Source organism: Lissotriton vulgaris, chromosome 1_1, assembly GCF_964263255.1.
Source record: "Lissotriton vulgaris chromosome 1_1, aLisVul1.2, whole genome shotgun sequence".
Classification (NCBI taxonomy): Eukaryota; Metazoa; Chordata; class Amphibia; order Caudata; family Salamandridae; genus Lissotriton; species Lissotriton vulgaris.
Window position 1 is genome coordinate 333,736,195 of NC_141685.1, and position 72,089 is coordinate 333,808,283.

Sequence of the window (72,089 nt, forward strand, 5' to 3'; positions counted from 1 at the left end):
TAGTTCCTATTTTCCCAATAGGCTCTGCGCATTGGAATAACATAAACAGCAGTGTAGACGTAGGACTGAGGTCATCTAGGTCTCTACTGACTATGTTAAACTTAATTTAGGTTTGCGCCAGCTAGCTCAGAGGTCACTGGAAACTTTCTTGAATGAATAGGGAGGGACAAGCTCCCCTGGCTCAGACAAGAAGGGATTCAGTTTCCGACAACCGCATAAACATGACAACTTTGCTCCCTCAGAATAAGAGTAAATCTCTAGAGTTGTGTGAAAACAATAGACAGCTATTTCACTCAGTCAGCAGGGCATACTTAGTTTCACCAGAATGCAGAGAAATTAAGAGACGGGCGTTTTCAATAAAAGGGTCTTATTTATTGAGCAGTCTTCCTTCTCATGCAAGAGAAATTAATTGCCACAATTGCAATACTTAAGGTAAAGTAAAGTGCGTACAGTAAAAGTAGTATTATGAAATAATACTGTAAAAGCATGGATACGGTTTCTTAGCCATATGATACTTTAAAATGGATAAAATATATACATACATAAATACATTGACTAAAAGTACTCAACTGGTGCTTCTAACTAAGCCTACCCCGGTGTACCTGACCTAAGCCTAATACTTGGGAAGGGATAAGTTGCAGTGTTAAGTTAGGTTGGTTACGATAATTTTACCAAGAATCTGCATCAAGAATTCTCTTAAGGGTTTAGTCAGCTCCGTACCTTGGTAATAGAATGTGGGAGGTCTGATATCTCTTTCCTCAGGACTCGATATCCCAGCAACCCGCAAGGGTAGGCTGGAAACACCAGAGCTGGATTTTCTCGGCTGGAGAAAAAGACAGCGTCTCTTTCAGTGCGTCAAACAGGAGGGGCGTCGTCCGTGGGCACTCGCATCTGCTGGGCTCTCGGGCAAGTTGATGGCCGCTCTGCTCCAAACCACTGTGTGTTTGCTTAAGGCAACTGTTGGTATTTTATACTTGAAAGGTGCCGGGTTTGACGTAAGGTTGGACATAAGACGTCACCAAGAACTAACAGTTCTTGCAGGACTTCAGAAGTTCTTGTTCAAATCAAAACAAAAGCAGGGGGGTTTTCCCGGGCTACTGGAGGCTTGGTTTGTTTAAAGAACGCGTTGTGCTTTCTAGGAGTTGATGGGAGTAGCCGTGCTGTGCTTTGGATTGCATGGGCTATTACTGAATATGAATCTGATTCTTATGCCTTTGTCAGGACATTATTGATTATAACCTCACAAGGGCATAAATCAGGAATATTGAATTAGGGTCCTAGATATGAACACGGCAGTGGGTGGGGTAGTGATTTAAAATGTAGGCAGGAATTATAAATAAAGATTATAAATATTAATTACAGAAATGTATGAAAACACAAAATAAAGGAATTAAATAAATTATTACTCGGTTTGAATTAGAATACTTGAAGACTAAAAGAGAGTATTAAATGTAAGAAAACGCGGATGAATTGAATTATACAAATTAATACTAGGGTAAGAATTAAAATATTCGAAGTATAAAAGAGAGTATCTCTGGCACGGGATGCTGGGCAAATAGGGGTTTTGGGTGGGGTATTGCATTAAAATGTAGGCACGAACTATAAATAAAGATTATAAATATTAGTTACAGAAATGTATGAAAACACTGAATGATGGAATTAAATAAATTGATACTCGGGTTTGAATTAGAATACTCGAAGATTAAGAGAGTGTATTAAAAGTAAGAAAACACGGATTCATTGACTTATACAAATTAATACTAGGGTAAGAATTAAAATACTCAAATAATAAAAGAGAGTATCGCTGGCACGGGATGCAGGGAAAATAGGGGTTTTGGGTGGGGTAGTGCATTAAAATGTAGGCATGAACTATAAATAAATATTATAAATATTAGTTACAGATATGTATAAAAACACTGAATGATGGAATTAAATAAATGAATACTCGGGTATGTATTAGAATACTCAAAGATTAAAAGAGAGTGTTAAATGTAAGAAAACACGGATTAATTGAATTATACAAATTAATATTAGGGTAAGAATTAAAATACTAGAAGAATAAAAGAGAGCATCTCTGGCACGGGATGCAAGGAAACTAGGGGTTGGATTAATTGAATCTAGGGGTTTTGTGTGGGGTTTTGGGTAGGGTGGGGTTTTGGGTGGGGTAGGGCATTAAAATGTAGGCACAAACTATAAATAAAGATTATAAATATTAGTTACAGAAATCTATGAAAACACTGAATGATGGAATTAAATAAATTAATACTCGGGTATCTATTAGAATACTCAAAGATTAATAGAGAGTGTCTCTGGCACTGATGCAGTAAAAATAGGGGTTTAGGGTGGTAAAGAGTACTAAAAAATGTTTGAAAAAAGTTAATAAAATAATAAGTCGGAAAAAAGGGGTATGAATGTAAATACTTGTATATAAAAGTAGCCTACAGAAATGCTTTTATAAGAAAGATAAGTTTAAATAAAGCATTTTGGAAATTAAACGAAAGTTAAAAAGTATGGAAAGAGGCACGTTTACATAAACATGTGATGTACTAAAACAGTGGCAATGAGAGCACTTGTCAACTGAAAAACGTGAGTTAAAAGAAGGAGGAGCAATAAATTGATCCCATAGAGTGTTAACTAACCAAAAAGTATATAAACCACACCCGTGGGATAATTAGTTTTGTTTCAGAGAATCAATGCGGGTGAAGAAACTACAAGGAAGGTAATGATTCGGGGCTGCGGAAGCATCTTGAGAATATCTTTCATTTCCTCAGAGGTAACATATTGTTAATGTATATTTAAAAATACATAAAACATTATGTCCCCTCCAGAGGAGTTAAATGAATTTCGATGGAGTATGGAAAGAATATCGAAGAGAGGTAAATTATGTGAAAGGGTATATGTTTGATATTTTTAAAAAGAAAGCAAAAATATTTAAATGATTATAGAATGTAGTATGTTCAAGTTTAAATGGAATATGATAACGAGTTGACGAAAGAACCATTGCAAGAAAAATAGGTGAATTAAGGAATTACTTTGTGCAAGGTAATGATTCGGAGCGTTGGTATCATCTTGGAAAGGGGCGACCACTCGGTCCCCCCGAACGTATGGATGAGTGCCTCGATCCCCCCGGGAAGCCATTTTTGGGCGGGAGGCGCGTCTCGGCTGGTATGCCCGAAGCGGCGTAGCCGGGGCGCGCTTTTTTCCCGCCCTAGAGTGGGCTGGCCTAGACACCGACGCAGCCAGCCACGCCCTCGGGGCGGGCAGGGGCGGGTTTTCGCCCGCCCTGAAGACGGATAAAAGAAGGCGCAAGACCAGAAGACGTCCTCTTGTTCTTGTGCTCCGAAGCTGCACCTCCTCGCTACACGTGAGCTCGGGACGGAACGAAGAGCCAATTTTGAGCGTTTTGATCTTTTTCTTTGTCTTCTAGATACTTCGTCGGAGAGATGCCCAAGAAAGGCGCAAAGAGAATGACGACTGAGCAGATGGTTCGGGCCCTTTTTAAGGATATGTCCGACATAAAGAAGCGGCTGGCGGAGCGAGACGGGGAGGAGGGATCGGGCCAACCACCGGCTGGAGGGAGACCTAAGAGGCCGAGAAGGGTTCCAGCCGGGGGAGATGTCCCGGCTCCCTCTGCCCCGCTCGAGGCGCCGACCCCAGTACCGATCGAGGGGAATCCAATCCCCGTTGTCGTCACCCCGACACCTAAGGAAGACATGCCCCCCGAGCTGGCAGCACAGCTAGCAGCATGGTTGGGGGATAGCAGTGATGGCGCCACGGCTGCCGAGGCACAGGCGCTGATAAAAGGGCTTCGTGAGAAGAAAGAGGCAGCTAGAGTGGCTGCACCGTTGGCAGGGATAGACAAGCCGCAAGCGGCAGAAGCTGCGTCCGGTTCAGGTAAGCGGCCATTGCCGATTGCACGGGACGAGTCAGCACCCTCTCGTAGAGAGAGATTGGGACAACATGTGCCTTTAGCCATAAAGGAAAAGATCTGGGCAGGGGAATACGTGAATATTTTTTCCTTGCTTGTTGATCATTATGATGTGGAGCATGTAAAAAGTCAGAAGGACCTAATGCATCCGAGTGTTTGGCGCGCAAAAATGGCCGCCTTTAAGGTAAATGAGAACATTGGCAACTGGGGCAATGCCTGGGGTATTTTTACATCGATTTTGGGGGAACGTAGGCCCGAGTTGCTTCCTGAGTTTCCCGTTTACCAATCACGAATTATGGGTTACTCGACGGCGTATCAAGGTAACCATTGGTTTTGTTATGATAATCTGTTCAGGAAAGAAAAGGAACATAACAAGAGTTTGACCTGGGATTGTTACGATTCTTTAACGTGGGATAAAATGAAGGAATCGGGAATGTTAAGAATGCCATTGGTCGGGAGCAATGTTGTTGATTACTCCCGCCAAAATGTGGGGTCGCCCTTTCGACCAAGTACGAGCACCGACGACCAGTCGAGGCCCGCAGGTAATACCGGGAGAAAGGGTTTCTGTTATAACTTCAACAGAGGGAAATGTACCAGGCCTCCGGGGTCCTGTAAATTTAGACACGAATGTAGTACGTGTGGGTCATCCCATCCTGAGTCATCGTGCAGAGCCAGAACGGGTGAGAATGGGGGTAAGGGAGGCGCCAAACAGGTCTAATCTAGTCCGAGGGGCGCCTTTACCAACCCCGATTGATACCTTGGCAATGATCCCCTGGCTCAGCGATTACCCGGATCGTGCTTCTGCCGGGGTGCTGCGGAACGGTTTTACACATGGTTTCCGCATCCCGGTGGGGGACTTTCAGGGTGTAGGGAGTTGCAAGAATCAGCTTTCCGTCTTACAACATTCATCTGTGGTGCAGGAAAAAATTCAGAAAGAGGTTAGCCGGGGACGGGTCGCCGGCCCGTTTAGTGTACCCCCGGTACCGGATTTTGTTTGTTCTCCGTTAGGGGTGGTCCCCAAGAAGGACCCAGGTGAGTTTCGTCTGATCCATAATCTGTCTGCTCCACACGGCCTTTCGGTAAACGACGCAATTGATCCTGGAGTTTGTTCGGTGCGATACGCATCGTTTGATGAGGCAGTAGCCATCTTGAATCGCCTGGGGCCCGGGACGTTGATGGCGAAATCAGATATCGAGTCAGCGTTCCGGTTGCTCCCGGTACACCCAGACGATCAGCGTCTTTTGGGATTCGGGTTCCAGGGATCATTTTACATGGATAGGTGTATGCCAATGGGATGCTCTATATCATGTGCTTATTTTGAGCAATTCAGTACTTTCCTGCAATGGGTGTTCACTAAGAAGACGGGTTTTCGAAATGTAATGCACTACCTTGACGACTTTTTGTTCCTTGGCCCCGCCGGAAACCCCGAGTGTGCCCAGGCCTTAGATGAATTCTGTGTGTTGATGGGTCATTTTGGCGTGCCGTTGGCACCGGGTAAAACTATGGGTCCCACGACTTGCCTCGAGTTCTTGGGGATCGAGTTGGACTCAAGGGAGGGGTGTTTCCGTTTACCAGCCAGCAAAGTGTTGAAATTCAGGTCAGCCCTCCGAGTATGTTTAAATACACCCAAGGTTACACTGCATCAGTTGCAACAATTAGTGGGGAAGTTGAATTTTGCCTTGAGAGTAATCCCAATGGCTCGCCCTTTTTCCCGCTCCATTGCCCAAGCGATGATTGGCCTGAAGGAGGGTCATCATCGCACGAGGTTATCGGCTGAGGTCCGCCAGGACATGCGGATATGGTTAGCATTCCTGGCGGACTTCAATGGCCGAGTCGTCTGGAACAAGCCAGCCGTGTCCTCGGAAGAGCTTGGGCTATGGACGGATTCAGCAGGAAGCATAGGTTTTGGCGCCATCTTCGGCACGAACTGGTCTGCTCAAAGATGGCCCCTATGGTGGCACGAGAAGGGGCTAACGAGTAATATCGCTTTCCTTGAATTATTTCCCATTCTCGTGGCCCTGAGAACCTGGCCAGAAGGTTTCAGAGATCATTCTGTCGTTTTTTGGTCCGACAATATGACCGTGGTAGAATGCATCAACAGTCAGTCAGCCCATTGTAAATTGATTTTGAGGCTGCTCAAAGAAATTGTCCTACTATGTATGCAACTGAACGTGGTTTTCAGAGCAAAACATGTCCCAGGAGTGATGAATCAGGCCGCTGACGCACTGTCTCGTTTTCACATGCAGGCTTTCTCGGGTTTCCTTCCTTCAGCGGACCCGGAGCCGGCACCCTTCCCCGAAGCTCTCTGGTCTCTCGGTGCCCCGAACTTCGTCACCTCGTGGGAGAGAGTCTAGCACCCAGGACAAGGAAGGCATATGAAGGGGCGTTCCAGGCCTATTTAGCCTTTTTGGGGGCAGAGAGAGGGGGTCTTTGGGGTCAGGAAGAGTGGGTAGTACTCTTTCTTATGTCTTTACACAGGGCTGGGAAATCGGTGGCTACGGCCCAAAGGCATCGTGCCGCCATTTCCTTTGTTGCCAGGGCCCATGGCATCCTGGACCCAACAGCGTCTTTCACAGTACAGAAAGCGCTGCGTGGGTGGCAACGCCTAGAGGGTCGCAGAGTAGACGTGAGACGACCGATAGGTCTAGACAGGTTGTCCCTGTTACTGGCCACACTCCCGAACACATGCTCGTCCCCTTTTGAGACCTGTTTGTTCCGGTCTGCATTTACGCTGGCGTTTCACGGGGCTATGAGAGTTAGTGAGCTGGTTGCAAGGAACAAACAGGATGTGACGGGGGGCTTGTGCAGAGAACATGTTCAGATCAGGGGGGACGCGATGATTGTCTCCTTTCTCCGGTCTAAGACTGACCAAGATGGGAGAGGGGACTGTACGATCATTCGCAGGAACCCCGAGTCATCCATGTGTCCGGTACAGTGCTTAGAAGATTACCTAGCACAGAGAGTGGCATCATGGGGGGGGACATTGTTGAGGCATGCAGACGCCACCCCGCTGACGAGGTTTCAGTTTCAACGGGTGCTTGCAATGGCCATTGCCGCAGCGGGCTTGGACCCGGGCGAATTTGGGACCCACTCCTTTCGTATAGGGGCTGCCACTGAAGCTACAGCCAGGGGTCTTAATGTAGAACAAGTGAAACGTGTGGGGCGCTGGTCCTCCAATTGTTATAAGAGGTACGTGCGATTGCACATGTTGTGAAGCTGTATTCATGTACTCACGCCTCTTGTCTTTTGTTTGTTTTCAGTTGCGCAAGCCTACGCGGCAGGGCAGACTGAGCAGTCGACCCAACACCAGGCCAGCGGTCGCACGTCACCGGCTGTGAAGAAGGAGGTGTGGGTCGTGGGCCACTCATACGTGAGACGGGCCGCAGACGTATTCAAAGCAGGTGACATGATTCACGTACCTGGGGAATACGGGTACAGAGTGTCCTTCTACGGAAGGGGCGGTCTCTGTATTGACCAGTTTCAGGAATTTTTTGAGGGCCTGTTAGAGCGGATGAGGTCACCGCCGTCCATAGTCATAGTGCATTTGGGGGGCAATGATTTGGTCACCACCGGTAGACGACTGCTCCTGGAGGCTATGCTTTCCACGGTAAGTTGGTTAGCGAGGAGAGTTCCGGGGTGCCTAATTGCGTGGTCTCATGTGATCCCACGAAAAGTGTGGCGGGGGGCTATCTCGATCCCTGCTTTGAATCATTCTGTTAAAAAATTGAATAACAAAGTGAGTAGGTTGTTCCGTTCCAAGACATTGCATTCAATCTCGCATAATTGTATTAATGATGACAGTATGTATCTGGGGGATGGTGTGCATTTGTCGAGGGCAGGGAATGAGTTACTCATAGGAGACTTCCTAGCCTGGTTAAAATCTTTAAAGCATGACCTTTAGGTAGGAGTTTTGTGGGGGGTCCGGATAGCCGGTCAACTATCCGGACCTGTGGCGGTAAGGTCATGATCGGTGAGCACTAATTGGTAGATCCCTATGAGTGGGCGTCACCCAACACGGATGGGAGCGCTCGGGAGAGGTGGCCATTGGCCCCTCAGTGGGGAGGCGGTCCCGTCTAAGGGCGGGTCGCCGGAAGTAAAGGAAAGGCGGTCAAGGCCCCTTCCTTTGTAGGAGGGGTTACAGCCCCCTCCTGGGGAATTTCCCGGGGCCAGTGTCATCTGCGACGGCAGATGCGGTAAGTTGTGTGGGGTGGGGAGAGGTCAACGATACCTTCTAGATACCACACACAAGTGTTCGAACGACCTTTAAATGGCGTCGAGTCTTAAGTGCCCCCGTCAAGTCAAGGGAAATTGTTAGTAGTTGCACTTGAGGTAAGCCCCTGTGCCATCGCCCCTCCTAAGTGGGAGGGGTAAGTCTGGTTAGGGATCTTGACACCGGTTATGACCTTGCCGTTGGCCCTTAAACGTTAGGATGTACAATTTCAGTGTTCTTAGAGAATGTTTTTTGTAGGATGCTAGTTCGGCTAGGAGAACCTCTGTATTAGAGATTATGTTAAGGTTAGCCAAACATCGTAATGTGATAATGAAATTGTACATAACATGAAAACGTTTAATGTTTTTAATTTTTTGTTTTAATAAATACGGCCGGGATGGTCACTCCATCCCACATCCAAAAACTTTAAGAACTGTTTCCGGTTTCCCTTCCTTTTGGGGATTGTGTTGAGAGGGGGTGGCGGGTATCTCAGCCATATGGAAAGGGGCGACCACTCGGTCCCCCCGAACGTATGGATGAGTGCCTCGATCCCCCCGGGAAGCCATTTTTGGGCGGGAGGCGCGTCTCGGCTGGTATGCCCGAAGCGGCGTAGCCGGGGCGCGCTTTTTTCCCGCCCTAGAGTGGGCTGGCCTAGACACCGACGCAGCCAGCCACGCCCTCGGGGCGGGCAGGGGCGGGTTTTCGCCCGCCCTGAAGACGGATAAAAGAAGGCGCAAGACCAGAAGACGTCCTCTTGTTCTTGTGCTCCGAAGCTGCACCTCCTCGCTACACGTGAGCTCGGGACGGAACGAAGAGCCAATTTTGACCCACCCACCAGCCCCTGAGGACAGCAAAGTTGTTGTGCAATAAAGTGAATTGATAAGTTTGTTTTTTCCGTTTTGTTTACAGGCTATAACAGTATTGATGTAAATAATTAATTTACTCTCTTAATTTCTATGCAGGTAAGTACTTAATCAATAATAACTCAATCGAAATGAAGGAAAACAGAGTCCGTTAATCTGCGTATTAATTTACTGTTTTGGACAGGTCCTAGGAAGAAAAAGAATCCTTTATTGAAATCAGTGTACTGTTCCCATGCCGTTTCTGTGTAGTCGACAAGGGGAATATCTCTTTTGGGTCTATTCGGTGCTAGATTCGTATTTCTATGGTAATCAGGAGGAGCTAGGAAAACAGGTGGCAGAAGGAAGGCAATATAACAGGTACCATCCCAATCTGGAGGCAAACGTATGTATGCGGTATGACCACAAACAAAGTAGGAATGACTGATAGCTTTAAAGGACGATTTACCATGGTCACTGAACTCGACCACAGTAGTGCATTTACTATGACCTACGTGTACTGAACCTTTCTTGCTAACACATAATTCACCTGTGACTGGTAGTACTAACATATGGGGCAGAACTGGAGCAGTTTCAGATTCAACAGTGAGGATCATAAGGCTAATTGTGTAATTACCTAATCCATATACTTCATTTTCTAGATCAGTTCCTATTCGAGTGGGAAGTCCTTCTTGATCAGGATAACAGACGTTGAGCAGGACTAAGTTCAAGTTTCCCCAAACCCAGCCCCCATCGAAAACAGCAATATCAGGATCTAAAGAATTAATTATTTTAAACCATGCTCCACAGGAGCCATTGTGAGTGAATGGGTACGGAAAGAGAGGCAGAGCTCCCTTGTAATTCTGGTAGGGAGGGAGTCGGCCACATATCCAACAGTCTGTAGCATTATTTGTCTGATGGGAATGGTGTAACATACTAATGAATGTATTGTTGCGCAGCGCAAGTCTGTAAGAGAGTTCATGTGCAGGAAGTTCACTAAAAGTGTGTTCAGCAGAGACATTGTAAGCAGATTGTTCACGCCTGAAAATAGGCCAGTACATAGGAAGCAGAATGCTGGCAATAATAATTAGAATACTCAGAATAAACATGATTATTAGTGTCACTATGCAGTGACTACGAAGTGATTTGCAATATGTTCTTCTCTTTTCCTCTCTCTCTCTAACTCGATCTAGGGGATACATGTCAGAAACTATTTAACCGATTCACCTAAGGGAGGACTTAAACAATTAAACTGTCTGACTTGCTAGATCGAAGCTTCATTCGGTAAAGTTCTTGAGGAGTCTTTTCTCTTTTAGGCACAGTAACGTCTTGTGCTTCAACACAGTCTTTGGTGGGGGTGGACGAGTCAGAGTCCTGTTTCAGTCCGTTTTTTAGTTCATTGCATAGTTTGATGTGACTCGTGTGGACCCACCCCTTTCTCCCCTCGATTTTCACGGCGGTCCTAGTGGTAAGCAGAACGGTCTTTGGAGACTTCCAGCGGGGCTCCAGCGGACTTTTCCGGTCGAAATTCCGGACGACTACCAGGTCACCTGGGCGGACCTCATGCGCCTTTACATCGGTGTTGTCAGGGAAGGCTGCGGCAACCTGTGAACGACATGATTGGAGTGCAGACATCAAGGAGGCAAGGTAATCTGTCAACATGTTACAATCAATATCAGTGATCTTTTTCGGAACGGGCGTCCCCCACATATTCGGCGGTCTGCCAAAGACCACTTCGTACGGAGATAGCCCTGATCTCGAGTGGGCGACCATCCTCATGTAGAATAGTGCCACGGGCAGGGCGACTATCCAGTCGACCCCTTTTTCCTGACAGATCTTGGCAAGACGGATTTTTAGTGTCTGATTATGCCTTTCTACAAGGCCAGCTGCTTCGGGATGTCGGACACAGTGGAACCTCCACTGATATCCTAGCAAGAGGGAAACTTGTCTCATCAGCTCGGACGAGAACGGCTGTCCGTTGTCTGAATACACGACACGGGGCAAACCGTACCGTGGGAAGAATTCACGAACCAACTGTCTGGCAGTGGTCGGAGCAGTGTAGTCTGGGACTGGGTATGCTTCGGTCCAGCGGGACAGAGCACAAACAATTACAAGGACATACTTAAATCCTCTACAGCTATTCATCTGGATATAATCCATCTGGAGGACTTCAAAAGGGTGATCGGGAGGATGAAATCCACCTTGCTCAACAGGGACGCTTTTACCTGGATTGAACTGACAACAGATCATGCAAGTACGCACTTTCTGTTTTGCTGCTGCTCGTAAGTGTTTGTTGTACCAGAGATTCTGTAAACTGTCTAACATGGCTTTCTCTCCAAGATGGGCAGGACTATGTGCTGTATTTATCATGACTTGAACCATTGAGTCGGGGAGAAACCATATAGATTTTCCCTTCGTCACCCAACCTTGATCTGTCTGAATCCCTCCTAGTTCAGTCCATTTCTTTATCTCCTCTGGAGTAGCATGTGTCTGGATATCAATTACATCTAGGGCGGGATCTCTAACTGCCATACACTGGGTCTGAACTATTGTCTTTGTCACATCAGTAGTCTGGGTGTGAGTCAGTGCTGTATGTTTTGCTGTCTGGTCTGCCAGGTCGTTACCCTGGGAAACAGAATCTGTGACTTTAGTATGTGCTTTACACTTCATGACTGATATGCCCGAGGGCAAATGTATTGCTTCTAACAGTGCTTGAATGAGGGGGCCATGTTGTATCTTGGCCCCATGGGAAGTCAGAAAACCTCGTTCTTGCCAGAGGACTCCGAAGTCGTGTACAACTCCGAAGGCATAGCGGGAATCTGTGTATATGTTAACATTTCTGTTCTTGGCTAGAATACAAGCTCGGGTCAGAGCGATGAGCTCTGCTGCTTGAGCAGACAGTGTGTCAATACGATGTGTTTCTTTAATTTCAGTTTCAGTGGTCACGGCGTACGCGGCCACTAATTCTCCTGTACTTGTTCTCATGCATGAACCGTCCACATAAAGTGTCAGGTCTGGATTTGTCAATGGGACATCTGTTAAGTCTCGTCTAGGCTTAGTTACTGCATTAATTATTTCTATACAATCATGCGGAGCTGGATCTGTCATAACTGTAGGTAACAGTGTTGCGGGGTTCAGGATGCTGCAACGTCTGATTTCTATGTGTGGCTGGAATAGTGTTAATTCATAACCTGTCAGTCGTGCTATAGTTAAGTGTTGAGTCTGGGTTCTGTTTAACAAAACCTCTACAGAATGTGGTACTTGAACTGTTAACTGATGACCTAAAACAATTGAATCACTTTGTCTTATTGCTAACGCTGTTGCTGCTACTGACTTTAAGCACGCAGGGAGTGCTTGAGCTACTGAATCCAATGTACTAGAAAAATAAGCACAAGGCTTATGTGAACCTGCTTGGTCTTGAGTGAGGACAGACAACGCTGTGCCATCACGTTCTGTAACAAAAAGTGTAAACGGTTTGCTGTAACATGGTGTCGCTAAAACTGGTGCTTGGCATAAAACTTTCTTTAATTCTTCAAAAGCTTGTGTGTGTTCCTGAGTCCAAGGGAGGACAGTCGAAGTCGCTGCCTCCTGTGTCGTTAACTGGATGAGTGGTTTAGCTAGAAATGCATACTGGGGAATCCATTGTCTGCAGTACGAGGTGAGGCCTATGAAGGCCCGTACTTCCTTTTGTGTCTTGGGTTGCGGCATGTTCACAATTAACTGAATGCGATCGGGAGTGAGCTGTCTCCCCACTTTGGACAGCAAGTGACCCAAGTACACAACTTGCTGAACACAGAATTGTAGCTTCGAAGGAGACACCTTGTGTCCCTTGTCGGCCAGGAAATGTAAAACTGTCAGTGATGCTTTTTCACATTCGGGCTCACTTCGTGCGGTGATCAGCAGATCATCGACGTATTGTAGTAAAGCGGTGTTAACTGGCATTTGAATACAATCTAGTTGTCTTTTCAGTGCTTGACTATAGATGCTGGGGCTTTCTGTGAATCCTTGAGGTGCGCGCGAAAATTTGAAACTGCGTCCATTTAAACAGAATCCGAAGAGATATTGGCTCTCTGGATCAATAGGCACGCTGAAGAAGGCGTTCTTGAGATCAATTACAGTAAAGAACGTTGCTTCTGAATCAATAGCAGTCAAGAGAGATGATATATCGGGGACCACAGGATACTGTGGGATAATGCATTTATTCAATTCTCGAAGATCAATCACCAGCCGATATACTGGCGGTGCATCGGGATCAGTACGTTTAAGAATCGGAATGATGGGTGAGTTACAGATATTGGAGTCGGTCTCGACGACCACTCCTTGGGCAATGAGCTCTTCAATGATTTTCAGTAAAGCCGCTACAGCATCGGGTGGTAACTTGTATTGTCTGATTCTGGGTAATACAACACCTGCCTTGAGGGTAACGCGGTATGGTGTAATGTGCATACATCCTACATCAGTTGGGCCTTTTGCCCACAAGTAATCAGGTACATTTTTCAATCTGACGTCAAACTCACGAAGGACGTAATGACCCTTGAAATCCCGCAGAAAGAGTCTAACTCCCTCCGGGGAGCAGCATATTATAGCCCCTAGAGCCTTCAGTGTTTTAATTCCTAACAGATTTTCCGGACATGATTTTGTTAGTAACAGGTCTGTAACGCGTGATAATGGACCCACAGCCAGGGGAACTGGTTCTGAGACTTCATTTACAATAGGTTGTCCTGAAAAACCAAGGGAAACATTTTGTGAGCCTGAGAGGGGTGCCCCTGGAACTTCGTCATGACTTATTGTAGTGCGACTTGCCCCTGTGTCAATTAAAAACTTTCTATCTTTCCCCAATACTTGACTGTGTACATAAGGACCTTCTTGATCTACAGGAATCTCGATAAGAGGCAAGCCACCTTCCCTCTCTAGGCTGTTTCATGTATATCGGGAATATTCGGGGTAAGCAGACTGGGCATACTGGTACATCTGTTGTGAGACTTGCTGAGTTGCAGCAATGGGCTGTGGCTGTGGTACTGCTACGGTCTGTGCTGTCTGTGCGGATGCATGCATCGGCTGTGTATTCTGTGTAGACTGATGCTGGTTATGGTCTTGTCTAGGCGGATGCGGTCTCTCTTTAGTTTTACCTGTCGCTATGTTATGTTTCAGAACTGCACATTCGTGTACGTAGTGACCTGGCTGCTTGCAATAATTGCATGTCCCTTTAACAGGAGCTGCGGCGTGACTTGTCTGGGTCGTACCTTTCCTGTGACTGTCGGATGGGACCGTCTGGGCTACTAACATTTTCATTTTCGTGTCTTTCATGCGCTTCTGTTCCTGATCTTGTTCTTCCCTAATTCTATTCTGGTGATATTGTAACATTTGTAACATCTGGGATGGCGTATTTGCTTGCCATGTACTCTCGACTTTATACACTCTATTTTTAACTAACGGTAGGGAATTCTCGACTAACTTTGATACAAAAAGATGTGGGTACGACTCGCTACTTGGCTGGAGGCCACTATTGATAATAAAACATTTCTCGAATCTTGAATAAAAGTCGCTAGTATCTTCATCATGTTTCTGTTTACAGGACGAGATTGCATCCCAATCCTCCTTTCTAGTTGTCAATAATCTGGGCAGGACCTGTACTATTAAACCTGGTAATGCTTTAGTTTTGTCCCCAAGGCCTAACCCTGGAACCCGTTTCTTTTCTTCATCCTCTATTTCTGCCCAGGCAATCTTTGCGTCTCCCACCTCCCAGTCCTTTTCCTTTAATTTCTCGAATATACCCGTAGGCAATAATACTTTCAACATTTTCATGATATCATCATATGTGTAGTCCCCCATCAGTAACATGTCTTTGAGCTCTCTATGAAAACCTGCAGGGTCTTTATCATGGCACGGTACTAATTTCTTCATTTCTAACAGTTCTAATTTAGTTAGAGGCGTGTGTACATACACGCGTTTCAAAATTTTATCCTCACCCATAACAGGGTGCACTTCTCGCAAGGGGTTCTGACTTTCAATACCACCCCCGCACTGCATATGGTACATTTTCCTTTCTGGAGGTGGGGCGGGAACATATTCAGGACTTACAAAGGTGTCATATCTGCGTCGTTGTTCTAGAATTATTTGAACTAATTTAGTGCTTAGGCCTCTCCATCTATCCATCAGTAGTGCTTCTAGTGTCTCATGTAAGGGACCTGGATCGGAATAATGTTTTCTGTACTTAATGAGAAGGTGCTGAATCATATATATACCTGCTAATTTCTGTTCGTCGGGGGAGAGGTTCAGAAATGTCTGTGCTACGGTGTCATCATTATATATGTCTGCATTTTCGGCCCATGATACCGCTGATCGGGCTAATTCTTGTTCATCCATAGAATTGAGTACATGGTACCCAACTCGATCTCGAAGCCGTTTATCAGTTTCCTGGAACTGATGTTCAGCAGAATTCGGATTCGTTAAGGCAGAGAAGAAAACTCTCTTGCTTTCTGGACGGATACCCTTCCTAAGATAAGTTCCCTTACCTACATATGCTATAGTGCTTGTAGTCGGTTCTAGTTCTTCAGATTCTTCTTCCTCCTCGGAGGGAGCCTTTTCTTTCTCTTTCTCGTGTACTGCTATCACTGCTTTCTTAATCTTTTTATACATGGCCTCTATGCAATTTTGTCTGTCATGTTTTCCATCGGCTATATTTTGACCCCACTTGTTCAATGCATCCAATTCACTCTGCTCTGTTCCGGGCCTGTCTCGTTCTCTTATTAGACAATTTATGAAAAATCGTAGTATCAGTGCTTGCATGGTAACTTTCTGTTTCTCCAGGGCATCCTTAATACTGTCGGGGTCCTTTCCCGTTTGAACGAACTCATATATTCTATCTAGGTGCTCCTTCATTCCTGCATAACATAACAAACTATCAGTAGCAGATCTTAACCGTAAAGACGCTAATATCATTAAGTCGTCCTGTCCAGGTTCTGGATCATATCTACAAACTGACATATTTTCTTTTAGTGCATCAAGACGGGATGAATTAGAAGAACGGGGGGATCTGTGCGTAAAAGGACTCTGCATACCTCTGAGATTTAATCTGTGAGTCGGTGGCGGGGTCTGGAGACCCGCGGTCGCACCTCCTGAAGCGGAAACTTGGGCATTATCTCTGTGTGTAGTCAGTATCTGAATTTGTCTTTTAGTAGGATCTGATTGAAGTGGTTTCGGCAGATCAGTTTTAGGTGAGGGAAGTGGCGGAGCTGGCGGAGCGGGACTAGTCTTTTTCGGTGTCGGCTGAGAGTGATCTTGGGGGGCAGTACCACCCCCGGCCCTGTCAGTAGGCAGGGCACGAACAGGCAGATTGGTGTAAGCTGGCGCTACATCTTCGAGATATGAATTTAGGAATATGTCTTTAGTAGTCTTATGCATTACTTTAGTTGGAACTAATGGTGACGGCAAATTTTTCGGTATTTCTGAAATGGCGTCAGGGGTACCATCGGCCAAAAGATACATGTTGTTCACTTTGCCATTTAGGATACGATCTATTTGTTCTACTTTTACTCGAATTCCCTCAGTAACTAATTCGTTTTCTTGGGCCTTTTCTGATTCTTTAAGCCTGTCTTCTCTACGGAGTGCTCTATCAGCACGCTTACGTGATTCCTTACGCCAAAATTCTATGGCGTCTTTCTGAGATTGTCTAGCTTTCTTTTTCCGTAATATTTCTTCTACCTTTATGATGCACTCGGCATCCCATGTTCCGTTAACTGGCCATCGGTATCTTTCCTCTAGGTGCTTGGTATAATCTGTCCATAACTCTAGATACAAGATGGCGTCTATGCCATGCTTATTATACATGAAATTACCTGGAGTGTCCCTAGGGGGGATTGGAATCTCTTCCTCTAACATCCCTTTCCTAGTTCCTATCTGCTTTAATTTGTTAAAAAACGGCATTGTGCCTACTTGATACTGAAATGCTTGATCCTTAATACTTAATTTCGCCTGTAACTATTTAAACAAAAAAACACAATAATACACAAGAACAATCACATTCATACCACGACATTAATCACATGAAACATTTAAAGACATAGCTAACTTCCCCCTACTCTGAATGTACCGCTCAACGATACAGATACACTGCTGTAACAGTGCAGAAATTCGGAATACTTTATATACTGCTAAACAGTACAGATACACTGCCTAAAAACAGTGCAGACCGGACTTGCGTACCCAAACCCGTCTAGATACGACCCAGCAATGGTACTCACCGGGAAGCACGGAAAACAGAAGGCCTCGGAAAACTCGACTGGACTCGACTCGGAACTTCGGAAAACTTCGGAAAACTTCGGAAAACTTCGGAAAACTGGTGGGCCTCTTCACACCTCGGACCTTGCTTCCTTCGGCTGGGCTCTGGTCGGGATCCTCCGCACTCCTCACCGCCTCGTCTGGGCACTGATCGCAGTCTTCGTCACCTCCGTGTGTCAGAGGGGGATGCAGGAAATCCTGCCAGTACACGTGTTGTCCGTCTAACTGATGGCAGGGGACACGGATTGCAACGCACCTTCCGGCGCGTGAGGTGGGGGAGGGGTCCCTGTTCGGGCGCCAAAATGATGTAAATAATTAATTTACTCTCTTAATTTCTATGCAGGTAAGTACTTAATCAATAATAACTCAATCGAAATGAAGGAAAACAGAGTCCGTGGTGTAAGAGTTTCTAAGGGTTTTATTCCTCATAAAGGAATCAGGATATCATGTTCTGACCACCACACAGGATGTCAGAAGGGATAGATGAGCGCGCCGTCGTTTATTGACAATACATAGCTTATATACTTGATTTACATCATAATGTTCAATGTAAGAGGCGTAACAGCTGAGAGAAGACAAGATAACAGTATACACGTGGTGCTAGTACATCATCAAGAGGCGTAAACTAGGCGTGAACTAGGGTGTGTGCTAGAAACGTCACTGATAGGTGACGCAAGTGGGTGGCACCAAGGGGTGGTGCTAACAGAATGTTGCAATGTCAGCGGAAATCGGAAGCTTGGATGCGCGCGCAGCTGCATGACGTGTGATAGACGGGGTGCAGGGGACTTGACATTTACACTGGCGGAAAGAGACAGAAGTCTGGCATGTCAGATCAACTTGTGCTTCTATCATATCTGATATCTGATGTTTAGGAACTAAGCTATCTGGGCAGAAAGGTCTCTAGAGCAGAAGCTATTCTATACTTGCTGTGAGTGCGTGTATAAGCGCCTGAGTGTCTGTATGAGAAGCGTGGGGGCATGGGGCCTTCCATGGAAGCATGGCAACAGAGGCTATGAATTACTTGCATAAAGACAGGTCGGCCCTTTAGCCCTGTAGCTGAGGAAGGATGTTTACTGAAGCTAGCAGGCCGGAATGTATCTTCGGGGAGGAAAACAGATAACTCGAAGGTTATAGTCAATCTTGGCAGGCAGCAGGCTGAGCTGAGCACGGAGGGCCGCGCTAGAAGTAAGTCAGAGTTCACGGGTACGGGGGCTGCTTGGGCAGAGGCCCTCGCAGTCAGAAGCCAGAAAAGAGGCTCGGTGGCAGAGATTCAGGGCCTACTTTCAGCCAGGCTGAAAAACGTAGGAGTACACTTCAAAAAGACGTTGGCATAGCATACTTAGGAACGGACCATCAAACCCATTCATGGTGGGTCTGAAAGAGGACAAGTTAACGTTGGACGCAAATGTATTTGCGTCTTCATAGCTGGTACAGGAGGGAAGTTACATGCACTTTTAACTCGTACATGGAGTCGGTGGGGTACTCGCTAGGGAACACAACATGACCATAAAATTTATATTACCTCAGTATCAGTTTGTGGTTAATCATAATAAAGGATGGTGAATATCGTTTAGGTTGTTACGATTAAAATGATTTGATATAGTGTTGCATTTCTAGCATGTTCTTTCGGTCGTAGCGACCAATGTTTTCATAGGTTTAAGAATTGTCGTATTTATTTTTTGGTAGGCGGTAAGGTCATGATCGGTGAGCACTAATTGGTAGATCCCTATGAGTGGGCGTCACCCAACACGGATGGGAGCGCTCGGGAGAGGTGGCCATTGGCCCCTCAGTGGGGAGGCGGTCCCGTCTAAGGGCGGGTCGCCGGAAGTAAAGGAAAGGCGGTCAAGGCCCCTTCCTTTGTAGGAGGGGTTACAGCCCCCTCCTGGGGAATTTCCCGGGGCCAGTGTCATCTGCGACGGCAGATGCGGTAAGTTGTGTGGGGTGGGGAGAGGTCAACGATACCTTCTAGATACCACACACAAGTGTTCGAACGACCTTTAAATGGCGTCGAGTCTTAAGTGCCCCCGTCAAGTCAAGGGAAATTGTTAGTAGTTGCACTTGAGGTAAGCCCCTGTGCCATCGCCCCTCCTAAGTGGGAGGGGTAAGTCTGGTTAGGGATCTTGACACCGGTTATGACCTTGCCGTTGGCCCTTAAACGTTAGGATGTACAATTTCAGTGTTCTTAGAGAATGTTTTTTGTAGGATGCTAGTTCGGCTAGGAGAACCTCTGTATTAGAGATTATGTTAAGGTTAGCCAAACATCGTAATGTGATAATGAAATTGTACATAACATGAAAACGTTTAATGTTTTTAATTTTTTGTTTTAATAAATACGGCCGGGATGGTCACTCCATCCCACATCCAAAAACTTTAAGAACTGTTTCCGGTTTCCCTTCCTTTTGGGGATTGTGTTGAGAGGGGGTGGCGGGTATCTCAGCCACATGAGTTTATCTTTCATTCCCACAGAGGGAACATATTGTTCATGTATAATTTAATTTACATTCAACTTTATGATCCCTCAAGTGGAGTTGTATGACTTTCAACAGAGCTTTTTAAAAAATAATAAATAATATTTTTTTAAGAATGCAAGTATATTATAATGTTTGAAAAATGTACTATAAATACACTATCGACGCAAAAAGGAAATACTTTGGAATAAAGGAGAATACTCTTTATCTTCTAGAGTGAAAATGGGTTAAAAGTATTTATATAGAATAGTGCTTTTACCAATTTTCACTCGTAAAGAACAGGAGGATTATCAACGCAAGCAATATTAATAAAAAAAATAAAATAATTGTGTCTTCAAATGTTAATTAATAATGCTTTTATTTTTTAAATATGATTTTTAAATGTAATAATGAAATGAATGTACATAAAAAAGAAAGATGAAGTAGTGAGGGAGTGTTTGTCGTAGCACTTCTATTATACTTTATCTGAAAGTAAAAAAAGCCTAATCATTTACATAAAGATGACGGGGCAACACTTATATAATGTAAACATAAGGAATGAGTGCTTATGATAAAATTTAAAAAATGTGGTACAACGCGTAATACCAATGAATGAAAAATAGGTTTTGCAAATCACCCATGTGATAATTTAAAAAGACTCAATAAAAATATTTGAAAAACTTGTGCATTTTTCTTTCAAGGATGGTTTGAAGAATTATACATTTAATGAAAGGCCAAGGTATCCACGCTAAAGGAGAAAAGTCAGCACAATTATGTTAGAATAGAAATTAGAAAAATATTTTTAAATACCTTCACAGTGAACAAAGTCGTAAGCAGAGTAGACAGTATAAGTTTAAAACACCCTACCACAACTTGTTTATTGAAACGCATTGTAAAATAAAGTTTGTCACAAAATGGCTACGTAAATGGTGAGGGTATCACATCGTCACATATAGAAAACAAGCCAATCAACTTTAGGCTCAGGAAGCTACAGTTAAGCACACAATAGCCAATCAAATGTTTTTGAAAATCTGCGCAAGGGAAGGGATTGGTTGGTAATACATCTTCTTACTATGCTTCACAACCAATCAAAAAGACGTACAGAATGTTTCTGTTTTTAACATACGAGCTAATCAGATGACCCTACAAGTATGCACAGGGGGAGGCAATTGTTGCTTACAATAAATAAGAAGAAAAAAAGAAGACTAGTTTAAAAGAACGCAAGGAATAAAACACACATGTGTTCGATTAAATAAAGTTTCCGTAGTGAAGTATAATCAACAATCTTTATACAATTATCGGGGATATTATCAGGCACGGCGTTAACGTTATCACCGCATTAGCGATCAATCACGTGACTCACGGTTCACCACTGTCTGGCACTACTTACTTCACTTGCAAAGTTAAAAAGAACATGTGTGACATTTGCATAACAAATGTAGTGCGATGTGAATTATTGAGGATGAATTGCTTTCAAAAGACCCCGAAAGACTTCTTGCAGAATAAGAACGCACTTATCTGGCAGACCCCATATAATGGTTATCCAGGCTTTCAAGGCTAAACACATCGGAAATCGTCTCTTACCACTTTCAATTTGTCCACCTTGACCGTGAAAGTGCATTTCTGCTTTTCCTTTAACTCCTTTCTTTTTCATAGTAATTGTTACTCATATATTATCCAGCAAATACCCCACAGATGCACCCCCCTGGTTTAAGAATTGAAATTTGTAATCATACACTATCCAGCACTTACAATACACATGCACCCCCCTGGAGTAAGAATAGTAATTGTTACCAACACACTATCCTGCACTTTACCCTACATATGCACCCCATGGAGTTAGAATAGTAAATATTACCCCTTCACTATCCTGCACCTACCCTACAGATGCACCCCACTGGAGTTAGAATAGTAATTCTAACCACTACACTATCCTGCACTTACCCTACAGATGCACCCCCCTGCAGTTAGAATAGTAATTGTTATCAAGGTAACACACTATCCTGCACTTACCCTACAGATGCACCCCCCTGGAGTTAGAATAGTAATTGTTACCCCTACACTATCCTGCACTTACCCTACAGATGCAACCCCCTGGAGTTGGAATAGTAATTCTAAGTCTTACAGTATCCCAAACTTACCCTACAGATGCAGCCCCCTGGAGTTAGAATAGTCATTGTTACCCCTACAGTATCCTGCACTTGCCCAACAGAGGCACCCCCCTGGAGTTAGAATAGTAATTGTCACCAACACACTATCCAGCACCTATGCTACAGATGCACCCCTTGGAGTTAGAATAGGAATTGTAACCCCTTCACTATCCTGTAGTTACCCTACAGATGCACCCCCTGGAATTGGAATAGTAATTCTAAACCCTACACTATCCACCACTTACCCTACAGATGCAACCCCCTGGAGTAAGAATAGTATTTTTTACCCCTACACTATCCTGCATTTACCCTACAAATGCACCCTCCTGGAGTTAGAATAGTAATTGTAACTCTTACAGTATCCTGCACTTACCATACAGATGCACCCCCCTGGAGTTAGAATAGTAATTCTTACCCCTACAGTATCCTGAACTTACCCTACATATGCACTCCCCTGTAGTTAGAATAGTAATTGTCACCAACACACTATCCAGCACTTACCATACAGATGCACCCCCTGGAGTTAGAATAGTAATTGTCACCAACACACTATCCAGCACTTACCATACAGATGCACCCCCTGGAGTTAGAATAGTAATTGTTACCCCTACACTATCCTGCACTTACCCTACAGATGCACACCACTGGAGTTAGAATAGTAATTGTTACCCCTACACTAACCTGCACTTACCCTACAGATGCACCCCTCTGGAGTTAGAATAGTAATTGTTACCCCTACACTAACCTGCACTAACCCTACAGATGCACCCCCTGAGGTTAGAATAGTAATTCTTACTCTTACACCCTCCAGTACTTATTGCCTTTAAAATAGAAATTGTTACTCCTACAATCTTAAGCACATATATTAAATACGCACACACTTATCGTATTTGAAAATGCGAAACTGTTTTTTGATTTAAAATACTTTAATAATGAATGTAAATCAAAATAAATATTTATTTTTAAAAAGTATTTTTTACAAACAATTATTACATTCACATCATTTAAAACAAATATCGTTTTTAATGAAATCAAAGATAAACTTAATGATAAAAAAAAAATGTGGTCCGTTTTCTTTATTCGATTTACGGTATGACTTTTATGTAGTGACGTTCAACATGAAGGCAGCCTTTTTGAGTTGCGAGGAAGGACAAAGCAGATGCAAGGTAGAGGCGCTCAAAGGTTTAAAACTTGTTAATAGTTATTATATGTTCTGCAAGAGTGACATTTATTGCAAGGAGAGAAGAGGGAGGTTTATAGATGTAGTTTATTGCAAACTGAAAAATGTAACATGTCCGAAGTCATATTGTCAGTGTATGCCGAGTCGGGTCACGTGCTTAGATAGAACGAAGATACAAAGAATGCATTTGCAAACTATATTTATAGTGGATTTAAAAGAAAGAGACTAGAGTAATGTATTGCTGCAGAGAAGGGTGACCCGAGCTAAAATTTAGATTTACTGTTAATATAGAAAGCCAAATTGATAGAGTTCTTGAATTTGGGCCAAAACAGGAAAGTAAAAGTGTAGAGTATTAGTAATATAAAATGTGAGCAACATTATCCAGGTAGTCAGAAGCAACACACAACGAAAATTATTGTAAAGTTGCCAATAGTCTTGACTCATTCTCATTTCTTGAAAACTTTGCTCCATCCTCAAAGTTTAAATGAATTGACAGAAGTTAGGGTGAGCTTTTCCAATTGTGTGGTTGAAGGAGTTGTGCTATCCGTCTATGGCATTGTTTGTCTTTGATTCTCAATCTAAACATCTCGGGTAGCAGTTCCACCCCTCCACATGAAAACGTGGTGTCCTCCTGCGTCCCGATCTGCTTAGATGCCCAATCCATGTGTCTTCAAAATAATTTAGTAAGGGAGCCAATTTCTCTTTGTTTGATGTATAAAAGTCAGATTCAGTAATTGAAGTGTAGTACTCATCTACAATCTCTGGAGAAACAAAGCAAAGTTCTGTTAGTTTTTTTAGTTCGAATTGCAATTTGCTTTCTGATACATAATCCACAACTAAGGATGTTTTTTGTATCCTACGCCAAAATGCCTGGGAAAAGTGGAAAAAACATCCTTGAATTAGGGTACCCACGTACGTCTTGGAAATAACATTAATCATTGTGAATTCAAAATCAATAATAATTTTCCTAGGACTTTTGTTGGATGTTTTAGATTTTAATACTGTTAAAAGTTCAGTGTAAGTTGAGGATTGCTTATCAAGTAGCAAAATGTATATTAAGGGGACTACTCTATTAGAAATTTTGGCATGAATAGTATATATTTGAGTGAAAGGATGGGGCATGCTATTAAACGTCCCATCCGTCATCCACATATCACTATTCTTCAATTTAAATATGTTACGTTGAGTACTGAAGATGATAATTTGTTTATGAGGGTTTTGGTTGTCATGTAGTAAGAAAGATTCATTAGAAATAAATACAGAAAACTCAGGAGGAATAAGAATATCAGAAAAGGTTTAAGGAGTACACTTTGTGGGTTACTTGCCTGTTTTTTTCGTTGTATAATTCGTCTCAGATTGGGAATAATGGGCATACTGCTGGTAACATGACCAGGAACATGTTGTGCAACCTCCCAAAAATAGAACTACAGTTGCCATTGGAGGAGCATGCAATATCTTTCATTTCATTTATAGTTTCTCTGACCTCCATCTCTATTGCAGAGGCAGAGTGGTTATGGTCTGTGGTTCTTAAAACAGAGTCACCCAAAGTAACTGCTTTGCCTGTGCAATGGGATGAGTAGTATTGCTGTCAGTGTATCTAGGACCCTAATTAAATATTCCCGATTCATGCCCTTATGTGGTTATAACAAATCATATCCTTCTAAAGGCATAAGAATCATAGCCAATGCAGTCCAAATACGGCAAGGCTACTTCCCTAGACTCCTAGAAAGTACAACGCGATCTTTAAACAAACCAAGCCTCCAGCAGCCCGGGAATTCCCCCTTCTTCTGTTTTGATTTGTCCTAGAACTCCTGAGAGTCCTGAAAGAACTGAAAGTTCTTAGTGACGTCTTATGTCCAACCTTACGTCAAACTCGGCACCTTCCAGGTATAAATAGATCAGCATTTGCCTTAAGCAAACACACAGTGGTTTGGAGCAGAGCGGCTATCTACTTACCCAAAGCCCAGCTGATGCGAGTGCCGAAGGAAGCCGACCCTCCCATTTGACGCACTGAGAGAGACTCTCTCTTTTCTCCTGCCGAGAAATCCAGCTCCAGTGTTTCCAGTCACCCTTGCGGGTTGCTGGGAGATCGAGTCCTGAGAAGAGATACAAGACCTCCTTCATTCTAAAACCAAGGTACGGTGCTGATTAAATCCTTAGAGAATTCTTAATTCCGATTCTTGGCAAAACTAACTTAACTTAAACTGCAGCTCACTTACACCTTCCCACGTACTAGGCTTAGGTTAGGTACACCGGGGTAGGCATATTTTAGAAGCACCAGTTGAGTACGTTTAGTCAACTTTTATCATTGTATAAATGCTTTTACAGTATTATTTCATAATACTCCTTTTACTGTACGCACTTTACTTTATGATTAGTATTGCAATTGTGGCAATTCACTTCTCTTGCGTGAGAAAGAAGACTGCTCAATAAATAACAACTTTTATTGAAAACGCCCATCTCTCTATTTCTCTGCACTCTGGTGAAACTAAGCATGCACGATTGACTGAGTGAAATAGCTATCTATTGTTTTCACACAACTCTGGAGATATACTCCTTATTCTGGAGGGAGCAAAGTTGTCATGTTTATGCGGTTGTCAGAAGCTAATACCTTCTTGTCAATTCATGAAAGTTAACTCATTCCTGTTCACTCGAGAAAGTTTCTAGTGACCTCTGAGCTAGCTGGCATTCATAATTAAGTTTAACATATTCAATAGAGACCTAGTCGACGTCAGTCCTACGTCTAAACTATTGTATATGTTATTCCAATGCGCAGAGCCTATTGGGAATATAGGAACTACACTACATGGCGCCCAACATTTGGTAAGGCGATAATCTAACGTAAGATACTAGAGTAACTCAGTCATGCTTATCACACAGACCCCTTTTCCCGTAAAAACTCCAATAGACGCCTGGAGTCAACTAACAGCGACAACAACGAAACCGGTGGAGCTGCAGTAGATGCAAATCAACCAGGTTCAGACGTTACAGGGTTTAATAAAGACAACACAAATGCTATAATCATCCCGGTCAATATAAGAAAAACAATAACTATGAAACTTATAAAAAATGGAGTATCATCAAGAGGTGGTACGGTCATATTTGTGGTAGAGGCCCATGAATATCGGCAGACAGAGGTATTCTATTCCTGGATACATTTTCCAGCAGCACACGCTGTGACACGCGAGTTCCACTACTACAAAATAGAGGAATCTCCAGAGGAATACGCCACTTTCGAGGACATTGAAATTCCACTAACATACCAAGAGCACCAGCTCTGGTTTAATGGCGCCCTAAAACATCAAAATCACATTACCAGGCTCGGTCCACTAGGTAGACCAGGAGCCATATGGCCGGTTCTAGCCAGCTATACACCACATCCCGACATTGAAAAAATGTAAAGCGAAGAACTCTTAGTTAAAATAAAAGAATTAACAAAAGCATATAGAGATTTAGTTCAATTAGCAGTTGACGGTACAACCTACCGACTAAATACACTAACTGAAAATCCTGAAAAGACTTTCATTTAAAATAATTTAATTACTCAAAAGAAGAAGTGGGAGGGTAATAAACAAACCTCTCCCAGAGAAAAACAGTTTCAGTCCAGAGGAAGGTCTCCTCAACGAAGGGATAGATCTCCAGAAGGAGGAGGCAAGTCTCCCCAAAGGGAGCCCTCTGAAAAAAGATACAACCTTAGAAATAGGGGCAACTTGAGAAAACCTGACAGATATCAAGATATTGATCCCTCTCGATCTTTTCAGTCGGAAAGAAGAGGACGGTCAGAACATAAAGAAGAGCACGTCAAGTCCAAAGACAAGGAACCTGCTCATCAAAGTAAAAAATTATAATTTCCCAGAAAGAAGGTAGCCAGTATTAAGGTAAAACATGCCGAGAATTCTGAGGACACAACTGAAAAACGGAGAGTGGGCCCAGACAATGCTGGACAGCGCAGCAGAAGTGACCATAGCCCGCAAGATCCTGATGAATCTTTTGGAGACAGTGGACACGAATGAATATATTCAAGTGGAAACTGCGGACACCAGAGTTAGCGTGCCCCATAAACTATATGAAATTACATTGCGTATAGAGGGGGACAAAACTAGGAAAATAAGAGGTCTCTTTTGGGAGAATCTATCTAAAGGCTATGATATCCTTCTAGCAGAGAAAGACTGGCCACCAGAGTTTGTCAGGAAGTGCCCACATGGTGAAGAAATGATTATGCCTGCCTTCTCAAATCACATTCCAATTCATAAAAAATACACATTTGCTAGGAAATGGGCAGTGGCCCAAGCACCGGCATTATATAAAAATCATGTAGGATGGGATGAGGATTCTCCTCACCATAAAATCCAGTTAAAAACTCAACCCACTGCACAGAGGCAGTGTCATGTTAAACAAGAAGCTAAAAAACAAGTCAGAGAAATCTTAGATCAACTTGAATATCAGGGGGTGATTGAAACATGCACCTCACAAATGAACAATCCTTTGTTTCCTGTCTCCAAGCCAGACGATTCATATCGTCTAGTTTTGGACTACAGACACCTAAACTCTTGTTGCAAACATTTGCAGTACAAAACTCACACAGTGCAGCACTAATGAATAACATTGTGCGCAAGAAATATAAAACATTAGATATTTCAAATGGTTTCTTCTGTCAAAACATAGCACCAGAAAGCAGATATTTGACCGCTTTCTCCAGCATGGGGACTCAATAACAATTTTGTCGTCTCCCACAGGGATTCAAGAATAGCCCAGGATTATTTTCAGCCAGGGTAACAGAGTTACTACAGATATATGATGATGAGGAATTATCTTATGTGGACGACATCTATCTTACAGACGATGACCTAGAGACACACTTGAAAAGAGTGAACACCATCATACGTGGGTTCGCATCTGAAGGGTACAAATTTAACTATAAAAAAGTCACAAATTGACCACCGCACTGTCCTATTTTCAGGATATGAATTATCAAGTGAGGGCAAAAGCCTAGCAGACAACTTCTTAGAAAAGTGTGCAGTACTCCAAGCTCCAAAAACGCTGAAAAACTTACAATCAATTTTAGGTTTTCTGAATTTTGGAAGAACATACATTCTAAATTATGCAGAGAGGGTTAAACCTCTCTACGAACTAATAAAACCTGATTTTAAACCAATTATTGGACTCAGAAACACACAGACATTTTACGATCATTACAAACAGACATGTTAACTAAAACAAAACTGCAAACATGCGCAAACGAACGCAACCTTGTAATCTGAGTCATCCCAGGAAGATGCGGATTCACATACCTGACCTCTAATGAGGGAGAAATGGTACCAATAGCTTATAAATCACATTTGTACACGCAAGCTGAAATAAAATTCAGTTCTACTGAAAAAATTCTGACTGCGGTTCAAACTGCTGTAGCAAAAGAAAAAGCCCTAGCCCAAGTGAAGAGCATATCTGTACTAACAGCAGTATCAGCCCTTGAGGCAGTAACAAGACCAGGCCTTCTAAATGCTAAAGCTCTATATCCAAAATGGATACAATGGGAAAATTCTCTTGCAAAGAAGACATGAAACACACATTTGAACCAAAAATGAAAAAACTAGAATATCTGGAATATGAAAATGAATGTCCTCTGTCAATCGAAATTCTGTCTCTCAAACAGTATACCTGTGTTATCTACACGGACAGATTTGCACAACACTACGTTGTAGAAAAACAAATTTACAAAGCTGCGTCCCTGATTGTTAAAGGTCGCTGGCACTTAGGTAAATTTAGACCGATGGTCACTAAAACTGAATCCATCAGAAAATGTACAGCTCAGTGAGCCAAACTACTAACTTTGAAGATGGCGCTTGAAAATGCCGATCGCGAATTCCCCGCACTAATAGTGTGGGATTCGTATTACTGCGTCGAATCTTACAATAATTCCATGCAGACCTGGATTGAAAACGGTTACAAAGATGAGACAGGTGCCACAATAACATATAAAAAACTATGGGAACTAGTAGCTCTTTTGCAGAAAGAACTACAAAAGACTCGCGTGATACATACGCAGAGTCTTCAACGTAATGACGTTCACGTTGCAGGGAATTCATTGGCTAACAAAGCCTCTGCCGCAGCTGTTCAATCGGCTTCCGTAGCTACAAAAAAGCATACGTAAAAAGAAATAGACGGTGAAACGCTGCTAGCAGTAAAATCCTCGTTGAAAGGCAACTATGCAACATTACCTCTAAATTATCCACTCAGTAATACATACATAATTGATGGGAACTCCGTTCCTTTTGCTCAAATCCCTGGGGTGGGGGATAGAGTAATTCCAAACACGAACTGGAGAGTCTTCTCGATTCAGGAAGCACACATGGGATTGGGTCTAAGGCACCAAGAGATCCTGAAATCTCTAATAGAATTACAATCACAATACTGGTGGCCGGGAATGAGCGTGCAAGTTTATAACTTTGCAATGGAGTGTCAGGACTGCAATAGAGATCGCAGTTATGAACCGGACCAGATATCTGACTCTAACAGAGTAAGACCAGCCCAGACACCTTTATTAGACAGCATTAGCATTATCTACACGCAGGCGTCCGACCGGACAAATGCGGTCCCATAAATAATAAGACGAGATTCATTTGGATGTGGCCCCAGCACTCGGCTGACGCCAGAACTATTATAAAAGATTTGCGAGTCTTTATCAGCACATACGCAATTGGCATGCTACATTCTGACCGGGGTCCTGCGTTTAGCTCTCGGGCTTACAAGGAGGCCATGTCCAGCATGGGCATTGCGGTATTCTAGTCCATTTTATCCCGAGGGAAATGCGGTAGGGGAGAGAAAAAACCATGACATAAAGCAATCTATAACAGCGAGGGTATTAGGTTCGGGTGATGGGTGGGTCAAACATCTAATAAGTGTCCAATGTAGTCTTAATAATCTGCCAAGAAATTCTGTAGGAGGTATCACTCCGTACGAACCTTTGTTTGGTACAAGAATGATCATTCATGATCTTGATTGTCAAAATTCAGTGGTGAAACAAAAAAACTTTGATATCAAAGATCGTTTGGTTGTTTTACAGGACTTGAATGAAACAAGAAGGAGTCTAAGTAACACAAAGCTAGAGCCAAAGACCACTGAAGAAAAACCACCTGTCCCAGCAAGACCTGTCTGGATTCCAAAGATTGGGGATCTGGTCAGAGAAAAGATCGTGGTGAAGAAGGAATTTGGGCCTTCTTACAGAAAAGCAGTACCTGTCTTAGCTGTCAGCGGAACACCAAGATCAGTAGTACTACCGTCCCTTGCTGGTAAAAAGGAGAACCGAGTTGTATCAATCGACCTGGTAAAACCACAATCATGTGGCCAATCATAAGTAGTAGGCCCAGTGGACTCCCAAGAAATAGCAGAAGACCAAATCTTGCTACAATCCAAGAGGTTCAAACTGAAAGACTAATCACTTTTGATAAACCTGCAGTGAATAAAAAAGGACTATGCAATAAAGCCATGGAACGTGTGCCTCTTGAAACCCAAATTGCAACAGTTCATCAAGAAACACCTGTCTACAATGATGTAGCCTCGGACTATGCTAATATGAAACAGGAAGAAGCAACTACAAAGATTAATAACAATCCTGATGCCATCCAAACAATTGACAGAACTGCATCTGGCTACTTCATCAATTTCGATGACTTTTCTGATGATCCAAGTGAACATGGAGACAAGCCAACAAGCAAAACTTTCAAAAAGAAAATTACAGAGCTCTTTCATCAACTCAGAGAAAAATATCTGATTTCACCATGGATTGAACTATTGATTGTGTTAGGCGTACTTTTCCTCCTTCTATGGCTTATCTTTGTTTTAACTTTGGGTAGATTTATTGATGGAAAATATAGTACAATGGAGACAGCTAGTCAGAACATCAACTTGGTCCTGAAACCACACAGATCTTCTCACATCGTAAAAAGAGAACTATCATCAGTGAACATCACAGCAAATTCTATACCTGGTGGTATAGCATGGGACAAAACTGATTACGAAATCTATGGCCCGGTTGAACTCTTGAAGTATCCACATCAATTCAAGATCTCTTTAAGTGACTTTGTATCACCTAGTACTTTCTCAGATGATTGGGACTTTGAGCATCATTATCTGCAAAAATTTGCTAATCCTAAAAATGTTTTCAGTTATAATCAGTGGGAATATTGTCCAACTCCGCCAAAAGGTAGTTCAAAAACATTTTATGACAAATTCCCATACTTCTCAGGGTTTAATATCACTAATTCAGAAACGTTTTATTTCAAAATGTTAAATAAGACAGGAATGAAAAACATGTTGACAAATACTAAACTGATTTATTCTGAAAAATGTTATGAAAAAATGTCTACATTTGGTTTTGAATTTTGGAAAAATAACATTGAGACAAAAAACATCTGGGGTACAAAAGAGTGGCAGGTACAAGGTTAAGAATCATTATTTAGAGCCTGAACAAATAATGTTCCTGAATGACACCATTCAACAGACAGCCTAGCCAAGATAAAAGATTTAAACAACCTGTCTATATCAAAGCCTATGCCTGATAAAAATAAAACTACAGATGAGGGGTTAGATGTGTCCAATATTTTACAGCTAAAGAGAACTATTCCTGATTGGAACAAATGGTTGATCTGCCCCACAAACACAAATAACTGTCAAGATAGATTCCTGAACAAAACCCAGGGGCTCAAACAGAACAGGCCAGACCCAAGATATTCCCAGAGGCAACATCCAGGGATCATTAAAACATATAATGTAGGAAATCTATGCCTCGAATGGCTACAGAAATCCACACTACCCGAAATTAAGAAACACTTAACTTTACTTAAAGAAGGTGCTGACTTGTGAGATTTCATAATGGGACCTCGCAAACAGCGTCAAAAAGTTTCATATTCGCCGGTATATACGCAGCTTACAGAGAAGCTTGGAAATTAACACAAATTGAAACTGAAGAAAAAATACGAGAAATTGATTGTATTCATTTGGAAAAATCACTTTCTGTAGTGGACAATGGGTTAACGACTCTGTCCTCCAGAATTTATTCACTGGACAGCATTGTATCATCTGCTATTGATATAATAGAACTGGATATGCTAATGTTACAACATGGTCAATCCCAATTACGTTCTATTGTACAGCTAGGCTGGACGTTACAAAACCTCCGTTCAGGCTACGTGCCATGGCGTCTAATCAACACAACGTTATTATTTTCTATCTTTAACCTTACTGATAGGCAAATCTCGTTGGCACAAAAAGGAGCAGACTATAAGGTGCTAAGCATTGAAAAACTAGGAAAATTACCATTGACAATGTCAGAACGACCGGTCATTGAATAGATAATACATGGCACCATTACAATCCAGATAACAAATTTTCAGTTTCAATACTGCCAAAAGTATATACCAGCAGGCCTGTATGAAAGGTTGGATAAAGGATACATCAAGTCAACCTGGAATTTGCCTTATACACATCGATGTTGGAGTGGGGGCAAGAAAGAAGTGTTTCTTAGTGGTAACAATTGTAAAATATCACTAAGCGGTACACTTCTGTGTCAAGGAATTAACTTGCATGGAGCCTGCGAAGGTTCATCAAACAACCTTTCATGTCATCTGCACGGCACCCTTGCTACACAGATGGAGCCCTTTTTCAGACAACTTTCCAACGGTAGCTACGTTATAATAAGTGACCACAGCTGTTGTGGCATGATGCCAGGAAAAGCCTATCTCGTGAGCGTTACTTCCAGGGTCATTGGTTGTATGCAAGTATTGTATCCAAACAGTAATCCAGACATGGAGGCAGCAATATGGCCTTCTGTGAATATCTCTTCTATTCGAATTGATACTTTAAGCAGAATGAAGTCTATTACAGACAACTGTGCCTTTAACCTCATCCAAAGAGACGTATGATCTGCAAGTTGCAAGGACAGCGGCAGAGATAGATACCCTATTATTGACAAATTGCCCCGTGCATTTCGTAGAAATGTTAGGCCAAATCTTAAACATGTCAGATACCAGTGGCATTGCACATGTATTTAAGACAATTTTTTCGGGACTGTTAGCACCCTTTGAAACAGTTCTGGGCATCTTCCCGAATTTTGTGCATTCTTTATTCGGTGGCCTGCCTCTTATTTTGGGACTCATAGCAGGTATTTTATTTCTGTTCCTCCTGCTTCGATATGGCAAGCCAAGTCACAGACAAAACTCAGGCTACGATGGAAGAAACAATCCTAGCAATACGATACCGAGAATGGATCACTAAAGTCCTCGGATTGGCCCGGCTAAGAGATCTGAATACTACCTGGTTTCTTTCGTTCAGACCAATCTGGCAAGATTGCATCTTACCTGTGCTTCGATGTCTGCTATGCAGGGAAGAATGTGTGTTGGACGTCTGTCTTACACTACCATCAGCAGTACCAATTTGCTTAGTCCGGTAACAACTCATGCAACGTGTTGTCCCGAGCGGCTACCTATTCTGATGACGGCATTCGTTGAGACTTTACCATTACGATTAGGTGACGGTGAAGTATGAGATGAAAGCAGCACCACACAGGTACAACCATCTGTGACAATTGCTGATCTAAACACCGATGATGGCAATGCATCGCATGTATGCACTATTTCAATTTTTTCGGAGTTGGCTCAACTTTCACCTACTGTTGTTGACAAATTTTTTGCCGGCCTATCTGAGGTAATGTTCTCTCCTAACAACGGGAATAATATTTAAAATAGCGAGCACACAGCGTCCCCTGAACATTGAATTCGGCCTTCAGTTTTGATAAACAGAATTTCTAAAAAACATTTGGAACTATTTTCTTCCCGAAAACGAAATAATTTTTCTCCAGTTCCCAAAATATTTACTTTTTTCTAGAACATGGTACTCTGCTTAAAGTAGAACTATTTTTAGAGAACAGAATTTCTATTTTTAGAGACTCTAGAGACAATATTTTGAATCAGCCTCTAGCACATGTACAATCTTGTATAAATATGTAATGAAATGGTCTCGACCTTCTCTTCTGTATTACGAGCCATTTCATAAATGTAACTTTCGTGATTCATTCAGTGAAGATTATAATGCACTACAAAAAATATTATCTGAATGATACCACTGCTTGAAAAACGTACAGTATAATACTCATTTTTTTGTTTATTTATACAATTTCAAATGCATTTTATGTATTTTGGGGTGGGCTGGAAAACACATGCATACTTATATATTTATATATTGCTTAGTATTTAGTAATGAGGGACATTATACGTGGAATGGGTGTTGTGAACGTATCTTGGACCCTAATTAAATATTCCTGATTCATGCTCTTATGTGGTTATAACAAATCATATCCTTATAAAGGCATAAGAATCATATCCATATTCAGTCATAGCCAATGCAGGCCAAATACAGCAAGGCTACTTCCCTAGACTCCTATAAAGTACAACGCGTTCTTTAAGCAAACCAAGCCTCCAGCAGCCTGGGAATTCCCCCTGCTTCTGTTTTGATTTGTCCTAGAACTCCTGAGAGCCCTGAAAGAACTGAAAGTTCTTAGTGACATCTTGTGTCCAACCTTATGTCAAACTCGGCACCTTCCAGGTATAAATATACCAGCATTTGCCTTAAGCAAACACACGGTGGTTTGGAGCAGAGCAGCTATCTACTTACCCAAAGCCCAGCTGATGCGAGTGCCGAAGGAAGCCGACCCTCCCGTTTGACGCACTGAGAGAGACGCTGTCTTTTCTCCTGCCGAGAAATCCAGCTCCAGTGTTTCCAGTCACCCTTGCGGGTTGCTAGGAGATCGAGTGAGAAAGCGATACAAGACCTCCTTCATTCTAAAACCAAAGTACGGAGCTGATTAAATCCTTAGAGAATTTTTGATTCAGATTTTTGGCAGAACTAACTTAACTTAAACTGCAGCTCACTTACTCCTTCCCACGTACTAGGCTTAGGTTAGGTACACCGGGGTAGGCGTATTTTAGAAGCACCAGTTGAGTATGTTTAGTCAACTTTTATCATTGTATGTATTGTATATATTTTATCCGTTTTAAGTATCATATGGCTCAGAAACCATATAAATGCTTTTACAGTATTATTTCATAATACTTCTTTTACTGTACGCACTTTACTTTATGAAAAGTTTTGAAATTGTGGCAATTCACTTCTCTTGCATGAGAAAGAAGACTGCTCAATAAATAACCACTTTTATTGAAAACGCCTGTCTCTCTATTTCTCTGCACTCTGGTGAAACTAAGCATGCACGATTGACTGAGTGAAATAGCTATCTATTGTTTTCACACGACTCTGGAGAAATACTCGTTACTCTGGAGGGAGCAAAGTTATCATGTTTATGCGGTTGTCAGAAGCTAATCCCTTCTTGTCTATTCAGGAAAGTTAACTCATTCCTGTTCACTCGAGAAAGTTTCTAGTGACCTCTGAGCTAGCTGGCATTCATAATTAAGTCTAACATATTCAATAGAGACCTAGTCGACCTCAGTCCTACGTCTAAACTATCGTTTATGTTATTCCAATGCGCAGAGCCTATTGGGAATATAGGAACTACACTACAGTATTGCGCTCACCTGTCTTCTGTTATTCTCTCCTTGCAATAAATGTACCCCGCATGTTTTAATAAACGGTTTTCTTTTCTGGAAGAGATGTATTGTGCCCTCTTGTCAATTTCTTCATTTGGAGACATTTTCTGAAATGATAAGAATAAGCATATCGTACGTTTAAATATATTTTCATTTAAAAATATTTTTTTACAAATGACATTCTTTAAATGAAAAAATAAATGAAAATTAATTTAGTCAAGTTGGAACATTACATGATTTCATTGAGTTTTACCTGCTTTTGATAATGTAAACTGCTTTTTTTTTACAATAACATTTTTTAGTTTCGGATTATGCAGATTATCACTTTTTTGTTTGGTGGTTTTGGTTTCTACTTGTTATCTGTTGTTGTTTATTTAGGTAGTAATTCTCTTGATTTTTTTATATCTGGAACAGAAAAGAATATATGTTTCGTCCGTTAATAAGACATATTTTTTGTATGTTGGTTGTTAAGGAAAAACGGGCTTAATTTATATTTAAATATACATTATAAACAAGAATTTACCTACATTATATCTTTAAGAGGTTATGAAGAAGATGGACATTTTTAAATGAAGGATTGGAGAAGTAGTGGATAGGTGAAGAGGTATGGCGCCGCGGCCAGGGCCACTGACTCCGGAATCTTGGGATCTCGGTTCGATCCCCAGTGGCGGCAGCAGATTAGCCCATCACCATGTAACTCTGGGCAATAGCTTGCTTAATGTTCCCGACGGCCCCCAGCGCCTAGAGACCCTCAAGGGTGATTGTTCGCGCTTTACAAATGTGAATTATTATAGAGCTCTTTTGTTTATACTTGAAATCTGTGAAAAAACTTAAAAACATAACATTTATTAGTTTTGGATGCATTAATAATTAAAAAGGAGGTTCAAATGGTTAAGAATACTGCATTATTGTAACAAACATAAATCAATACATTTTTCACATGTACAATACATTTTTTAGTTTTTTTAGAAATATTGCAGTAATGTACATCGTTTTCTTCTTTACTAGTTTCATAAATTTTCTTCACATCAAATGTTGATACATTTTCAATAAAGAGAGAAATATCTTACAAAAATGAATAACATCACAAACATATACCTTTTGTAATTTGCCTATGCTTTTGAAAAAAATGCTATTCAGAAGGAAATATTTCTTTCAACCTAGTTTACAATATGTGGTTAATGAACAGTCTTATAACATTCAAATTGAAAAAAATTAGCATATTCAAACATATAAATTTCGATTAACGAAAGATTATATTAGGAATAATTAATCAAGAATTTTACCTTTTTTTAAAAAAAATTGTTTCCTTAGTGTTAAATGGAAGAGTTTCTTTATTCTTCAGTTCTGTTTGATTAATTAAAAAAAAAGATTATGTGTTTTACATTCATTTTATTTTTGTTATTTGGATAAAATCTTTTTTTTTTTAACTCAGCTAGGAAGAGTTGCGTGTATATAGGGTGAATTATTTTGTTGGCTTGTATTGATTGAAGACTTATCTTGTCTTAATAAATTTTTACTTTGTTTTTAACTGAAAAGTTAAAAAAATATTTAAAATTACTGTTTTGTTTCTTTAATTAGTTCACTATACATTCATTATCATTTCATTATACTTACCTTTTGATTTATTTTTTGAGGCTGTTTGGTGCTTTCGAATCAAGTAGTAACAGAGTCAGCATTTACAGCGTCTGCTCCCGTTGATAGTCAGTTGACCATTGTTTTCAAAATGGTGGTCGGCTTCTATTTATACATTTTCTTGGGTATCACCAAAATTTGAAATAAAACAACTATGGTGTTTGTAATTTTTTATTTGTTAAAATATGTGGAAACATATTTTAATTTTCGTATTATAAAATTCTCGTTTGAATGGTTTGGGTTTCTTTTGGCCTCCATTTTGTTTCGTAGTTGAGGTATTTCATGTCATTGAAACAGCAGTAGGACTTGCTTTTTGACCCGAGGTCAAACTATTGTCGTTCTCTGAAATTAGATTATGAAGTTCTTGATTTAGAATTATATTTTGTTAAGATATATTATTTCAAAATGTTTTTATAATTTAAGAATATTTAATATTGCTTTAAATGTCATAAGTCTTCGAAATAATAAGGTTATTTAAACTATATATTAATACTTGGTAAATACTTGTGTAATAAAATTAATACTCCAGTATTAATTTTAAAAAGGAGTACCATGTAATTATTTTGTGTGGCCAATTACTGTACACATTTTAATACACTTACCCACTCAAAACCCTTATTTTCCATGCATCCCGTGCCACGAGTTATTTTACCCCCAAAAAATGTTTTAATAAAAAATGCGTTGTAAGGGTATGCATAGTATTGTATTGCGTTGTAATGTTACTTTTAATGCTTCATATATATTTGGGGTTGTAATGATTTTCATTGTAAAATATTGAGTTGTAACAGTATATGCATAGTAAAAAATACGTTGTAATGGCATGCATTGTAATAGCATGTGTTGTATTGTCATACATCCGGCCAGCGATCGTGGAGCAGGAATTCATTCACTGGATCACCAGGGATTTGTTTCTTTGCTGTTGGACGACCAACCCGTTAGGCGATGTTCGCTACCCTGGGGGTATGTTTGGCTGTGTTTTGGCACATAATGTTTTCCCGAGAGGCCCCTTGGGCAAGGGCCGCTCCACTCTTAAGGGTTAATATGTTGGCTGTTTCTGCCCCCCCATAGTGGCAGGTCAGCCTTATATTTTAGGCCCATCTGCCCTCAAGTGGGACAGAAGTCACTAGACCACCAGGGATTTTATATTAGACGGCACAAAATGTTTTGAGGAGCAGCTGCTTGGGCAAGGGTCGCTCTCCTTTTGGGGGTGAATATTTTGGCCATTTATGTCCCCCCATTGCAGGCACATTGGCCATATATGCTTAGGTCCATATGCCCCCAAGGGGGGCAGAAGCCACAAAACACCAGGGAAAGTTTGTGTGTGAAATGTAGTTTGGATGATGGTCTGCATGTTCAGGCATTTGGCTGGCTGTGTGTGGACTTGTGCTTGGCTGGGGTTGTATGTGGCAGGCATTTGGATGTTAATTGGTAGGCTTTATGGTGTTTGATAAGGTTAACTGTTTCTCCTCATCCTTTTTGTTCTAGTGGAAAGCTTTTGTTTACAACTGTCTCTCCTGCTTGTGTTTTTCGTCACTGGTTGAGCTGCAGTTTGTGTAGTTGCATCTGTTTGATAAGAACACGTTTTTTGTACTGTTTACTTCAAATGGGTATTATTGCCCTGCATTGATGCATTTTTTGTAAACTGTGTAATAGCAGCATATTTATCTTCTGATTTATTGTGTGTGAAATTCTCATTGTATTTGTGCACAATGTATATTGTGTTGTCTTGTGTTCCATTTTTTTTGTTTTTCCTTTCTAGTGGGATATCGTTGGTGCTGGCTGGGTCAGTGCAGAGTAGGTGCTGGTAAGTCTATCTGTCTCTGTCAAGTGAGTGGTATAGTTTTTTCCCAAAATATAGGTCTTTGTGTGGTTTGTATTGGTTGACTTTTCCTTTCAGACTACCAGTAGTTTTACTTTCCAGTTGATAAAGCCACACTTAGTTGATTTCTTATTTTACACGGTGTTGGGTATTGATGGCTTATTTGTCAAATTATTTTCTTAGTAGGGATTATGGCTAGCCACAGGATTACCGCTCTGCAGGTTGTTGATATGCTTTTTGAGTCTTCCTCTGACCATGATTATGAGACTTACTCTGCATCTCAGGCTGAAGAGAAAGTCCAAGATTCTGGCAGTGAATTTTCTGTCCTGCTCGAGAGGAATCATCTGATGATGAAGCCACTCTCAATGCGGTTGAAGTGTCGCTTTTAGAGGTGGACACTGATGTGTCAATAGTGTGGCAAGAGGCATGTGGATTGCAGCTTGGGGCTGAAAGGATTCCCATTGGAAACACCGATCTCTGGGTTGCCCCAAACATGGGGCATCCGGTGTTGCCTGCCTTCAGTGTGCATAGTGCAGAGTCAATTCCAAAAACCTTTTGCCTATACATTTTTTCAGTTGTTTATGGACTATGTATTTTTGGATGAGTTTGTTGAGCTTACTAATCTGCATGCTGAACACCATTTGAGGGACAACAGTGCCAGACTTAGTCCCACCTCTAGAGCCACCTGTTGGGCTCCCACAAATATGGATGAGTTGAAGAAGTTCTTGGGTTTAACTTTTTTGATGTGCTTGAAGAGGAAGCTGTCACTGTCTTCATATTGCTCTACTAGGTACTTGTTGGCAACAGCTATATATCCTGCAACCATGAGTCATGATTAGTATTTGCCTCTTCTTTGGATGCTGCATTTTGTTGATAATGCTTCAGCATTGCCAGGAGATCACCCTGATTGTGTCCATCTATTTAAGATTTGGCCTATCCATGAACACTTTGTATAATGATTTTCAGAGATCTATGTTCCAGGTAGAGAAATAGCTGTAGATGAATCTCTGGCCCTGTTCAAGGGCAGTCTGGATTTTAGGTAATACAATCTTAGCAAGAGGGCACTTTATGAAATTAAGATGTATATGATGTCTGAGAGTAGGACTGGCTACCTATAATTTCAGGGTGGACACTGGTAGTGTTTCCAGTATTGAGCTCCCTGGTTGACTATCCACTTTCAGAGTTAGTGAGGAAATTGTGTGGGAACTTGGTTGAAGGCTTCTTAACATTGGTCACCATTTATGCATAGATAACTTCTACCACTGGTGTGCAATTGTTCAGGGAATTGTTCAAATTGGACACTTTTGCTTGTGCCACAATCCTCTCTTACTGTAAAGGTTACCCAAAAGATCTTGTTTGTGATGAACTTCTGGCAGTGACATTTTCTGACAGGAGAGATGTCTACATGTGGATTACAATCCATGATAAAAGTACTTCACCTGTGACTGTTTGGGGTCAGGTTGCTGAAGTGTGTAAACCTGTGTGCATTTTAGAATACAATACGAATGTGGGCAGTGTTGATACAGTGGATCAGTGGTTGGAACCTTACACTGCTTTTCATAAGGCTTAAGTTTGGTATAAGAAGTTGGCTAGTCATTTAACCATTTATCAACCTTCAGTGCTTTTGTTGTATTCAAGGATTGTTCTCCAGAGTCAAAGATGACATTTGTTTAGTTTAAGCAGTCTGTGATAGGCAGCCTTGTTGTATTGGAACAGGCAAGAGTTCCTAAAGTTGCAAAGGTGAAGAATGTGGCTAGATTGAAAGATAACGTCTTAAAAGGAACATCTCCGTGTCCCTAGCCAGTGGCACTGCCGAATACCGCAATTAGCAGTCTGTTTTCTTTTCACTTTTTATCCTTTTACTTGATTCTTCTTTTACTCCTTCTTCGTAATTTTATTCTAGTACACTTTTTTGTTGCAATCAGCATGTGAGGTAAGAAATTGCCTCTTACCTCACATGCTCGAAAGTAGAGAGAGGGAAAAGAATTGTCAAAAGTTATTGGAAGAGAGTCCCCATATAATGAAGGAGATGAACTAATTCGTGCTGTTCAGGCTTGGTGCTTTGTGGGGCCCAGGTGCGTCTGACATAGTGGGTCACCGAGGCGTGCAGGAGGTACAAGCGTTGTGGGGCGCCTGTGTACTGCGCGAAAGAGGCATGATCAAGTAGAGTGTCGTCCCCAAACAGGTCCCCCACTCTGTCCACCCCGGCCGTCAACCAGGGTTGTAATCTGCGTTGTGTCAGGGTCCCATGTGGCGTTGGAAGCCCTAGGAGGGGGATGTTGTCTGCGTAGGGAGTGGTTCCTGCTGTATACGACAGCGCCTTTTGCCAACACTTCAAAGCCACATGCAGTAGGGGATGGCATTCACTGGGGATCTTAGCAGCGGGCAATAAAAGGGAGTGAAGATCTCCGCGTACCAGTTTGTCTGCCATGAGAGCAATTTCATGTAAATTCCTGCCCGCCACCCACCGTGACAGCCATTGAAGTTGGCTTGCGTAGTAGTAGCTTTGTAGGTCTGGTACCCCCAGACCTCCCTGCCTGGTGTTCAGTTGTAATTTCTTGAGGCTTATTCGCTGCCTTCCTGTCCCCCATATGAGATTTATTAACAGTGTGTTTAGTGTGGCAAAAATATTTCGTGGGAGTAACACTGGTAAGTTTACGAAATAATACAGAACCCGAGGAAGTAGGACCATTTTTGATATCGCCACCCGGCCCATTACAGAGAGGGGCAGGGATGTCCAGAAGTTCACGCTGCTTCGAAGGCCACTGATTGCTTTCCGTATATTACCCTCTATCTGGTCCTCCGGACTCCGAAATACATTAATACCGAGGTGTTTAAATGTGATTGGTGCCACCTGGATCTCGTGAGTTCCAAACTGTATTTGGCTTGGTCGCTGCCCGTCTCGGAAAAAAAAGGCCAGTTACTTTCTCGGGTTTATGGCCAGGCCAGATATTTTCTCAAACCGGTCAAAGATGGCCGCCAGTTATGAGTGGTCATCCTGCAAACTACGGAGAAACACCAGTATATCGTCGGCGTATATGGAGAGCAAGGTATGGTTGTCCCCAACTAATATTTCCGACTCAGCCGCCCTAAATCGGAGTGCAATCGCTAGGGGTTCTAGTGTAAGGACAAACAGCAATGACGACAGCGGGCATCCCTGTCGGGTGCCCCTGTGAACCTCGTAGCTGTCCGAGGTGTACCTGCCCGCGCATGCCCTAGCCGTTGTGTTCGTGTATAGTAGACAAATCCATTTGATCAGGGCATCCGGGAAGCCGAAACGACGCAGTACTTCAAACATAAAGTCCCAGGCTAGGGAATCAAACGCCTGCCTGAGATCTAGGGCTATGCAGCCAAGCGTGCGGCAGGTCTTGTGGGGTGGCCGACATGAGGGCGTGGAGTCTCCGCGTATTCTGGGAGGTGCTCCTCTCTGGGAGGAAGCCACATTGGTCAGTGTGGATTAGGCCAGGGAGATGGGCTTGTATTCGTAAAGCGATGACTTTACTGAGGATTTTATACTCCGAGGAGAGCATGGAGAGGGGTCTATAGTTGCCCACATCCAGGGTGTCTCTGCCGGGTTTCGGAATGGATATTACCAGTGCCTGCATAGTCGTGACTGGTAGATGGCCGGTTTCATAAGCAGTTTTATAGATTTTTTCTAACACAGGTGTCAGTGTCTCGGAGTAGACTTGGTAAAACTCCCCAGACGGCTGTAATGCCAGAAACCGGTCCCCGGAAGCTTGTTTCCTTTCCAGTTAAAGAATTGGCTTGGTAGTTTAGTCTGCCCTGTTCCCATGATGCACTGAGCCAGGGACAGACTAATTTGCATGTAGCCAGGTTCTGAGCTGGGATGGTGCAGTGAGCTAAAAAACGGTGATGGATCAAGCCCTGATCTGTTGACTGGGTAGGAGTATTCTGCTTAGTTCGGATGCTCTGTCCATCACCACCCCCTTTTCTGAATCGTTTTGTCCACCACAAGCGTGGAAGGGTATGCTCAGATGTGAGTCCCTTGCTCACTGCACCATCAGGATTAAAGCAAGCCGGGCCGAAGACGGCTGTAATGCCAGAAACCGGTCCCCGGAAGCTTGTTTCCTTTCCAGTTAAAGAATTGGCTTGGTAGTTTGGTCTCCCCTGTTCCCATGATGCACTGGGCCAGGGACAGACTAATTTGCATGTAGCCAGGTTCTGAGCTGGGATGGTGCAGTGAGCTAAAAAACGGTGATGGATCAAGCCCTGATCTGTTGACTGGGTAGGAGTATTCTGCTTAGTTCGGATGCTCTGTCCATCACCACCCCCATTTCTGAATCGTTTTTTCCACCACAAGCATGGAAGGGTATGCTCAGATGTTAGTCACTTGCTCACTGCACCATCAGGATTCAAGCAAGCTGGGCCGAAGACGGCTGTAATGCCAGAAACCGGTCCCCGGAAGCTTGTTTCCTTTCCAGTTAAAGAATTGGCTTGGTAGTTTGGTCTGCCCTGTTCCCATGATGCACTGGGCCAGGGACAGACTAATTTGCATGTAGCCAGGTTCTGAGCTGGGATGGTGCAGTGAGCTAAAAAACGGTGATGGATCAAGCCCTGATCTGTTGACTGGGTAGGAGTATTTTGCTTAGTTCGGATGCTCTGTATATCACCACCCCCTTTTCTGAATCATTTAGTTGTAGGTCGCCTATGCGCTCTGGATTTAGTCCCACCTCAGTCTCAAGCTCCTTCAGGCGGTTCTCCACTATACAAAGTTTCCCATGAATTTCCTGTCTGGCTCCAACCAATTTACCAATCGCCGCCCCCCGTATTAGAGCCTTCATTGCATCCCACACTACCAGGTTCGAGGACGTGGAGTCCCAATTTTCTCTGAAATAATTAGTTAATGTGTCGGCAAGGTGTGAGCGGAACGGGCCGTCATCAAGCAGTGAGGGATTGAGTCTCCAGGTTGGGATCTGGTGAGGGTACCCTACCCCAGTGTAGGTCTAGTGTTTGCGGTCTATGGTCCGAAAAGGTTTTGGCAAGATAGTCTGAGGATGTGCACTTGGCCATTATGGAGATGGTGCAAATGAATCTATCTAGTCTGGTATGCAGGTTATGCAGTGGGGAGTAGTATGAGTATTCTTTGTGTGCTGGGTGTAGTGAGCGCCATACATCCATCACGCCCCATCCCTGGAGTCATGTCCTAAAGGAGTCAGACAGTTTGTGTGCCCCTGTTGCCTGGAGGGGAGGGTGGGATCTATCCAGGTCCACATCTAATACCATGTTCCAGTCACCCCCCAGGATCCAGGGAATGTCTACCCAGTTTGCCAAGGCCCGTCCGACGGTTGCGAGAAAACTATCCTGATCGAAGTTCGGGGCGTAGACACTACCCAACACCACCATTATACCATCTAGTGTGCCCTTTACCAATACGTACCGCCCTTGTTCGTCCACCCTCCTTTCCAGTTCCACAAAAGGGGTACCATATCTCACCCATATCGTGGCTCCTCTGGAGAAAGCAGAGTATGTGGTGGAGAAGATGGTACCTCTCCACTTTTTCCGTAATGTATGTGCTTCGGACTGTTTCAGGTGGGATTCCTGTAAGAACACTATGTGTGCCTGTTGTCGGATCAAAAAGGCATGTACTCTATGTCTCTTCTGTATCGCTCCTAACCCTCTCACATTCCAGGTAACCAGTCTGTATTTTCCTTTCGCATCAGCCATATCCAGATTCAGGTATGAGCATGAGTATCAGTTTACATTGCAGTGTGTACATCTTCATTACTAGCCAGGAGACTTTTCCCTCCCCCTCCCAACCACTAACTTTGCAGGCGCAGCCTCGGAACCCTGCTGTGCCGAACATAGAACAGTGAAACATAACTAAACAGTCTGTGTTGCATACACTTCTGGGGGGTCGGCTAAGCTTGGGCCGCGTCCAAAGAGCCATACTTGTTTGTGCCGCCGGCTCAACAGTGCCGCCGGGAGAGGAACATACAACCTCCTATTTCTGGTAGCCGTGTTTTCGGGGGGCAGGGGGCCTGGTGTCCTACTTAAACAATGCTATATTTTAGTGTGATACAGGAGTGCGGGGAGCCTGAGGTCTTTTGTGTTAGAGACAGTACTTAGAGAGCTCGACTTGGTCACTACAAGAGTCAGCATATCACTATGCAATCCCAGACTATGAGCCCCTCTCACCCACCAAAGTTTGGCTGCACCTCCAGAGTATACTAAAGAAAGGATACCAGTTTGACTTGGGGTTCCGTGTTCCATCCATGTTAGGAGTCATTCTTGGGCATTGTCCAGAAGGTCATCCGCCGCCCTGGGTGTTACAGTTGGAAATAACACCATACTGTTGTCCGAGTCCGAATGTACTGTGCTGTCTTCAGTGTCCGTGTGTATTGATTCATGTTCCTGCCTGAAGGAGCCCAACATTGCTATAGCATCGTCCTGTCCTTGTTTCTGTTGTTAGGCAGTAGGTTTCCGTCGTTTCGGTTCTGCGCTCCGTGCGCCTGATCTGTCCCCCGCCTGATTCAATCCATCCTTGGAGCCGCTGGCCGTTGAGTCTTGGGTCGGGTCCTGGTTCTCCTCAATGTCCATCACTTCCAGCCACTCTTCCACGTCCGTGGGACTTTCAAAGAAATGAGTTTTATTGTCGTGGATCACCTTGGAACGCGCAGGGAACAACAGGGCATAGCGGAGTTTGGCTCTCTGGAGTCTCTTTTTCACCTCATAGTAAGAGGACCTCTGTTTCTGCACCGGGTTGGTATAATCCGGGTAGAGTGAGATACGTTTGTTTTCGTACTCTATGATGGATTTCATCCGGGCCTGTCTAAGCAACGTGTCCCTATCCCTGTAGTTGAGGATCTTTATGATCAGTGGCCGTGGTAGCTGTCCTGGTCTCGGTCGGCCAGTGGGTATCCTATGTGCTCTCTCCACACAGAAGAACGGCGATAGTCCCTTGGCAGCCACATTATCTCGGAACCACTGCTCCATGAATTCCGTCGCGTGGGGCCCCTCACTGCATTCCGGAAGTCCAATGACGCCTATATTATTGCGTCGATTGCGGCCTTCTGCGTCCTCCACACGTTCCGTAAGAGTTTTCATCTGGTGTTGGATTTGGTGGATGGACGCAGTGTGTTCCGCCACCGTCGGGGTGAGATCCGTCACCGTCATCCCCTGGTCTTTGACCTTGTCCGCCAGTTTGTCGTGGTCGGCCTTAAGCAGTGAGAGATTAGTGGTAAGAGTGCCCATTTGCATCTCCATCGCAGCTCTAGAGTCTCTGATTTCCTTGAGTATTAGGTCCAGTTTGTCCCCTTGTTGGTCTTCTGAGAGGGTAGAGGTCAATGTTAGAGGAGTGGAACCTCCCAAGCCCGCGTCCGGGGTAGGCCCCGAAGATGCCCCATCCTTGCCATCCTTGGTCTTCGCCCCTTTCCATACCATGATTGCAGAGCACTCTCGCTTCTCTTCGGTCCAAGGGGGGCGTCAGGGACCAGCGCATAGGGTGGGCACCAGTTTCCGCTGTGTCCAGGGGGCTAGGCTAGGCGAGCTGGCACTCTTCACCTAGATCAGCAATGGCGTCTGACTCCGCGCCTCGCGAGCTGGCACTCTTCACCTAGATCAGCAATGGCACCTGACTCCGCGCCTCTCGTCGTTTCACAGGCCGTTCCCGCGTCGTCGCTGGGTTTGTGGTCGTCCGGCCAGGTCCTCACCCTTCCGGCGCAGCGCCGACCCAGACCAGTGGTCTCTCTCTGGTCACCACCTTCGCCTCACCCCGGGCCTCCAACCCCGTTCTGGGTCACCAACACTCGCGGTGTCCCGCTCCGCGCTCCTCCGGTGGCAGCAATGGCAGGGGGGAAGGGGGGGAGGAGATGGGTAGCGGAGAGCGGCAAATAGGGTCAGTGCAGCTTTGTCCCTGGCGTCACGGGACGGCCCCCGCTCAGCGTTAGCCTTACCAGGCTCCAGTCCAAGGCGTCAGCGTGGTGCGGTTCCGGGATCTCAGCAGGGAGGGCTCTCGTCCATGCGGCAGTCTCCACCTCAGAGCAGTCGTCTTCAGACTCCTCGACCCCTTCACCAGTGGTATTGTGGGTAAAGGGGGTGATCCCAGCTTGTGCCCCCCGGGCTCCTCTTGTCCTTGGGCGTCGGACCGGTCAAACACTGCAGGGCGGCCTCCGACGCCGCGGCAGACAGCGCACCGCGTCCCAGGCTCAGCCCGTACTCGAGGCCCAGGCTTTCAATTAGGAGCAAGCCCGCCGACGCGTGTCCGCGGTCCGTCGGACATCCGCAGCACCCAGAGCCTCCAAAACTCCGTCGAGTCAACCGGGGCACTTTAGAGGCAGAATCCCACCTTCGGAGGCGCAGGACGGCCCTCTGTCACGGCGTTCAGGATCTTCTTTCCCCCGGCGGCACCGGAGCTCCAGCAGACTCCGTCCGCCATGCTGGCTTGCTAGCCGTGCCCCCGAGCACGCACAATTAAAGTTGAAAGTAAATGAGCACGAAGAATTTTGGATAACGAGTGGAAAAAAGGCGGAGTGCAACCCATCCCCACATGATGTTTAGATTGAAAGATAGCCACTCTCCTGATTACCTTCCGTCTACAGCCCAAAAATACTTTCCCGCTAAGAAATGTAAAGTTTGTGCTGAAGAGTTATGCAGAAGGAGAGTCATATGTATTGCCCCGATTGTCCTTTTAATCCTAGGCTTTGTGTGCCCACATTCTTTAAATTGTACCACACACAACGGAATGCTTGGTTGCAAACGTGAGCGTAAAAGTAAGCTGACTGGTCCGTATTGTTTTAGATTGTTTGCACAAATTTCACAGTTGTTATTAGTGTGATGTATTTAGTTATAGCTTTTGTTTGTATTTATAGTTTTGTATCTACTTCCAATTGGTCTGCGTTTTCTTTTTTATATAAAAAATGTTATGGCAGTGTGTGTGGAACGGTGCTTGGCTGGCAGTGCGCATTTGCTGGTGGTTGGCTGATGGTGTGTGAGGACTGGTGCTTGGCTGTTGGTGTGTGGACTGGTGCTTGGCTGGCGGTGCCCATGGACTGGTGCTTGGCTAGCGGTGTGTGTTGACAGGTGCTTGCCTGGTGGTGTTCATGGACTGTTGCTTGGCTGGTGGTGAGCGTGGAGTGGCGATTGGCTGGCAGTGTGCATGGAGTGGCATTTGGCTGTTGGTGTGCATGGACTGATGTTTGAATGGTGGTGTGTGAGTAGTGGCTTGCTGCTGGTCATTACAAATACTGGTAGCCAAACACCACTGGACACATTACGTCAACCGCCAGCCAATGTGATTGCTGTATCACTCGTATGAAAGTGATGGGCCCTTGAATGGAGCTGTCTCTTGATGTAAATGTTGTAATGTGCTGGGCCCGCAGCTGGTGGGGTGAATTCTTTTGAGTGTCTCACATATGAAAGGTATGTGAATTGCCTGTAAAGAAGTTGGTGCCTGGCCATGGATTTACAGCTTATGAGCTTGAGTCATTGGTTCAGGTCTTTAACCTTTTAATTATTAACAGTGCATTTCCTGTTTGTGAAATATCTTCTTAATAAAATATGTGTGTGCTAGAGGAATATTTAGCTGAGAAGTAATATTTCTATTTTCTAACTTTCTCTGCCAGGGTGTGCATTGTCTGTACATTCCTGATGAGAAATCTGTAACGTGCTGGGTGCGTGGCTGGAAGTGTGAATGGTCTTGTGTGTGTCTGGTATGAAAGTGTGTGACATTTCTAAAAGCTAGACACCCAGAGGAGCCAGGGATGTGTGGCTTGTGAGGTTCTGTCAACATTTCCCTACCCAGAATCCCCTACAAATCTCAAATTTGGCCAAAAAGAATGTCCCCACAATCTTCCTACCACTCAGTGTTCCCTCGGTCTCCCAAGTAAAATGATACCTCACTTGTGTGGGTGAGCCTAGTTCCTGTGACAGGGAAAGGACAAAAATGTATAGAGATTGAGATGATATCACAGCGAGTTGATAGGCACAATTTATTTTTATACATTTTTAGGCTGACTCTGGTTTAGGCAGCCACACAAGTGAAATATCCTTTTACTCAGGAGGCTTAGGGAAACGCTGGGTGAAAGGACATTTGTGCTGGTGTGGTGCTCTCACACATAAATGTGAAGAAAATATGATGTTTTTGTTATATTTGAGGCTTGCTGGGATTCTGGGTAAGAAAACATTGGAGATCCTTGCAAACTACATAAACCCAGACTCCCCAGGGTGTCTAGTTTTCAGAAATGTATGGTTTTGGGAGGGTTTCTAGATGGCCACCGAGCCTGGGAACAAAAACGCAGTTGCCCCCCTTGGATGTCTCCACAATACGTTTTGGGCCCTTCCCTGTCACAGGCCCTTGCCCCACCCACACAAGTGAGGTACCATTTTTACCGGGAGACCTGGAGGATCGCTGGGTGGTGAGAGATTTGTGTCAGCCCGGGGACTCCACAACTTTCCCACACACAAATAAGATTTGTTTTAAGCTACATTTGAGGTTTGCAGGGAAGTCTGGATAAGAAAAAATTGGGGTATCCATGAAAGCCAGACTTCCCTGTTTTTCAGAAATGTCTGGGTTTGGTAGGTTTCCCTAGATGGCTAACAAGCCCGGGACAAAAAACACAGGTGTCTCCCTTGCAAAACCAGGTCGTTTTGTGATCGATAATGTTGAGGTTTCCACAGTATGTTTTAGGCCATTTCCTACTGTGGTTACCTCACAAGTGAGGTACCATTTTTATCTGGAGACTTGGGGGAATGCTCGGTTGGTTGAAGTTAGTGGCTTACCACAGATTCCAGAACTTTCCATAACAGAAATGTGAGGAAAATGTGTTTTTAGGCAATTTTTGAGATTTGCAAGTGATTCTAGGTAATAGAACATGGTGAAAGCCACACAAGTCACCCCATTCTGGATATCCCTGGGTGCCTAGTTAAAATGTACAGGTTTGCTAGGTTTATTTAGGTGCCGACTGAACAAGACCCCACAATCCACAGCTAGGTACATTCCCAAAAAAGTGTTTGTTTTCCTTGGAAAAATGTGATGTGGTCACATTGCGTTTTGGGCCATTTCCTGTCACGGGCATTAGGCCTACCAACACAAGTGAGGTACAATTTTTATCGAGAGACTTGGAGGAATGCTGGATGAAAAGACGTTTGTGACTTCCTTTACATTCCAGAGCTTTCCACCGGAGAAATGTGAGGAGAATGTGTTTTTATACAAATGTTGAGGTTTGCAAGGGATTCTGGGTAACCAAACCTGATAAGAGCCAAACAAGTTACCCCATCCAGGATTCCCCTGGGTATCTAGTTTTCCAAAATGTACCGCTTTTTTAGATTTGCCTAGGTGTCGGCTGAGCTAGGCCCCAAAGTCAACAGCTAAGCACATTGCAAAAAAGGGACAGTTTTCTGTGGAAAAATGTGATGTGTCCATGTTGCCTTTTGTGTCGTTTCCTGTCACAAGAACTAAGACTACACACAGATGGAAGGTAGCTTATTTATTGGGACACGTATTCAAATTTTGGGTGAGTGTAAGTTTCTGGCTCTTCTTAGATTTCAGAACGTTGCACCACAGAAATGTAAGGAAAATATGTTTTTTTAGACAACTTTTGAGGTTTGAAAGAGTTTCTGGGTAACTGAACCTGGTGAGAGTCACACAAGTCAGTCACCTCATCTTGAATTCCCCTGGGTGTCTAGTTTTCAAACATTTACGGGTTTGCTAGGTTTCCTAGATGCCAGCTAAGCTAGGGCCTGACATCCACTGCTAGGCACATTTCAAAAATAGGGTCAGTTTTCCTTGGAAAAATGTGATGTGTCCACGTTGCGTTTTGGGCCACTTCCTGTAATGGGCATTAGGCCTATGGACACAAGTGAGGTACCGTTTTTACTGGGAGACTGGGGGAAATGCTGGGTGAGTGGAAGTTTATAACTTGACTCAGGTTCCAGAACTCTCCATCACAGAAATGCGAGGAAAATTTGTTTTTCTAGGCAACTTGTGAGGTTTGGTAACAGAACCTTCTGAGAGCCACATAAATCACCCCATGCTGGATTGCCCTGGGTGTCTAGTTTTAAAAAATGTACGGGTTTGCTAGGTTTGCATACGTGCTGGCTGAGCTAAGGCCCAAAATCCACAGCCAGGCATATTGAAAAAAAAGGGGTCAGTTTTCAGTGGAAAAATTTATCCACGCAGCGTTTTTGGCCATTTCCTGTTACAGCATTAGGCGTACACACACAAGTGAGGTACTATTTTTATTGAAAGGAGAAATGCTGGGTGGGTGGAAGTTTGTTGCCCCCTGTAGATTCTAGAACTTTCTATCACAGAAATTTGAGGAAAATATGTGTTTTTTTAGACAACTTTTGAGGTTTGCAAGGGATTCTGTGAAACAAAAATTGGAAAGAGCCACGGAAGTAGCACCATTTTGGATTCCCCAGGGTGTCAAGTTTTAAAAATGTACAAATTTGCTAGGTTTTCCTAGGTGCCGTATGAGCAAGGGCCCAAAGTCCACAGGTAGGCAGATTGCAAAAAGGGTCAGTTTTCCGTGGAATAATGTGATGTGTCCACATTGCGTGTTGGGCCGTTTCCTTTTGTGGGCACTAGGCCTACCCACACAAGTGAGGTACAATTTGTATTGGGAGAGTTGGAGGAATGTTTGTTGGAAGGAATTTGTGGCTCCCTCAGAACCCAGAGCTTTCCTTAATAGAAATGTTAGGAAAATTAGTTTTTTAGAAAATTGTTGAAGTTAGCAAGGGATTCTGGGTAAAAGAACCTGAGGGGAGCCACAAAAGTCACCCTATCCTGGATTCCCCTGTGTGTCTAGTTTCCAAAAATATATAGGTTTTCTAAGTTTCTGAGCTAGGGCCGACAATCCACAGCTAGGCACATTGCAAAAAGGGTCAGTTTTCTGCAGAAAAATGTGATGTGTCCACGTTGTGTTTTGTGCCATTTCCTGTTGTGGGCATTAGACCTACCCACACAAGTGAGGTACAATTTTTATCCAGAGACTTAGGGAAAGACAGAATAGTACAAGTTTTATTACCAATTATCTTTCTATGCATTTCTGCCTTCCAAATGTTAGACAGTGTGTAAACATAAGGTCATTTTGAAAAATTCCCTCTGATTCACATGTTAGTATGGGTACCCATAAATTCAGAGATGTGCAAATAACCACTGCTTCTAAACTCCATAACTTGTTTCCATTTCAGAAATACATAGGATTCCTTGATACCTATTTTCACTCTTTATATTTCACCAAATGAATTGCAGTATACCCAATAAAAAATCCATGGCAAGTTGCAGCTCAGTTATTGGAAAGGGGCGACCAATCGGTCCCCCCGAACGTATGGTGGAGTACCCCGATCCCCCCGGGAAGCCATCTTGGGCGGGAGGCGAGTCCCGGCTGGTATGCCCGAAGCGGCGTAGCCGGGGCGCGCTTTTTCCCGCCCTAGAGTGGGTTGTCCTAGACACCGAAGCCGCCAGCCACGCCCCCGGAGGCGGGCGGAGGCGGGTTTACGCCCGCCCGAAGAAGGATAAAAGGAGCGACAGGCCAAAGTAGCATCCTCTTGTTCCTGTGCTCTGAAGCTGCACCTCCCCGCTGCCCGTGAGCTTGAGACGGAACGAAGAGCCAATTTTGAGCGTTGTAATTTTGTCTTTGTTCTTTCAGAGAATCATCGTTCGAGAATGCCGGGCAAGAAGGCCGGAAAGCGGGTCGGTACCGATCAGATGCTCCGCATGCTCGTGAAAGACATGGCCGAGATGAAGAAACAGATGGCGGCAATGAACGGTGTAGGAGGCCCAAAGCGAGTCGTCGGACCAGCATTGCCGGGAGTAGTCCCTAGCGGGAGAGGTAGAAGGTCCAAGAGGGGGGCGACTGGGGGAGAGACCCCGGTTCCCGAGGCGCTGCCGGCGCTCCCCGATACACCGACTGAAGCCCCGATCCCGGTCCCGAAGGAGGGGCAACCAATCCCTGTTGTAGTCACCCCTGTGAACGGGGAGGATATGCCTCCCGAGTTGGCTGCACAGCTGGCAGCGTGGTTGGGGAAAGATAGCGAAGGCACCACGGCGGATGACGCCAGGGCAGTAATGAGGCAGTTGCGGCAGTCAAGAGAGGCCGCAAAGGCACCATGTCCTTTTGTTCCCCCGCAGGCTCCAGGGGGTGAAACCGCGGCGGGCACGAGTTCGGCAGCGACTACGGTTACAGCCTCTAGTTCAGGTAAGCAGCGATTGCCGATTGCGGGGGAGGGGTCTGTACCCTCGAGAAGGGAGAAAGTGGCTCAGCATATTCCGATTGAAATCAAAGAGAGGATATGGGCTGAAAAATATGTGAACATGTTTTCTTTGCTAACTGATCATTATGAGATCGAGCATGTGAAGGGTCAAAAAGAGTTTCTGCACCCGAGTGTTTGGCGCGCCAAGATGGCCGCTTTTAAGGTCGATGAGAACATAGGTAATTGGGGCAGAGCATTTGGCATTTTCACTTCAATTATGGGGGAACGAAGGCCTGAAATGTTGGCCGAGTTACCCGTGTACCAGACACGTATTATGGAGTATTCTCAGTCATATGAGGGCAATCAGTGGTTTTGTTATGATAATGTTTTTCGGATGGCCAAGGAGTTCGACACATCTCTGACGTGGGATTGTTATGACTCCATTTCTTGGCAAAAGATGGAGAAATCAGGCATGTTAAAGGCACCATTGGTGGGGGGAAGCGGGGGAGAGTTTTCCCGCCATTCATCTGGGGCGCCCTTTCGGGCAGGTTCAAGTAATGAGCATCACTCGAGATCGAGTGGCAATACAGGCAAAAAGGGCATCTGCTGGAATTTTAACAGAGGAAAGTGTACGAGGCCCCAGGGGTCATGCAAGTTTAGGCACGACTGTGGGGGGTGTGGGCAATCCTCGCATCCTGAGACCATGTGCAGAGCCAAAACGGGTGATAACGGAGGTAGGGGAAGCGCCAAACAGGTCTAAAATAGTCCGAGGGGTGCCTTTACCTACCCCGGTTGATACCATGGCAATGATTCCTTGGCTCAATGAATACCCGGATCATGTCTCCGCTGGGGTGTTGCGAGATGGGTTTTCGTATGGTTTCCGCATCCCAGTGGGGAATTTTCAGGGTAAGGCACAATGTAGGAACCAACTGTCGGTCCTGCAGAATACGGCGGTGGTACAGCGAAGATTGTGAAAGAGTTGACCCGGGGTCGGGTTGCCGGACCATTCGACACGCCACCAGTTGCTAATTTTGTTTGTTCCCCCTTGGGAGTGGTCCCCAAGAAGGACCCGGGTGAGTTTCGATTAATACATAACTTGTCCGCCCCGAGAGGTCTTTCGGTGAATGATGCGATAGACCCGGAGGTGTGTTCGGTGCGGTACGCATCTTTCGATGAGGCCGTCGCCATGTTGAATGGCCTGGGGCCCGGAGCGCTGATGGCCAAATCGGACATCGAGTCAGCGTTCCGGTTGCTCCCGGTACACCCAGACGATCAGCGTCTCCTCGGTTTTATGTTTCAGGGTCGCTATTACATGGATAAATGTATGCCAATGGGATGCTCCATATCTTGTGCTTATTTTGAGAAATTCAGTTGTTTTCTGCAATGGGTATTCACAAGAATGACGGGGTTTCAACATGTTATGCATTATCTTGACGATTTTCTGTTCCTGGGTGCAGCTGGGGATCCAGAATGTGCACAAGCTTTAAATGAATTTTGTGGTCTGATGAATCAGTTTGGTGTGCCATTGGCACCAGGTAAGACGGTGGGGCCATCAACTTCGCTCGAGTTTCTCGGAATAGAGCTCGATTCACTGGAAGGTTACTTCCGGCTGCCCAAAGAAAAGGTGGGGAGATTCAGGGCCTCCCTTGAGGCATGTATTCGGGAAACCAAGGTGAACTTGCATCAATTGCAGCAAACTGTGGGTCAGTTGAATTTTGCCCTTAGAGTAATGCCAATGGCCCGCCCTTTCTCCCGCTCGATTGCTCAAGCCATGGTCGGTCTTAAAGAAGGGCACCATCGCACGAGGCTCTCGGCCGAGATTCGTCAGGACATGCGCATTTGGTTGGCATTTCTGGCGGATTTCAATGGTCGGGTGGTCTGGAACAAGCCGGCGGTGTCCTCCGAGGAGTTGGGGCTGTGGACAGATTCGGCGGGGAGTATAGGCTTTGGCGCCATATTCGGTAATCACTGGTCGGCCCAAAAATGGCCGTCATGGTGGCACGAGTGTGGGCTGACGAGCAACATTGCGTTTCTCGAACTATTCCCTATTCTGGTGGCCCTACAAACATGGCCTGAGGGGTTCCGGGATCACTCTGTGGTGTTCTGGTCGGATAACATGACCGTGGTTGAGTGTATCAATAGTCAGGCAGCACGATGCAAATGGATTCTGAGATTGCTTAAGGAAATTGTGTTACTATGTATGCAATTGAACGTACTCTTTAGGGCAAGACATGTGCCAGGAGTACTGAATCAGGCGGCTGATGCGCTTTCTCGTTTCCGTATGCAGGCCTTCTGGGGTTTTCTGCCCACAGCGGACCCGGTGTCGGCACCATTCCCCGAAGCTCTCTGGTCTCTCGGTGCCCCGAACTACAAAACCTTGTGGGAGAGAGTTTAGCACCCAGGACGAGGAAGGCATATGAAGGGGCGTTCCGTTCTTATCAGTCCTTTTTGGGTTCGGCTAGGGGGGAGCTTTGGGGCCAGGAAGAATATGTTGTAAAGTTTTTGCTGTCGTTACATCAGTCAGGCAAATCGGTAGCCACGGCCCAGAGGCATCGGGCCGCCATTTCCTTCATGGCGCGGGCTCATGGGATCCAGGACCCTACTGCATCTTTCGTAGTACAGAAAGCGCTGCGTGGGTGGCAACGCCTTGAGGGTCGCAGAGTAGATGAAAGGCACCCGATAGGTCTGGAGAGGTTGGCTCTGTTAATTTTCCGTTCTCCCTGCGACTTGTTCATCACAGTCTGAAACAGTGTTATTCAGGGCCGCTTTTGCATTAGCATTCCATGGGGCTATGCGGGTAAGCGAACTGGTGGCGAGGAACAAGCAGGATACGGGGGGGGGACTGTGCCGAGAGCACGTTCTAGTTAAGGGGGATACGATGATGGTCTCGTTTCCCAGATCCAAGACCGATCACGGTGCGATCGGGGACAGTATAGTAGTCCATCGGAGTCCCGGATCTCCCATGTGCCCCGTCGTATGCGTTGAGGAATATTTGGCGCAGAGGGCGGCATCATGGGGGGGGACCCTGTTGAGGCACACTGATGCCACCCCACTGACGAGGTTTCAGTTCCAGCGGGTGCTAGCAATGGCAATCTCGGCCGCGGGCTTGAACCCGGGCGATTTTGGGACCCATTCCTTCCGGATAGGGGCTGCTACAGAGGCTACAGCCAGGGGTCTGAGTGTGGAAAAAGTGAAACAACTGGGGCGTTGGTCCTAGAACTGTTACAAAAGGTATGTGCGGTTGCACATGTTGTGAAGCTGTAATCATGTACTCACGCTTCTTGTTTTTGTTTGGTTTACAGTTTCGCAAGCTTACGAGGCGGGGCGGACTGTGCAGTCGACCCGACACCTGGGAACCAGCGGTCAAAGATCACCGGCTGCGGAAAAAGTGGTGTGGGTCGTGGGCCACTCATACGTGAGGCGTGCCGCGGACGTATTCAAAGCAGGTGACAAGTTTCACATGGCTGGGGAATACGGGTACAGGGTGACCTTCTACGGAAGGGGCGGGCTCTGTATTGACCAGTTTCAACCTTTTGTCGAGGGTTTGTTAGGGCGGGCAAGGTCACCGCCATCTATAATCATAGTGCATCTTGGGGGCAATGATTTGGTGACCACTGGTAGACGACTCCTTCTCGAGGCGATACTATCCACAGTGAGTTGGTTGGCGAGAAGGGTTCCAGGGTGCACAATTGCATGGTCCCATATGATTCCACGAAAAGTGTGGCGGGGGGCGAATTCTGTGTCTGCTATAAATCATTCGGTGAAGAAAGTAAATAACAAATTGGCTAGACTGTTTCGTACAAGTGCATTGCATTCGATTCCTCATGGTTGTATCAGGGGGGACAGTATGTATCTGGAGGATGGGGTCCATTTGTCCCGGGTGGGGAATTCTTTACTCATAGGAGACCTCGTAGCCTGGCTAAAGAGTTTACAGCATGACCTTTAGGTAGGATTTTGTGGGGGGTCCGGATAGCCGGTCAACTATCCGGCCTGTGGCGGTAAGGTCATGATCGGTGAGCAGTAATTGGAAGATCCCTATGGGGGGGGGCGTCACCCATTACGGATGGGAGCGCCCGGGGGAGGTGGCCTTTGGCCCCTCAACGGGGAGGCGGTCCCTTCTAAGGATGGGACGCCGAAAGGAAAGGGAAGGCGGTCAAGGCCCCTCCCTGGATAGGAGGGGCTACGGGCCCCTCCTGGGAATTTCCCGGGGCCAGGACATCTGCGACGGCAGATGTGGTAAGTTGTGTGGGGTGGGGAGGGGGGTCCACGCTACCTTCTAGACACCTCACACGAGTCCTCGGACGACCTTAAAATGGCGTCGAGTTAATGGGGGCCCCCGTCAAGACAAGGGAAATTGGTATGTGCACATGAGGTACAGTCCTCTGTGTGGCCGCCCCTCACAAGTGGGGGGGTAGTTCTGGTTTAGGGATCTGACACCGGTTACGACCTTGCCGTTGGCCCTTAACGTTAGGATGTACAATTTCAATTTAAAAATGTTTTGTAGGATGTTAGTATCGGCTAGGAGAACCTTTGTATTAGAAATATGTTAAGGTCAGCCAAAACATCGTTATATGGAAATGAAATTGTACATGATATGAAACTGTTATTTTAATGTTTTAATTTTGTTTCATATTTTAATAAATACGGCCGGGAGGGTAACTCCCTCCCGCCTTCCAAAAGTTCAGAAATGTTTCCGTATTCCCATTCTTGGGGATTGTGTTGAGAGGGGGTGGCGGGTATCTCAGCCATATGGAAAGGGGCGACCAATCGGTCCCCCCGAACGTATGGTGGAGTACCCCGATCCCCCCGGGAAGCCATCTTGGGCGAGAGGCGAGTCCCGGCTGGTATGCCCGAAGCGGCGTAGCCGGGGCGCGCTTTTTCCCGCCCTAGAGTGGGTTGTCCTAGACACCGAAGCCGCCAGCCACGCCCCCGGAGGCGGGCGGAGGCGGGTTTACGCCCGCCCGAAGAAGGATAAAAGGAGCGACAAGCCAAAGTAGCATCCTCTTGTTCCTGTGCTCTGAAGCTGCACCTCCCCGCTGCCCGTGAGCTTGAGACGGAACGAAGAGCCAATTTTGACCCACCCACCAGCCCCTGGAGACAGCAAGTGGTTTTGAAGTAAAGTCGTGATGTGTTAACTCAATTTTCTTACAGGTTACTTGGTTTAAAACTTGTAATTCATTATGTAATAAAGTGGTAACGCGATTTTCTTACAGGTTGCTTTTGATTAAAAGTTGTGATTCATTGTGCAATAAAGTGGATAATTTCTTACAGTATGTTTTATCGAATAAAGTATTTGCACCGGTGTTGATCAGTGATGTTTCGACAGTCAGATAATGAGCTTCTTCTGTCTTTAGTGATTAGTCCTTTTAGTTTAATGTCGTATTTATTTTCGGTCGGGCGGTAAGGTCATGATCGGTGAGCAGTAATTGGAAGATCCCTATGGGGGGGCGTCACCCATTACGGATGGGAGCGCCCGGGGGGAGGTGGCCTTTGGCCCCTCAACGGGGAAGCGGTCCCTTCTAAGGATGGGACGCCGAAAGGAAAGGGAAGGCGGTCAAGGCCCCTCCCTGGATAGGAGGGGCTACGGGCCCCTCCTGGGAATTTCCCGGGGCCAGGACATCTGCGACGGCAGATGTGGTAAGTTGTGTGGGGTGAGGAGGGGGGTCCACGCTACCTTCTAGACACCTCACACGAGTCCTCGGACGACCTTAAAATGGCGTCGAGTTAATGGGGGCCCCCGTCAAGACAAGGGAAATTGGTATGTGCACATGAGGTACAGTCCTCTGTGTGGCCGCCCCTCACAAGTGGGGGGGTAGTTCTGGTTTAGGGATCTGACACCGGTTACGACCTTGCCGTTGGCCCTTAACGTTAGGATGTACAATTTCAATTTAAAAATGTTTTGTAGGATGTTAGTATCGGCTAGGAGAACCTTTGTATTAGAAATATGTTAAGGTCAGCCAAAACATCGTTATATGGAAATGAAATTGTACATGATATGAAACTGTTATTTTAATGTTTTAATTTTGTTTCATATTTTAATAAATACGGCCGGGAGGGTAACTCCCTCCCGCCTTCCAAAAGTTCAGAAATGTTTCCGTATTCCCATTCTTGGGGATTGTGTTGAGAGGGGGTGGCGGGTATCTCAGCCATATGGCTCAGGGTACCTTGCATTCTTGTTGAACCTACAAGCCCTATATATCCCGCAACTAGAAGGGTCCGGCAATCGTAATGCAAACGTAATGGCATATTCATTTAAAAATATGCCACACGTAGAAGAATTTACAGATGAAAATTTAGGCACAAATGGCTATTATTTTCAATTCAATTTCATTTTTTTTAATTTCAACTGTTACTTTCTATAGGAAAATCTTGAAGGATCTACACAAATGACCACTTGCTAAATTCAGAATTTTGTCTCCTTTACAGAAATATATACCTTATCAGGATTCACGTTACAGCTCAGACAATGGCATAATGGCACAGTCATTAGAAGTGGAGAAGTGTGGCTCAATGGTTAGAGCGGCAGACCCTGATGCAGAGGTCTGGCCCGGGACCAGGGTTCAATACCCGCCTCGGCGGGTCTTGGGCTCAATTTCCTCGGACCTGATCATTCTCGCCCCGGTGCCTATTCTAATCATGGATCCCACTCTGCAACTCTGGGCAGTAGCTTGCTTAATCTCCACAATGGCTCCAAAGCGCTGGGATACCTGGCTTCACCTTGGGGGTGCCCAGGAGTGGATATTTCACAGGGAAAAGCCAGGAAGGGTTCCTAAGCGGTATACGGACAGCACCAGGACACTTCCGTTGGAGGTAGCTGTGCGCTTTACAAATGTTGGCATTTACATTTATATTAATGACCTAATCTTCTACACCAGAAGAACCCCCTCTTGGCGCAAAACCTTCGCGCACGTCCTCAATGCACGTGCAACCAGGAACATTCCACACTGCACTAAGCTTACAATAGCACCCTCCTCAACCTTGCGAGCTGACCTCACAATCACCCTCTACAAAAGTGGCATAGTCTTGATCCAAGCCTCAATAAAAAACCTTAACAAATTTGCAAACCTTTTCTCCCTCCTAAGTAACCATGTGTGCGACACTAGCAGGGTCGCTAACACTTGCCCCAACAACCCTCTAACCAACCTGTCTAGCGTCCCTAACCACCCACAAACCACCCCTCGAAGGGTTTCCAACACACATCATCCTTCTCCCTTTTGCACCGCTCCCGGCAGTACCAGAAGAATCGTCCCTACACCTTGATCTCGCTAGCTCCCCGGCACACCTCCAAACACCTTTGATGCAGGTCGAGCCTGCCCATCCAGCCCACAAACCACCCCTATAAGAGTCTACACCACTGATCTCCTCAGGATCTCCTTCTGATATTTGCCCGACACATATATTGAGAGAGATTTTCTCTGCCTGCCCCTCTCCCCCTCTATCTTTTCTTAACAATTCTCTTATGCAGGGTATTGTTCCAGATTCACATAAGTCAGCTACAATATTCCCTATCTTGAAGAAACCTGGTGCTGATTCTACTTCCCTTTCCAACTATCGGCCCATTTCCCTTCTCCCTTTCTTGGGAAAGATCCTAGAATGTCATGTCACCAAAGTCCTCAGTGCATTCATTGAGGAGAGCTGCTTTCTAGCCCCTTGTCAGGCTGGCTTCCGCCCTTCACATTCCACCGAATGACCTCCAGTTGATTTTCAATCTTTCTTCTTCCCCGGGGTCTATTCATAACTTTCAATCTGTTATGATTTTTATCAGGGACTGGATGAACTGCAACCACCTCAAGCTTAATCCTGATAAAACCGAAATAGGGCTTACAGGTGGCAGTTCCAGTCCCTAGATCCCCCTTTTTTGGCCTCCGTCCCTGTGCACTTCTCCCTCGCCTTCTTTCTCTGTTAAAACACTAGGGATCAAACTTAATACCAATCTCACCATGCACTCTCAGATTAGTTCTGTAATCTCATCCTGCTTTCTGACCCTCCGCACAATACGCAAGATCTCATGTTTCTTTTCCTTTTCTGCCTTAAAAATGATTCTTTTGGCCCTGGTCATGTCACGGCTTGACTATGGCAACATTTTGTACACTGGTGCTCCTGCCTACGACCTTCTGCCCCTCCAACTTACTCAAAATCAAGCAGCCCGGCTCATCTACAAACTCCTCAAGTGCCATCACGTCACTCCCCTGTTGCAAACTTTGCACTGGCTCCCTATTTGGGAACGTGCATTTTTCAAAATGGGCTGCATGTCTTTTCAGGCCCTAGCAGGAACTGCACCAGTTTTTATCAATTCCTAAATTAAAGCATATGTCCCAAACAGGGATTTACGCTCTTCCACTCAATTTCTACTATCTGTTCCCCGTTTTAGGAAGAAGAATTCGGGGGGGCCTGAGGTTTTCCACCCTCGAATTACTGGTTGTATTTGAGCATATCCCCCATTCCCTCTGCCCCACCCATCACTCCCAACGTCTCTATCCCCCGGGTGACCATCCTACCATGGAGGACGTCCCTGGTCTTAGTTTCGATGAGGAAAAAATAGCCGAAGCCTTGAGGTCTACACCCTCACTCCTGGGCACATCAGAAGCAGCCGCCACTGGCTCCTCTACTGACGACTGGACAACTCTCACCACCTTGAAAAAGGAGTGGTTACGCATCACCATACATGGACTTATGATGGCTGAATACCTGAGGGTTAACATCGCCCCCCAGGGACTCATAGTCAACCTCTTCCCTAGGATCTTCCCAGAAGACAACCAGTTTAAAGGAGACTGGTGCCAGGTCTCCTGGAAATGTACAAAAGACCTACTTTTCTTGATTGTCAAAACAGCTAAAAGACTGGCAGACGCTCTGCTGGATAAGATTACAGCAATAGAGACAACAATGAAGACAGCCGTTAATAAAAACTCTAAACCGGCCTTCTCTGCTAAACTCGCAGAAATTAATCAGGAGATTGCCGATAATCAAGAATATCTCCTTAAACAGAAACTGTCCAAACTTGAAAAAGATGTAGCAAGGTTTGAGAAAGAAAAAGTCTATCCTTACCTCAAGGAAGGATACACCAATAAGAAAACCGGGTACTCCTCCGATGACAATTCTAGTATTGAAAGCCGAAGGGGGTCCGCAAGCAGTGACTCCAGTTCTAGCACCACCCCTAACAACAACCGCCAGCAACGGCGCCAAAATTGGAATCGGGGCTTCCATCAAGGACCCATGTTCGATGGACCGCCACAAATGCTGCCTCCCTGGCAATATCCCTTCTACCCGCAAGGCCCCCCACAATTCTACCCCCAGAACCCTTTTCACGACAGAGGTTGGGGCAGAGGAAAAGGGCGCAAACGGAGCGGGACAAGAGGGGTGCAGTGGCAAGATCAGCCATCGACATCCGCCCCGATGGAAACCAGGAGTGTAGCGAGGGGGAGAAGAGCCTAGTGGTCAACCTCTCTAACAGAGTTCTCACCCCCATTGAAATAGCTACCCTTGAGAAGGGATTAGGGTTTGTTCCTACGCCCATCCCGGACAGTTTTACAGAAATATGCGAGATTAAACAATTTTTCCGCAAAGTACGCCTTAGGGCCTACTTCCAGGATCAGCCAGCAAGTGAAAAAACTGATACGGGCCTACGTAACCCCTCCACCTTTACCCCTACGGATGGGATGGTCCCCCCAGAGGTATTGACCTTTGAGAAGGCTGTACTCAAGTCCTTGGAGAATAAACCAAACTTCAATAGTTACAACAATCTGAGCAAAGCTGAAAGACAAGCAGTCCTATCCCTTGGCAATGACACCTCCATCGTCATAAAACAAGCCGACAAAGGGGGAGCCACTGTCATACAAGATGCCATCGATTACGACACGGAGTGTAAGCGCCAACTGGCCAACACTACCCACTACAGACCCCTTCCAGCAGATCCAACCAATAGGCTAATTACAGACATCTCCAGTCTGATCATTGAAGGTGAAGCCAATGGCTGGATCTCTAAACAAGAGGCAGAGTTTTCCTGACGAAACATCCTGTGATCCCGTATTTCTACACCCTGCCCAAAATTCATAAAGGGACCAGCCCAGTCCCAGGGAGACCCATTGTCTCTGGGACTGGCTCACTACTAGAACCTCTATCAAAGTTCTGTGATGTATTCCTTCAGCCCATTGTAAAGGAAATACCCTCCTTCCTACAGGACACAAGAGATGTCTTACGCCTCATTGAGTCGATTGAAGGGAGAGAAGAGGTGGATCTACTTCTCACGCTTGATGTAGAAGCGTTATATACTAACATTCCCCAAGCAGCCACACTAGAAGCCGAGGAATCCGCCCTTATGCGGCAGGAATGGCCCTCGCCTACCCCCATATCCTTCATCATGGCCTGTGCAAGCATTGCTTTGACGGAAAACTTCTTCCAATATGGCTCTCAGCTGTACCATCAGATCAGAGGCACCTCTATGGGTTCGACTTTCGCTCCCAGTATAGCTTGCATTTACATGGCGGCCTTTGAGAACCAGATCATCTATCCAGACTCTAACCCCTTCAGACAACATCTCACACTATGGGGTCGGTACATCGACGACATTCTAATACTATGGAGGGGTGACCGAGAGAGCTGTAACCAGTTCTGCACCTGGATTAACTTACAGAATCCCTACCTGAAATTCACTGGGACCATGTCAGAGACAGCTTTGCCCTTCCTTGACCTCACGATACGGCTGGGACCAGCCGGTCTGAGCACTACTCTGTTCCGTAAGGAGACGGACAGAAACAGCCTCCTCCTGTTTAATAGCCACCACCCTAGAGCACTACGCGAAAATCTCCCCTTCGGTCAATTCTTGAGGATACGTAGAAACTGCTCCTCAAGGGATGACTATAGACAGGAAGCAAACACCCTACAATGTAAACTCCATGACAGAGGGTACCCCACCAAATTGATACGAGACTCTAGTAAGAGAGCTCTCAATAACCATAGGGAGGCCCTCCTTGAAGTACACCCAAAAGAACAGGACAACCTAATAACATGCGTCACCAGTTTCACTAGGAATTCTAACTTCATTAAGAAAACAGTGAATAAACACTGGGGCATCCTCAACTCAGGGGGTACTGATTTACCCAAGCCTAGGTTTGCATTTAAACGGACAACGAACCTTAAAGACTCCCTGATACACACACGCCCCAAGAAATCAGCCGGTACTGGACAACGGACACTATGGGACCTCCCACCCGTTGTTGGACACTACCCCTGTGGAGGCTGTGCCGTCTGTCCCCAATCTATACAGTGCAAAGAAATCACGTTAACAGACTCTTTCACTTGGAAACTGAATAAGCATACCAACTGTAATAGCTCCAAGCGTGTCTATCTCCTTATCTGCCCTTGTGGCAAATTCTATGCAGGGATGACCATGAGACAGGTAAAATTGAGAATAACGGAGCATAAAAGTGACATACGGTGCTCCAAGACTCACACGAGACTTTATGAACACTACCAACAATACAATCACCCTGCTGACAGCATCCAATGGTTAGTGCTTGAGTCCCAACCAGCCATGTCCAGACAAGCCTTGTTCAAGCTTGAACAAAGATGGGTTCATCGCCTCCAGCTAGACACGATAGGGCTAAATGACGCTATTCCCTGGGCGAGTGTCTCTAGATAAATATCACTCTACCACTCCAATACCCCTCCCGCCCTAGTAACACACTCAGGGTACACCTCTTATGCCATACACCCCTGACCAGCAGTGTAGGACAACTAGCAATCCAGCTTTGTACTGTCACTCTCATTATAATTTACCCCGGACCCTCTATACAGAGGACCTTCAGTTCAACACCTCATGGTCACACAGGGGCTAGCCGCGTTGTCCCGGCAGCTCACAGTCGATAGTGGCACAGACTGACATAGTGTGTATATTAACACGCAAGATGCGCAAATATCCGCACCTTTACTTAACCCTGGCTACACTAATTCTATTAGTCCACACACTCTTTCTCGTGTTGCCTTCCCGGGTTATATTACACCCGCGTGTCGGAGATATTACTCCCTTAGCAATTCTTTATGTAGCGGACCCACGGGGACTCAGCCTCGTTGTCCCGGTGGTTCACGGTCGATGCAGGCATGGATTGACACTTTGTATATATCATCACGCTAATTGCACGAATATCTGCACCTTTACATACCTTAGGGCTACTTGAGTTTTGTATTCATGCACTCCTCTCTAAGCCGCCTGCTCGGTTTCATTGACTGTCTGTGACATGACTTCCGGAGTAATCCCCCAACTGCCGATATTACTGCCACTCCCAACATGGCCCCCATCCAGTGCCACTCTGTGATCTAATCTTTCCCATTGGACCTGACAGGGTGCTGCGCATGCGCGTGACGCACCACAGACGCGCCATCACCGGACCAGCACCGACGTCAGCGGCCAACTCCCTACAAAACGGCGGACACTAGCGGAAAACCTCCACCAGCTGCTCCGCACCCTGACCAGGTGCCGCGAGCGTGAGGGGTAGGTGTTCCGCCGCTCCAGTGTTCCCTTTTAGGTAAGTTCCGAACATGACCACCATGCCTTCGGTTCTTGTTGTCAGGAGCGTAGCTGTCGGTCACAATATCGGGCGAAAGTTTCCGGCTTAACCTTTCGAAAATTACCTTTCTGCACTGTAGCCTTCCAGGAGGCTCTGCTTGTCGTATTTCTGATACGACACTTTGCCCCACCTGGCCACTTACTCGCCTCGACCCCAGCACGCCCGGTCTTTCTCTGTTTGCAAACTGGGCAACATCTTGTCAGACCCCTAGCCTCCCTGGGGCCCCGCTATTCGTATCTTACATACTTAAAACATGATATTATGACCCACTCGGCCATGAACTCACCCGGCTTGCATCCCGCCCGACCAATTACTGAAGGGCACCAGGGCAGCACTCCGGTTACCTGTTTGCCCCGTATGGTATGAGATTGGAGTATGATGAGACCCTCTTGACCAACTTAGCATTTCATTACTGTACTGATACCATATGAGGCCTTATCAAGTGGGGAGCATCCCGCCCAGAGTCTCTCCTTGCCTGCATTGATTTTGAATTGCTGCCGTGACAATACAATACTTGAAGCTCCACTTGGGGCCTCTATTATAGCTGCTTAGTGCACCATTATTCGCGTTTACCTGACATGTCTGGGTAATCAGTTACTAATTCTTTACATCCTATAGGTGAACTCAACCTTATAACGCTGGCCTCACGGGAGCATGCTGCGAGGCCCTATTTTAATCCTTTTAGGGCAAGAACATGACTAATGTTGCGCGCTGCCTCTGTTTCCTAGGTATTTGGTGTTATCTTGTAAGCTTCGGCTCAATACCATAGTTTTGTCCTATACACACAATGGCAACCCTCCAAGTGTGATATTCGGGTGGTTTTTGTCATAGAAGGGACGTTGCACCCATATTCCTGGTTCAATTGTTTCTTTCCCTTCCACACTACCCCCTTCACTCCTCACAGTGTGGAGCTTGTGTCACCAGAGTCACGCTGCATGAATTGAGCATTGAGTCACTATGTTGTATTTGACTTGAATTGTTCTTTCTGTTTTATATTTTTTCCTCCTACCTCTAGGTCGCCTAAATAGAGCAGGACCCCTTGGCCCTCTTGTCCTCCGACCCAGTGAGGTTGTATTCACTTTCTTCATAGAGATTGAGTATTGAGTCCACAATTGTTTTTTGTTTTTGTGTAGTACTTTTCTGAGGTCCTGACGAATCGCCTCCTGGAGAGAAACATGTTGACCATACTAGGGGGTTGAGTTATTGTTCTGTATACCTTTACGGTCTTTAAACTCCCCTCCCACCCCTTTTAATTAAGGAATCAGCCACGTTATTAAAGTTGAAAGTGGACTGATTACCTTTTTTACTACTTTCACTCACTATTACACTGACTACACCCTTCTTCATCCTCACCTACACCAACCATCGGCAAGGAACAAAAGAACCCCGCCAAAAGAGTACCTTTGGGGACTCCGTCAGACATTGCAGCGCCGGTCTGACGAGGGGCAGTGAGTCGATGATGACACCAGACACCCTCCAGTAAGGGTGTGTTTCACGCCTATTACTTTGGGTGTGTGAGGCTCTCTAAGTTCCGACTAGGGAACCCTTCAGTGATATCCACGGTATACCTACTTCTTGCCCCACACTGTTACACGCTCCCTGGGGAACTTTGTACTCTGCTGTTAGCTTTACTTTAGGACATGTACACTGGACCCCATTAAATATCGTCCTCTTCTGTTCCCCTGTTGTTAAAAATCTTTGCGTGGGCCAACCCACAGAACTTTTTAGGTTACCTCCAGCGGCAGATCGCTGTGAGGCCCATTCGTTACATCGAATCACTGGTTGTATTCGAGCATATCCCCCATTCCCTCTGCCCCACCCATCACTCCCAACGTCTCTATCCCCCGGGTGACCGTCCTACCATGGAGGACGTCCCGGGTCTTAGTTTCGATGAGGAAACAATAGCCGAAGCCTTGAGGTCTACACCCTCACTCCTGGGCACATCAGAAGCAGCCGCCACTGGCTCCTCTACTGACGACTGGACAACTCTCACCACCTTGAAAAAGGAGTGGTTACGCATCACCATACATGGACTTATGATGGCTGAATACCTGAGAGTTAACATCGCCCCCCAGGGACTCATAGTCAACCTCTTCCCTAGGATCTTCCTAGAAGACAACCAGTTTAAAGGAGACTGGTGCCAGGTCTCCTGGAAATGTACGAAAGACCTACTTTTCTTGATTGTCAAAACAGCTAAAAGACTGGCAGACGCTCTGCTGGATAAGATTACAGCCATAGAGACAACAATGAAGACAGCCGTTAATAAAAACTCTAAACCGGCCTTCTCTGCTAAACTCGCAGAAATTAATCAGGAGATTGCCGATAATCAAGAATATCTCCTTAAACAGAAACTGTCCAAACTTGAAAAAGATGTAGCAAGGTTTGAGAAAGAAAAAGTCTATCCTTACCTCAAGGAAGGATACACCAATAAGAAAACCGGGTACTCCTCCGATGACAATTCTAGTATTGAAAGCCGAAGGGGGTCCGCAAGCAGTGACTCCAGTTCTAGCACCACCCCTAACAACAACCGCCAGCAACGGCGCCAAAATTGGAATCGGGGCTTCCGTCAAGGACCCATGTTCCATGGACCGCCACAAATGCTGCCTCCCTGGCAATATCCCTTCTACCCGCAAGGCCCCCCACAATTCTACCCCCAGAACCCTTTTCACGACAGAGGTTGGGGCAGAGGAAAAGGGCGCAAACGGAGCGGTACAAGAGGGGTGCAGTGGCAAGATCAGCCATCGACATCCGCCCCGATGGAAACCAGGAGTGTAGCGAGGGGGAGAAGAGCCTAGTGGTCAACCTCTCTAACAGAGTTCTCACCCCCATTGAAATAGCTACCCTTGAGAAGGGCTTAGGGTTTGTTCCTACGCCCATCCCGGACAGTTTTACAGAAATATGCGAGATTAAACAATTTTTCCGCAAAGTACGCCTTAGGGCCTACTTCCAGGATCAGCCAGCAAGTGAAAAAACTGATACGGGCCTATGTAACCCCTCCACCTTTACCCCTACGGATGGGATGGTCCCCCCAGAGGTATTGACCTTTGAGAAGGCTGTACTCAAGTCCTTGGAGAATAAACCAAACTTCAATAGTTACAACAATCTGAGCAAAGCTGAAAGACAAGCAGTCCTATCCCTTGGCAATGACACCTCCATCGTCATAAAACAAGCCGACAAAGGGGGAGCCACTGTCATAAAAGACGCCATCGATTACGACACGGAGTGTAAGCGCCAACTGGCCAACACTACCCACTACAGACCCCTTCCAGCAGATCCAACCAATAGGCTAATTACAGACATCTCCAGTCTGATCATTGAAGGTGAAGCCAATGGCTGGATCTCTAAACAAGAGGCAGAGTTCCTCCTGACAAAACATCCTGTGATCCCGTATTTCTACACCCTGCCCAAAATTCATAAAGGGACCAGCCCAGTCCCAGGGAGACCCATTGTCTCTGGGATTGGCTCACTACTAGAACCTCTATCAAAGTTCTGTGATGTATTCCTTCAGCCCATTGTAAAGGAAATACCCTCCTTCCTACAGGACACAAGAGATGTCTTACGCCTCATTGAGTCGATTGAAGGGAGAGAAGAGGTGGATCTACTTCTCACGCTTGATGTAGAAGCGTTATATACTAACATTCCCCAAGCAGCCACACTAGAAGCCGAGGAATCTGCCCTTATGTGGCAGGAATGGCCCTCGCCTACCCCCATATCCTTCATCATGGCCTGTGCAAGCATTGCTTTGACGGAAAACTTCTTCCAATATGGCTCTCAGCTGTACCATCAGATCAGAGGCACCTCTATGGGTTCGACTTTCGCTCCCAGTATAGCTTGCATTTACATGGCGGCCTTTGAGAACCAGATCATCTATCCCGACTCTAACCCCTTCAGACAACATCTCACACTATGGCGTTGGTACATCGACGACATTCTAATACTATGGAGGGGTGACCGAGAGAGCTGTAACCAGTTCTGCACCTGGATTAACTTACAGAATCCCTACCTGAAATTCACTGGGACCATGTCAGAGACAGCTTTGCCCTTCCTTGACCTCACGATACGGCTGGGACCAGCCGGTCTGAGCACTACTCTGTTCCGTAAGGAGACGGACAGAAACAGCCTCCTCCTGTTTAATAGCCACCACCCTAGAGCACTACGCGAAAACCTCCCCTTCGGTCAATTCTTGAGGATACGTAGAAACTGCTCCTCAAGGGATGACTATAGACAGGAAGCAAACACCCTACAATGTAAACTCCATGACAGAGGGTACCCCACCAAATTGATACGAGACTCTAGTAAGAGAGCTCTCAATAACCATAGGGAGGCCCTCCTTGAAGTACACCCAAAAGAACAGGACAACCTAATATTATGCGTCACCAGTTTCACTAGGAATTCTAACTTCATTAAGAAAACAGTGAATAAACACTGGGGCATCCTCAACTCAGGGGGTACTGATTTACCCAAGCCTAGGTTTACATTTAAACGGACAACGAACCTTAAAGACTCCCTGATACACACACGCCCCAAGAAATCAGCCGGTACTGGACAACGGACACTATGGGACCTCCCACCCGTTGTTGGACACTACCCCTGTGGAGGCTGTGCCGTCTGTCCCCAATCTATACAGTGCAAAGAAATCACGTTGACAGACTCTTTCACTTGGAAACTGAATAAGCATACCAACTGTAATAGCTCCAAGCGTGTCTATCTCCTTATCTGCCCTTGTGGCAAATTCTATGCAGGGATGACCATGAGACAGGTCAAATTGAGAATAACGGAGCATAAAAGTAACATACGGTGCTCCAAGACTCACACGAGACTTTATGAACACTACCAACAATACAATCACCCTGCTGACAGCATCCAATGGTTAGTGCTTGAGTCCCAACCAGCCATGTCCAGACAAGCCTTGTTCAAGCTTGAACAAAGATGGGTTCATCGCCTCCAGCTAGACAGGATAGGGCTAAATGACGCTATTTCCTGGGCGAGTGTCTCTAGATAAATATCACTCTACCACTCCAATACCCCTCCCGCCCTAGTAACACACTCAGGGTACACCTCTTATGCCATACACCCCTGACCAGCAGTGTAGGACAACTAGCAATCCAGCTTTGTACTGTCACTCTCATTATAATTTACCCCGGACCCTCTATACAGAGGACCTTCAGTTCAACACCTCATGGTCACACAGGGGCTAGCCGCGTTGTCCCGGCAGCTCACAGTCGATAGTGGCACAGACTGACATAGTGTGTATATTAACACGCAAGATGCGCAAATATCCGCACCTTTACTTAACCTTGGCTACACTAATTCTATTAGTCCACACACTCTTTCTCGTGTTGCCTTCCCGGGTTATATTACACCCGCGTGTCGGAGATATTACTCCCTTAGCAATTCTTTACGTAGCGGACCCACGGGGACTCAGCCTCGTTGTCCCGGTGGTTCACGGTTGATGCAGGCACGGATTGACACTTTGTATATATCATCACGCTAATTGCGCGAATATCTGCACCTTTACATACCTTAGGGCTACTTGAGTTTTGTATTCATGCACTCCTCTCTAAGCCGCCTGCTCGGTTTCATTGACTGTCTGTGACATGACTTCCGGAGTAATCCCCCAACTGCCGATATTACTGCCACTCCCAACATGGCCCCCATCCAGCGCCACTCTGTGATCTAATCTTTCCCATTGGACCTGACAGGGTGCTGCGCATGCGCGTGACGCACCACAGACGCGCCATCACCGGACCAGCACCGACGTCAGCGGCCAACTCCCTACAAAACGGCGGACACTAGCGGAAAACCTCCACCAGCTGCTCCGCACCCTGACCAGGTGCCGCGAGCGTGAGGGGTAGGTGTTCCGCCGCTCCAGTGTTCCCTTTTAGGTAAGTTCCGAACATGACCACCATGCCTTCGGTTCTTGTTGTCAGGAGCGTAGCTGTTGGTCACAATATCGGGCGAAAGTTTCCGGCTTAACCTTTCAAAAATTACCTTTCTGCACGGTAGCCTTCCAGGAGGCTCCGCTTGTCGTATTTCACATACGACACTTTGCCCCACCTGGCCACTTACTCGCCTCGACCCCAGCACGCCCGGTCTTTCTCTGTTTGTAAACTGGGCAACATCTTGTCAGACCCCTAGCCTCCCTGGGGCCCCGCTATTCGTATCTTACATACTTAAAACATGATATTATGACCCACTCGGCCATGAACTCACCCGGCTTGCATCCCGCCCAACCAATTACTGAAGGGCACCAGGGCAGCACTCCGGTTACCTGTTTGCCCCGTATGGTATGAG